At 38.7% G+C, this 72,089-nt stretch overlaps 1 protein-coding gene and 1 long non-coding RNA gene across 5 annotated transcripts; one reads left to right on the top strand and one right to left on the bottom strand.

Moving 5' to 3' along the window:
• The first annotated feature begins 30,912 nt into the window (after positions 1-30,912).
• LOC121431739 (methylcytosine dioxygenase TET3-like) lies at positions 30,913-71,439 on the top strand. Of its 4 annotated transcripts, none has more exons than XM_041629429.1 (9): positions 30,913-32,475; positions 39,699-39,800; positions 56,266-57,676; positions 58,552-58,636; positions 61,048-61,141; positions 62,952-63,160; positions 64,088-64,238; positions 65,163-65,390; positions 66,608-71,439. In XM_041629429.1, the coding sequence occupies exons 1-9, from the start codon at positions 30,928-30,930 to the stop codon at positions 68,627-68,629; spliced, it is 5,850 nt and encodes a 1,949-aa protein (XP_041485363.1). In that variant the 5' UTR covers positions 30,913-30,927; the 3' UTR covers positions 68,630-71,439. The 4 variants fall into 4 exon arrangements, with proteins under 4 accessions (XP_041485363.1, XP_041485365.1, XP_041485364.1 ...); XM_041629431.1 differs by lacking the exon at positions 30,913-32,475 and adding an exon at positions 34,109-34,215; XM_041629430.1 differs by lacking the exon at positions 30,913-32,475 and adding an exon at positions 34,668-34,763.
• LOC121431740 lies at positions 47,359-49,000 on the bottom strand. Its single transcript, XR_005972156.1, has 2 exons — positions 48,819-49,000; positions 47,359-47,876 (listed from the first exon to the last, which is right to left on the bottom strand). It is a non-coding gene; the product is annotated as an uncharacterized LOC121431740 (long non-coding RNA).
• Positions 71,440-72,089: the final 650 nt, after the last annotated feature.

Raw genomic sequence — 72,089 nt, 5'->3', positions numbered from 1 at the left:
ACCCCCCCCCCCTCCACACACAAACATTCCCTTTCTTTTACTCTAACCCTTTCTTGATCTTGAATATAAAATATAGCGCCATTTCTTTCTCTTTCAGTCAACTTTTCTCTCTCTCCCTCTCACTGTTTCCCTCTCTTCTTTTTTCCTATTACTTTTTCACATCCCTCTTTTTGACTAATGAGGCCAACAAGGCTTATATTTCGCCCTGCTTTCCATTTTGTTACCATATTTTGGTAAGCGGTCGAAATTGAAGCGAATCCGTTCCATTAAATTCCTGTCGCCACCGCCGCTACAATCGTGCTCTTCTTTCTCCTAAAACCCCGGACATCAAAGAGATAACGCGAATTGATGATGCTCGTAATCTGCTGTTCTGTATCCATGGTAACGCATCTTGCTGGATTTTGCATCGGAGACCTCCTTTCTATTATCTTTTCGCTGTCTTCCCAGCGGAATTATTCACCCATCATCGCACTATCGTCTTCAAATTTCACCCGTCTCGTGATATTTCCCTCTTTTTATCATCTCCATTTCCTGTAAAATATACTATTTTTTTCTTTCACCCCAACTTCTTCATCTCTCTCTCTCTGTACGTCTTGCTCCTTCCTCTCTTCTTTATTTGTATAATTATATCGTCTGTACATTCCCTCTTCTCTCTCTAATTCTCACTCTCTGACTCTCTTTTTCTTGATAGATGTATGTTTCTGTTCAAAACCATACTATACTATTCACGTCATAATGTATATTCGTTGTGTAGTATGATTCTATTCCAGTAGTATTAAACGATGAATCCATCATGGCACATTTACACCATTTAATGATGAACACAAGTGAATGAACATAATGGTTGAAACGAAATCGTGTTTGCAATACAACCATCAACAAATACAAGTAATTATCAGAGAAATTAATTTCCCCCACTCACTTTGAATGGTACACCGCACTCTGGTTTTGCAAGACCAACATGAAATTTTAAGCATGCATGGCGGGAAAAATTTCAGTAGCATTTCAAAGTAATCGTGGTTTAATACACGTAAGAAATGACGCATTCTCTAAAAAAAAATGCATTCCCTGTCTTCGTCCTACTTATACGGCATGGGTTGATTTGTTTCAGTTTCTGATGATGTATAACGTCAAATCTAACAATCGTACTTAAAAAAGACATCGCGCAAGATTCCCTCTTTTGATATGACGTCACTATTCTAGCAAGACATACTTCGAACTTCGAAGAACTTTATTTCTTGCTAACGTGTCGGTTGAACTTGGTACAGAATAATTTAAGACAGTGAGCTGATATTCAAGCCAATAAGTTGTGAATTGTTTGGTTTTTCAATTGCCTTGTTTGATATTTTCATTTTTCAGCTGTGTAAGATCCACATTTCTTCGCTCAAACTTCAAATGGTTGACACTGGACATAGATCCCCCCCCCCACCGGAAAATCTTGCCTGTTGAAAGTTTGCTATGATTTTCGAAAGTTTAACAGTATATATATTTGAAACATTCAGATGTCTTTTTCAAGTGTTATACACATTTTTTCCGATATATAAGAAAATGGCTTTTCAAATTGTGTTGATTCCAAGTTTGATAATTCAACACTATCTTTGGGAAATTACATCGCGAAGAAGATGGATACATTTCAAGTTTTTGAGGATTAAGAACGAAAAGAAGACATGAAAATGATAATAAGAAGAGAAGGATGACTAGAAACCAGATAGGAATTAGGATGACCTTTCGAGCATCCATGAGGCGTGAAACTTTCCCTTACGGTCGTGTCTGCTCATTTCGGAGGCAGTCAAAACTCTGAGTGACATTTTGGGCGAACGACGGCGTTACTGTTGCGTGCGTTCCTGCCGATCCGTGTCCTTCGGAATATGAAATGCATCCCGTCTCATTAGCATCGCGTCCGGGGAACAAATAAATAAAAGTGGAGGAGGAGGAGGGGATGGGAGATGGGTAGAAACAAGATAAAGAGAGACGGTGAGAAAGGGAGCATGCAAGAGAGAGAGGGAGAGGCGGCTGTGAGAGAGTGCGATCGTGTTTTTACGCTAATGAATATGGATTCGCACTTTCTGTGCTTCTGCTTTAATTACTCCATTAATGCATGAAAAATTGAAAGCATTTACCGTAAAAACTAGAATATGGAAAGAAATTTATAAAGGTTTTTTTTTAAATCATCGACCCTTTATCTCCCGATGCCCTTGGTCTTGTGTGGTGAGTGATGGACCATTAGGCTCTTCCCCTTTCAATTCTTATTGTTCTCTTCTGCCCCACCCACCGTCTCTTTTGAACACATAAACATCAACACACCAATACACGTTATCACGATTATCCTTCCATGTTGGCTCAATATAATTCCCTTAAATACTCATGACGTCACCCTACCCCCTTTTTCTCCATCTATCTCTCAGGATCCCCTTCTTACTCTTCAAGTATCGTTTGTTTCCCTTCTCCCTTCTTTTCATAATCTAATACTGTATACGGGGAAACTAAGATGATATTTTATACATGAACTCAAGCGACGGCTTTTCTATCTTGTCGTTCGCTTGAAACTCTCCCTCTCCTCAATTACTTCCCGTTCGCGACAACCATCGATTATTTAAGCGATTTAGATCAACGTGACTGCCGACCAACCACGAGCACGAAGCCAGGAGCGATGTTCATACTACGCCGGGAAAATTTGATGAAGGGTAGGCAGTATATTGATAGAATTAGGGAAAATGGTGGGTGGGGTATGTTCATAGGACAAGCCTATGTGTTAACTTGCTTGGCTTTAACATATACGAGGGGCCGTGGGGTGATCGAGGTACGTTAACGCGTTCACCTGATTGGTCCATGCGTTCGTATCCGCGGTAGCCAGTCTACTTTTTATTCAGTCTTTTCTGAAGGATTTATGGTCACGCACTTACCTTAAAAATTCCAATAAAATAAACATTTGGAACGTTATAGATAAAACGTACAGTCACAAAATAGTATGGCGAACTGCGTGTGTTATGAAACATTCCAATTTAATTACACACTCTCTAAACATCAAGTGGTCTTTTGGCAAAGACCGCTCAACCAAACTAGCACTTTACGATAAGGGCTCGCGCAAAACGCGGAACATAATTTGCGCACACATTTTAATTTATCACATTTACATTTTGTGCTCTTAACATTATACAAATTACTCTAGGGGCCTGGTACAAGAATGAGCAATGTTTTCAATCCTTTCATAATTTTGCACAAATTTATCTCTGCTATGGGGTTGATTCGTGCCTCCCCATGTGACGATGGGCATATCATAATCTGCGAGTTCCATGAAACCCTACTATTATTAGTTGTCACGAATCCTATTACGATTTGATTATTCGGGGAGACATCAAGACTTATCCAGAGAACGACAAAGATACCGTTTTATATCCCTTGAATTTGAAGAAGATCAGCGGCTGTCGCTCGACATGCGTAGTTTGTTTTCGCCATCGTATTTCTTTTTCCTCCCGCGTATGCCAACACAATTTCTCTTCGCTCTTTGTCGGTTAACCTTCCGCACCGGTAGTCGTGTAACTCGGTCGGCTGACATAGTCAGGTATTGAATCTAGTACTCTTTTCTTCGTTTTGAGAACTCCTTTCTCCATATAATCATACTAATTCAAATGTCCGCCTCTCCCTTATGTTTTCTCTTTTATCATGCATCAATTTTTCTGTTTCCTGGCCATATTTGCTTTTGCGACGTTCCATAAGAATTTTCATTCGTTTTTCACGCCTTAGTCTGACTAAAGAATGATTCATGTGCTTGTGCACACAATTTGGCGCATGAAATCTGGGAAAGTTCGATTGCAAAAGTCAATTAACAATTATGTCGTGTGAAGTGAAAATAACATATCATAGTTACAGCGTCTTTTTAACGGAATCCCAGCGGGCCCTGTTTAACATAATGCGTCCTATTATAATATAATTGTTATATTAGCTTTATAAAAACAGATTCATGCAGTTATCCATGAATCAAGTTTCAGCATTATAAATTGCAATTTGTTCCCTTTAACTTCCTGAATCGGTTTTCTGTTAACCGATTTAGCGGGAATCGGTTTAGTATGATTCCGTTACAGGCGATACCATACATCTTCGTTTTGAGAACTCCTTTCTCCATATAATCATACTAATTCAAATGTCCGCCTCTCCCTTATGTTTTCTCTTTTATCATGCATCAATTTTTCTGTTTCCTGGCCATATTTGCTTTTGCGACGTTCCATAAGAATTTTCATTCGTTTTTCACGCCTTAGTCTGACTAAAGAATGATTCATGTGCTTGTGCACACAATTTGGCGCATGAAATCTGGGGAAGTTCGATTGCAAAAGTCAATTAACAATTATGTCGTGTGAAGTGAAAATAACATATAGTTACAGCGTCTTTTTAACGGAATCCCAGCGGGCCCTGTTTAACATAATGCGTCCTATTATAATATAATTGTTATATTAGCTTTATAAAAACAGATTGCAGTTATCCATGAATCAAGTTTCAGCATTATAAATTGCAATTTGTTCCCTTTAACTTTCCTGAATCGGTTTGCTGTTAACCGATTTAGCGGGAATCGGTTTAGTATGATTCCGTTACAGGCGATACCATACATCTTCGTTTTGAGAACTCCTTTCTCCATATAATCATACTAATTCAAATGTCCGCCTCTCCCTTATGTTTTCTCTTTTATCATGCATCAATTTTTCTGTTTCGTGGCCATATTTGCTTTTGCGACGTTCCATAAGAATTTTCATTCGTTTTTCACGCCTTAGTCTGACTAAAGAATGATTCATGTGCTTGTGCACACAATTTGGCGCATGAAATCTGGGAAAGTTCGATTGCAAAAGTCAATTAACAATTATGTCGTGTGAAGTGAAAATAACATATCATAGTTACAGCGTCTTTTTAACGGAATCCCAGCGGGCCCTGTTTAACATAATGCGTCCTATTATAATATAATTGTTATATTAGCTTTATAAAAACAGATTCATGCAGTTATCCATGAATCAAGTTTCAGCATTATAAATTGCAATTTGTTCCCTTTAACTTCCTGAATCGGTTTGCTGTTAACCGATTTAGCGGGAATCGGTTTAGTATGATTCCGTTACAGGCGATACCATACATTTTTAACGGTCCGTTAGCGATCCACAACCGACTGTGTACGCTACCATTTCACGAACCGGAAGTATTTTTAGTTCTTTGCGAGGGAAATATTGATTAATTCCAAGGAGATACGATTACGAGCGAACCTTTGACTCCCACTGCGAAGCGTTGAGAAAGTCCCTATAGCATCAACGTAGGAACGGTATAGGTTGAGCTCGCTGACGCATGGGCTGTGACCGCGCTAACTTAGGAAATCTTTTGAACTGGTTCGGTAAAAACGGATTCAAAGCGTTTTGCACTACTCGCATCAAATTTTTCGGCCTTCAAGCGTTTTTCGGGCTAAGAATCTCTCTTTCTTCACTTCTGAAATGTCGATCACTTTTTCTTGGTTGCGCTCTTTCCATCTAGATTCCTGACGCATTATGAACGATTGAAGTAAAGAGCAAGGAGTTTTTCTTCATCTATATCCGGCTTGTGGTCCACCTGAGTGAAGTAATGAGGCGACAGAGAGACTATACTGGTTTATCCTTTCATCCTATTTAAATCTTGCCAAGGCATGTAATTTCCTAAAGTCGCTGTACGAAGATGGTTAAACATTATTACAAATGCCTTTAAAAAAAGAAATGCCCTAAGCCCCCGATTTCTGATCCGTGTACGGGTTCATCAGGCTTTAAACGATATTTCAAGGAATAGTGTAAAATTGTTCAATCAAAACGGTAATAAGATATCAAAATCGGATGAAATGATACTCATTTGAGTTTTAGGTTAAAAGTTATTTCGCTGAAACAGTTCTACGCTCCGTTGCCATGGAAACGGCATATGTCAGGAGATCAGGAGGAAAATTTGGAGATCGAACTTCTCCCGCAATTTTCTCACAATGCATAATATTAGAGTCAGGCACACTTATGTCTTTGAGTAAATTCGCGAAGGCGCATCTTGGAAGGTATCGGGTTCTGCGTCGCCATCATCACGACATGAAAGACTAACTTACGTTTTCCTGGAGTTAACTACTTCCTCACTATTGCCCAATGCTCATGGCCCTTGATGCATACATTAGTATTGGTGTGAGGAGTATACTGTATAATCATTTGAATACATCAGAGACTTCTTGTTGCCATGGTTAGGAAACATTATTTTGTCGTCATAGATGATCCTCGCGAGCGACCGTCTTGAAATGTTATGTTAGCCGATATTTCTAACTGGAATACCCCTTTAAAGTGAGCTTTGCCATTTAAAAACGTACAAGTAATGATTATAAGCTTTCTCTGTGTTTCTACCCCACCTCTGTTTCTGTCTATCTCACTATCCTATTATACCTTGAAACGAACCCCGCCGAACGAAATACGTCATCAAATATCAGTACAAAGCAATTTCTTTCGAATGAGTGCCGTTGACAAAGCCATACGAAGCCATAATTTTTGAATCGCTTTGCGCATATCCGCTTTGTACGTCTGTATTTGCCGACGGTAAACTGCGTCAAAAGGGTTTCTATAAAGTGGCCCATGCGATAGAGGTCAACGCGAAACCATGAGAGTGGCATACTGGCAGAAGAAGACAAAAATAGAAAATGAAAGAGGAAACAAAATGGGTGAACTAGGAAAAGAGAGGGTTTAGCATTAAAGAAATCTGTGAACCGATAAATGCACTGTCGACATAATTTCGATGGTTAAAAATATTCTCGTATTCACCGTTTGATCATCAGTTTCCCGACGCACCATGGGTTTAATATCTTACCTGTATTTCTTCCTCTCCCTTTTTTCTTTATTCACCCAACCTTTATCGTCGGTCCATGAGTTCGATTTTTTTTTCTGCATGAAGCGGGCGGGATCTTGTAACGTATTTGAAGCTCACTAGCCTGTGTTGACAAACTTCAAGCAATTACAAGCATTCCCCCTATTTGAAAAGGTGTCCGAACTCTTCACAATATTGCTAATTTATTTTGATTTAATACTGATCTTCGTGCCTGTAGTTAGAAGATTCCCCCTTTTTTCGTCACCCGATCCCTGCTATAACCTGATAACGCAAAATGTGCGTGGAACTCTGAAATTTGAAAGTACTAACCACTTCTTTCATCTACCAAAATTCAAATGAATCATTTAATGCTCCTCTCATGTTTACGCAGTTAAATGTTTACATGTTGTTGTTTTTCCTGGGGTGCCATACGCCAGAGGAGGCCTTTTTTGCGTAGTTTTCGGGCGAAATGCCAAATCGACGTACGAAATGCGTCGAGCATTCCATCTTGCAGGGTGCATGGCCTGCGGTGAGGCGAGACGTTCTGCTTACTCTGTACCAATAATAAACCTTTTGAACAATGGCCACCGTGACACAGAAGGAATAAAAACGATAGAAATAGAACGACAATCTTTCAAATGTTTGAATAAAAATGCGTGAAAGAGAAGTGCCCACATGCACGAGTGCGCACAAATCGAATTTGTGACACAATAGGTACTTGTGGTCGGAAAAGAGCCGCTTTTTATGACGGCCGTGAAGGGGGATATAGGTTCGTGTTTAGTTTTTGAGGGGTTCTTTTGTTGTTGAGAAGTCGTCGTCCCCACCCGTTCTTCCGATGACAAACAGTTACGGTGTGGGCTTTTGCCCTCTGTCCAAGGTGCCATGATAAAATGAATGACAGCAGTCGTAAAGAGAAGAAATAGTCGCAGAAACTATAAAGGTTAAATGAGCGAGGGGAAAACGATAGAAATATGAGTTTGAATCTGGAATGATATTGAGTAATACAAACGATCAATAACGATGCGTCTTATCCATATATATTTAGGGTTATTTTGAAATGGATTCAATTAATTTACCAGCTTCAGTTGGATAGCAACCACGATAACAGTTATAGATAATCGATATCTAAGTCAGTTCTTGTAATATTAATAAACGTAAATATTTTAGGAAAATCATTGATTGAAAATCTTCAACAATCCACGAATTGGTGTTTTTGTACCTAATGCCTGTGCATAATTAAGTCGTATGCTGACGTCATTATAAAAGTAATCATGCAGGACTGCATATCAATTGGATAACGGTGGTAAATATTTTGGTTTCAGTCTTGCATTTTCTCCTATTTTACGATTGGAGGGGTAGTGACTGTGTGGGAGCTTATGACGCACTCACATTTCGCCTACGATGTCGAAAACGGTATTTTTTAAATATTTTTTTTTTTTACCAACTTCTTGAATGTGCTGTTCGTATAGAAACGTGTAAAACGGCTGTTTTCAACTCATTGTGGATCCATCGCAGACGAAATGTGACTCCAGCATGAATATATTGAACAGAAAAAGTTTTAAAATATTACTTTGTTGAGAAATTATTATTAGAAAGATTGAAAATGGTTGCCAGCATAATTATTAATCATGCCGTAATGGGTATAAAGTAACTACGATTTCAAAGCCTTCGAAATTGTCGTCCAGTTCTTTTTACTCTAATTTAGCTATAATTACACTGCTGCCCTTTTCTGTGAACATTTCAGTGCCGTATTATACTCCGGTATGTTACTTTATTTACATCACTGTTGTGCCATGTAGCTCAACTTGAAGCTTATCTTGTTTTAAATGATGAGATGATGTCACATACCACAGACATTGGTGGACGCTATAAAGTATTTTTCTCTCTTGTTTCTGCCACGCAATCCAGAACGTGTTACCTAGCTCGATAAGCTTTTCCCTTCACAAACTATGAAAATTAAGCTAGTTCAAATTTTCAATCATTTAAAGGACAAGTCCACCCCAACAAAGTCTTGATTTGAATAAAAAGAGAAAAATTCAACAAGCATAACACTGAAAATTTCATCAAAATCGGATGTAAAATAAGAAAGTTATGACATTTTAAAGTTTCGCTTCATTTCACAAAACAGTTATATGCACATCTCGGTCGGTATGCAAATGAGGGAAGTGATGACATCACTCACTCACTATTTATTTTGTATTTTATTATATGAAATATAAAATATTTTTTTCATTTTCTCGTCATTGTCATGTGAAATGAAGTTTCATTCCTCCCTGAACACGTGGAATTCCATTAGTTTAACATTTTGTGCTTCAGGCAAGGAGGTCCTAATCGTCAAATTCGTAAAAATTGAAATATTGTATAATTCAAACAATAAAAAACAAAAGAAATAGTGAGTGAGTGACATCATCGACTCTCTCCTTTGGATGTAACTGGCTCGTTCATATAACTATTTTGTTAAAAATAAGCGCAACTTTGAAATATAACTTTCTTATTTTACATCCAATTTTGATGGAATTTTCAGCATTGTGCTTGTCTGATTTTTCTCTATTGATTCAAATCCAACAAATTTTGAGGTGGACTTCACCTTTAATTGACGCTATACCTCAAGCTTTTGCCACGAAGATACGAAGCGATGTAATGAATCAAGGCGAACAAGAAGGACGTCTCGCATCTGGGTGAATCAGATATTTCGGCACCGGCTGTTGAGACATTCACGAAGGGATCCATCTTCGCTTTTTAAAGACAAGATGAAGAATATTCTGAGTTTAGTCAAAGACTTAAACTGTTAATTTCCCCCTGTTCTCTTGATATTTGATTTGGAGGGATACCACAATTTGGAAATTCCAACGGACAAAATGGCTCTTCACATTGGGGCCCACATTGTACAAGCATTGCTTGGACCCATTTCCATCTTGATTTAATTTCTATTGAAAAATAGTATACATATTTAAACCTACAATGTGTTGCCCAAATTGTTTAAGTACTTTTTTTCACAACATAATGTATTATTAATTTTTTTGGCAACGGATACAAATATTTATGTTTATATATTGTATACAATTTGTTTTTGTTTGATGGAAGTGAAATAAATAAATAAATTTGATTTTGAATTTGAATTCAGAATGTCATCAGAATTAGAGGAACGAGAGAACCCAAGTTGTGAAAACGTCTTAATTACCGGTCTTGGACATGTTGGAGGTTTGTGTCAATATGTGTGTATATGTGAGTGTGATGGTGTTTATTTGTTTGCTGATATTGGCGCGTGAGCGGATGTGGGTGAGTATACTAGGCAGGGGTGTCAATGAATGTGAGTGGGCGGGTATGTGAGGGTGTGTGTGCGTGAGGTTCTATGTATGAGCCTATGTGCATGTGTGAACTTGTGCGTTTAATCAGTCAGGACCTTCTCTTAGTATACCATTTTGGCTCGATACTATAGTATTCTATTTTCTTTTCACCTACTTTCAGGCATCCACATACATTCATGTGTGAGGCAGCAATTTGTAAAAAAAAAAGTATTTTGCGGCGAAGGTATCGTATGATTCAGATGACAGAACCATTCTAAGATTGTTTCTAAGCGAACTATTTTACTCTGCCAAATTTCCTTTGGAATGATGAATTGATTTTTGAGCTTGTCGATTACGAATATCTCCGATCGATACAACATTATTTTCTTTTGGATCATCTTATGAATCAGATTTCCCTAACAATTTTTTTTTCGTTATTTCAGTCTTTGCACTATCTCCTCACAAAAAAAGATATGGTCATCTTATTTATTTATACCTATGGTCGTTAACATGCATTTACGTCTGGTAACTGTAGACTAGAGCGCCATTTATCGCACCCATGTCTCCGCTATTGCGGTGTAACCATTATTGGGAATAAAATTTTCAGCGAGTTATTCGGCGGCGATGAAATGAAAACGGGTGGTAAAATGAAAGCATGGGCGACGGAGTAAGCAAAGCTCAACGAGGAAGACTGCGGCACGGAATATTTACCTAGAGGTTTAAAGTGAAGGTCGGATGTTCCTGAAAATCAAAAAATGGCGAGAGCCAAGTGCTTGATGTTAAACTGTGTATTAGTTGACTTTGCGTTCGGGTGGCGATCGGAAACTTTCGGTAAGTGTTCGGCCTCATCAGCCGCGTCAAGAATTACCGAAAAGTGCATGGCGCAAATCGCTCTCTCCGGTTTCATGCAGAGAATAATATCTCGGTCACACCACGAAACCAGGGCTCCGTAACACAAAGGTTTGCGATGGATTGCAAATATGAAAGAACCGCACTGATTGGTTCCTGGTCAGTATTTTAAACCAAATGAGCGTGTAACATTGATATTGATTGGCCAGTTCATTTAGCGATTGATCGCTAATCTTCGTGTTACGGAGCCCTGATCGATTAAAGCTACTGCATTAAATATTTCGTATGACATGCCGTCAGGTGATTCAGAGCTTATGTACATGCAAATCTCTAACCGTACTGAAAATAATGGGAATTTCAACCAAGTAAATTTCACTATTGGCGGTTTCCAACAATTTCGTTATACGTTGGGATGCCACTTGTACCTATCACCTTTACATGGAGTAACTGTCTTAAAGCTCTCTCTTTTGTGTATTGATAAAAAGAGGATTTAATCGGCATGGTGACAGTCAACACTATGCAATACAAAACTAGTTTCATAAGGAAGGTATGTTTATGTTAGTGTGACCGTTCACTTCATTCCCTTTACTGCCCCTCCCCCCGCCCCCCCCCAAAAAAAAAAAATGCATTCGTAATTTATACGCCATATCTATCTGACCTCAAATACTGAACAAAATGGTATTGTGTTATACCATGAACATGGTGAACCTACTACCCTGTCAGAGTAGTAGGTCCATGGTTATACGCATTGACGTGATCTTCTATAGATATAAAAGGAAATGTATTTATAATCAGACCATAACCACAACTCCTTTCAGCTACTGGAAATCCTGGTTTGTGGAAAAAATTATATCAAGCAAGAAGGGGGAATTATTATTTTCGGTTATTTGTTTCAAAACGATTACGTCTCTCCACCGTTCTGTTGGAAAGACAGCGAAAGATATCGTGCGCATTGACTTGCTTAATTAGGAATATTTTATAATTATTGTTATTCACGCAAGCACACTCGACAACGTCACAGGGCGCGAATCCCTTCAATAAAAGGGGAATCATTTCTTTTTCTGGAGTGGTGGCAATTTTGCCGCGGTTTGTGGTTTAGTGTATAGTGTTGTTGTTTTTGCGGATGAAAATATGGTTCGAGCCGGTTAACTCCTCCGTTTCGAATAAATCGAAGTGTATTGTAATACGTCATTCTTCGGCATTTACCGACACCCACGAAGGACAAGAAAATCTGTCTTACATATACTAGAGCATATTTATTTAATTGGGATAATGTACCAATTAAAATTAATCGCGAATTTTCAGTAATATATATCTCAGTTTTCTTATCGATGGAAAGCAGTAGGCCTGTAGTTATTTACTATGATTGGGGAATGACTTTCATGGCTTCGTGGTTTATTTTGCGGACCTGAAGGCAATGAGTAAGTGTATCCAATGATCTGCCATATTAACTTATTAGCTCATGTTGATGTAAATGCTGACGCAGGCTGAATTTCGGTTGCGTTGATATTCCACGATGCGTCTCAGTAGGTGGCGCTATCGGTTTAGTAAAATTAATCAATGTTTTGGTACTTCTCAGTGTATAGTGTAAGCTGAAGATTGCCCAAGGCAAGTGACTCGATAGACGGTACTATTAACATTACCTGTTTCTGATTATGCAATCTCAGTTGGTATGGACTGTGGAGTTAGTCACTTCGACGTTGAAATGGAGTATCAATGCTTGTTACGATTGTCTTGCGTCAGGAATCGAAGGCATCGTATGGCCCAATATCAACGCGTGTTAAGACTTGTCTAGCTTGCCGTGCGCCAAGAGACGAAGTCGTTGTGCAACGAATATCAAAGGTTCTTAACACTTGAGTAGCTTGTGCGCCAAGAGACGAAGTCGTTCTGTGACAAATATCAGCGCGTTTTAACGCTTGTGGAGCTTTTCGTGCGCCAAAAATAGGAGCCATGGTTTGACGAATTTCAAGGCGTGTTCACGCTTGTCGTGTGCCAAGAGATGGAGTCATTGTATGACAAACGTCAATGTTTGTCTGCGTCTGTCTTGTACCAAGAGACGAAGCGGTGAATAACGAATGTCAACGCTGTAAACACTTGCCAACGCTTGCTACGCTTGTCGCCATTAGTCGGCGGTTGTCAACACTACCGTTTTCTTAACATCAAGATATGCTCAAATTTAAATTTTAGTGACGAGTATCAACGTTTGTTACGAATTCACCAAGAAACGTACATGACTAGTCACCAACGTCTTAGAACTTTTGTCTTACGGCAAGAAATGTAGGAAATCAATAGCGTATAAACCCCTTTATCCTCACTATTGTTGATACCCTCCCTTCCTTCCCAGTTTGTCATTATATCCCTGCTATCTTCTAGCACGTTGAGGGTATTATTCAAAAGGTCTCGAATGACCAGACTAACCACCGCGGTCATTAACGAGGATATAAATTGGCGCAGGAGGGGGAAATCGAATTATGGCCCTAGCTTCCGTGCAAGTTGAGACGCAGATATATTTTTCTCTCGTTTTCGGTTTCTCCCATTTCCATCCTCTTTCTCCCTCGTCTCTCCCTCCTCTATTTCCCCTATTTTATACAATTACCCCGTTTGGGCGCCTCCCCCTTTTCTGTCTCTCTCTCTCCCCGCACACTCTGTCATTCTCTCAATCATTTTTCTGCGTTGTTTTTCTTCAGCAATCTTTCTTGAAACTGAAAGCGATTGGACGAGACTCGTCAGCGAGCCGCGGCATGCGGGGCGTAGGAGAGAGAGAGCTCGAGACGAGCAGGCAGAGTCGTTAACATACTTTACCGACCCCTTTCTCGCTATATTGCGTCGGGGATGATGCATAGGGCAGACAATATCCCATGCTGAGTCGCTTTGTGGACGGTTGAATGAGAATCATCCTTTTTTGTTTTCGTCCCTATGTTTCGTACACACTGCATGTGGTAATCGCTACCTATCTCTCACATATTTATAAAATACTTAAGCTCTGGTAAAAATACGATATAAATCGAAACATTTTTTAACAAAAGAGAAAATAACATTGTAATAAAAATATCGATACCACTATAATCTTCCTATGTTGAACTGATAGTAATGAAGATGCCGTTAGTTGAAGTCCATCAGGGGTTTTAGTCGTTCTCACATTTTGTGACGTCACATACACGCAGCTCAACCATTCGTGTATGACGACTGTTTGCCTTTATCATCGACGCATAAGATACTATAATTTATGCACATGTAAAATCTTTGAAGGATATTGTAGTTCATATTGTATATGATGATTGACGGTGCTTTTTGCATGTTACGTCACAAATAATGATAATCCGCTTTTAATATATAGCGCTTAATAAATCGGTGCGACGTGTCTCAGCACTTTACAGATGTCATTCCCGCACACAATGTATGCATAGCCTCCACTCCCTGGGGAGTATTCCAGTCGGTCGCCAATGAGGCGCACACAGTAGGGGCCCGTTGCAGAAAGAGTTCCGTTTAAACGCAAGTCAAAAAATCAAGCGCAAGTCCCAAATGCGCGCTGTTGATTGGTTGAAAATCAAGTTGCGCATGATTTTTAGAGTTGCGATTGATTGCAACTCTTTCTGCAACGGGACCCTGTACAAGCTATAATGACTTTCACATCATACCGGGTATCCATTTAGAACCTGGGTCGAGAGTGGCAAAGTGTGCATTACCGCCTTGCCAAAGGACGCCAGACCGCGTTGGGATTCGAACACATGACCTTCTGTTTGCAAGGCGAGAGTAAGAACCACTTCACCACGGCTTCTCCACAAAATGAGACTTTATCCCGATCAGTATCGGGAGGCAGCTTTTACATTAAAAAAAAAACTAACATGTCATCATGACATCAGGGTAGATCTCATTATTAGTATAAATTGCAGATTTAATACACCGATTAATTTATGCCAACCCCCTCCCCCCCCCCCCTTGATTGTAATTAAATAGAATCTATATACGTCAGATTCAAGTAAAGTTTTACCAGAAAGAAAACCATATTGGTATACAGTTATCTTCAAAGTGAAAGGACATTGAAGGGTAGAGGTCATGCGTCAAAATGCACACAATTAACCTTTTTTCATCCTTTCTATCATCTATAAATCAATAGTTTCTAATGTTTAGTGAGTTTCCTAAAACTAAACATTCATGATACTCATGTTTGCCACATTCACTCACGAGACGGTCCTTTTCTGTCTGCGTTGGGTGTGGAAGAGAATGTCTGCCCTATTGAATGTGCCGAGGAAATAAGTGACGGCTGGTGGGTTATCGGCGCAAACGATTTAACACGGCGCATTGCGCGACACGTCCTGCCGAGCGTTTGGCCAGCCGACAACCCGGTTTCACAAATTTCTCACGTCTGAGCCGAATTCGTATCCGATCCATGAGATATGCGTGTCTTCTTTCGTCCTTACCAACTGCTAATCCGCAAGCTTAACAGCTTAGAGCTTCGGAAATCAAGATGTAATCCGTTAATGCATCACGCATAGAAGTAACAGAAGAAAAGCGAGTTTGGAAAGGGAATTACAGACACCCACCCCTTAAAATGATCTTCTAATAAGATTGTCGGAGAACATTTTCATTTTGACCGTAGAAAGAAGTTTAGTCTTTGATTATGAAACTAGATAAAATTATTCTAAGGGGAATAACTAAATAATAAGACTAAAATGCTTTTTTATGGAATGTCAGTATGTAACACGCAATGATGAACTCCAGTGAACGATTGATTATATATTTTGCTGGTACAATTCAGCCTAGTTGCTTGTTTCCAAGTAACTTTCCTCCGTTTTGGCAATGATCTAAATATTTCCCATGCGTGTGTAGGTCTCTCTTTCTGTAAGTACGTGCTTGTAACAAAGAGATGGAACTGCGATGTTTAGAAATGAAACCAAGTTTGCGTGGAAAGTAATTACTGTCTCTATATTTTCTATGGATATCGTCTTAAATAGTTCATTTTGGTAAGCAGTTAAGGTTAGATATCGTGCCGTTATGTACCGCAAGTGTATGCGAAGAGTGAAACCATGATGACTAAAAAAAAATACAATTTGGAATACGATATTTAAGAAAAGGGACCTTTCCGTCAAAACAAAATTAACTTGGGAAAACTGGTCCGCGAATGACTAATGCCTCTATCCTGGTTAAAGGGTGAGATGACACGCACCATTTTTACAATTCGCTTTTATATGTCGCACCTCGTAAAGAACTGTCGGGGCAATGTAATGCGAGAATGTCTGTTTTCTCCTCTCTCTCCCCACCTCCCTCTGTTATTTTTTTTTCTCTCTCTCTCCGTCCCCCCCCCCCCACTCATCTTGCTCTTTATGTGGCCGTTGCTATTGAAGTCTTAAAATTTGGCGTAATAAGTGCTCGAGATTTCGCTAATCTTTGAATAGCCATTTGAGTCTCTGCACACCGACGGCCTGTAAGGACTCGAGGGGAAACTGCAAACGGAGGCATGGGGAGGGAAAGGAGATGGGGGTTTTCAGACAGTAACCGAAATTTCGAATATGTGTTCGTAGGAAAATCTTTCTAAAAGGGAATGGACGGCCAAGTTTTCTCGGAATCAATTGCAGTAAATGAAAACATGATGGAATACATTTTCTTGGATGTCCTGGAAATTGAGAACGATCACCCTTAGCTGCTAAACTAATAACCTTGGTAGTTTAGTAATGTCATAATTTATAATGGATGTATTGCTAGACTATGTTTCCTAACATGAAAGAATAATCATTGCATGTCATTGCTACTTGTGTTTTTGACGGGATACTAGCTGGTTATCTGCGCTTTCTTTTTATTTTTATTGTGTTTTTTGCACCGCCCAGTCGTGATAAATATTTGCCATCAGCCCAATTGATTGTCGATGATTGGTGCTCGTGTAAAATGAATTATTGGCTTAGCTAGCCAGGTAAAAAAAAAACCAGGGCAGTTACGTTCGCATAATTGCGTTCCATATAACTCGGGATATAACTGAAGAATCTTGTGACGGAAAGGAAATAGAACGCTTCGTACAAAGTGCACCTCTCGCTCCTATTTTCCTTCGTGGCTCTCTCTCTCTCTTCCCCCGTCTGGTCTTTAAACTTCCGCCAGGGACTTGAGCGCCGCGATCTATTTTTCCCGCGAAATCAAACACAAACACTCGGAGCCGTGGAATAAGTCAACATGGACGCGATGCTGCTAGATGGAGTGGAGAATTCATGTCGGCACGCATTTTAGCGAGAACTCGAAACAGCGGCTATATCGTTTCACAACCAGGCATAAAAGAGGAGAGCGGAGGAAAGGAAAAGTGGAAAATAAAGATGAGGCCAAGGGAACCGGGAACTAAACGAAGTTCAGAATTGAACTGAACCTCTGGATGCCTCACCACTTGGCAGTTGGCACGACAGGTAAAAAAATGTATAAAGAAAATATCTGGCAGGAGAATCTGTGCTCGTGTGCGTGGGCGCGTTTATGTGTTTTGGAAGTGTATGAGGGTGGGTGTGTGTGTCATTGTGGGATGGAACAACTTTTATATTCACGCACTGATTGGTGTTTTAGGTTTGCATCTTTCTCTGTATTTCCAACATGGAACAGAGTACTGTTTGGTACAAAATGAGTCTTAAGTACTCCTTGTCCTGGGAGACTGATTCGGCCCTTTATTGTTTTATCATTCGAAGACGATTTCAAGAAAGCAAAGTAACTACATCCACTTCCTCAGAGAAACACGCGTTATTCTTTTCTCATCAAAGTCACGATTATCGCCACCCAAAAAAAGTATGCGACGCACGATTTGGACCGGTCAAATGCGTTTCAGTGACGTTGCATGAAATATACATGGCGCGACCGCGTAAGCATGAATGCGGGTGATATCTCGGAGATCAGAATTCGCCATCAAAGTTGAATGGCCCTGGTCGGACTTGAAATAAACGGTTTAAATTTGTGACCTGTCAAACAATTCCACTTAAAATTTGACCAGTCAAAAGTATCTCGATGGGAAATGGATTCAAATTGGTGTTGTCCCAATTACACGCATCAATAAAACTGACTTCAAACCGACCGACCAATGATCGTCATGATGTTAATCATGTCACGATTTTTTAACGCCATCTTTTGCAATGTGTGACGATGTTTAAGTAGTTCAATGGATGTCACTATGAATAGTTCACAGCTTACTAAAAGAAAAGTGATGAGAAAAATAGGGGGAAATTTGAAATATTATGGACCGTCGTACCTTGATGCGGCAAGTATAGCGCGTCGTTGATCGTAAGTTCCTATTTCAGCGGAGCGCACGGGTTATTTGATATTATGCCGCTGTGTGTATACCAACCGTTCGATAATCACTCGTAATTTGATTGATTGCAGCTATAGCCGGAGACAGAAAAGGGGCAAAAAGTCTTCCATTCTTTTTTAGCGATAAAACATCTGCGGGTAAAACAAACGGTCATGAAGTATGGAACCGATGCTCTTTTTGTGGACTGAGCTTGTTCTCATTTCTCTCCGTCTTGTTCTCCTTCATGTCTGTGTCAATCTGTCTATCCATGTCGTATATTCTTTTGAACCTTTCTTCATATTCTCTCTTTGGTTCTTTCGTGCTGTTTCCATCGCAGTTGGTCTTTGGAGGCTGCAGTCGAAATCCCCCAGAAAATTTATCTTACGAATATTGCATTAGCAATTCAAGTCTCCCTGCCCAACGCACGTTTATCTAGTCTTATTGTCGCAGACGTCACAGAAGAATCAAACTTTATTATGTGCAAAATGATGGCGGATTCTTTCCTATTTAGAAGAAGAAACTTTATCAGATCAAAGTCCCTTGTATATCCATCAACACACTGACTGAACGATAACCCTTAGTTCGTGGGAGATGAGGCGGTTGTTGTTTTCTCAAATTTATTAGATTATTCTGTTTTTCCATTCTGCGGTCTTCATGGCAGACTAATTGCGCGTGCTTTTGCGACGAGACTGTCGGCCAATCAACGCGGAGCGAGAGGCTGCAATAAATTTATGCGATTATAAATGCAGAGGTTTGTGGCGCCATGGAGAGCGAGAATCGTGAAAATAATTTCATCCCACAACAATTCACTCACGAAACCGATAATTGGCGAGCTGCTTGCGAATGCATTGGTCGGACGAACACGAAGCGTACCCCCCCCCCCCCCCGATTGTATATCCCCCAGTCATTTTTCAAGGGGTGGGGGTCAAACAAAATTTGTGCGTGCCTTTACTATTCTCTCCACCACTGTAATAGTGACTGAAGCGAGGTAAGTGATAGAGTAGGAAGAAGGCAAGAAGAAAAGCCACTCGGCAGGCGATTAAATTCTTGTATTCACATCTAAATTAAAAAAAAAAAGAACACAATCAAATTGAGCGCCAGACTCGTCTTGTATGATCATCGAATGGAGACCGACTATTTTCTCTTTTGATAATTATCAATTTATGAGGGTTTTTTTTAACTTAACAGACAAAAAGTATCTTCGCTGAAGAGGTTTGAGTAATTTCAATTGGCACTTATTATTATTCTAAGAAAACCTCTTTCATATTCAAAGCAATGCGTGCGAAAATCTATGTTTCGGTGAATGATAGCATTGGTAACGGCTCAAACAATAGTTTGGGAGGCTCATACTAATTGTACATCTACATCTAAGGTAGATCGTGCAGGGGTTTAATCTTGCACGTCTATTTATTTCATAATCAGTGGTGCCGTTTGTAATTTTCGAGGCTTTCATTTGAAGAGTCCCTTTAAGTTCACGAACTGAGAGCGCTGGGAAGGTGTCACGATTCGACGCAGACCCAGCAGAGCTTATCTAATGAATAATTGGATAACGGCGCTATGAAGGTGGGGAGAGGAAGGAAGGGAGAAGTAGCGAGAAAATTATAAAAGGAAGAGAATATGAAAGAAAGTGCATGACTGAGTGTAAGGGGGTGTGTGTGTATGTGTGTGTCAAATATGCGTGAGGGTGTGTGTGCCAGTGCGACTGTGCGTATGTTGGGGGTGTGTATGGATGAATTGTGTATTTCATTGTGTGGATGCGTGCATGTGCGCGAGCGTGTGTGAGCTCGTCTGTGTTTGTGTTTGTCACGGACGTGTTGTGTCCAAGCGGTCTAACAAGTCCAAGGCGCCCGACTACTTACGTGCAGGTTCGGGCTTCGATTAGTGGTACAGCACTTCATGCAGAGAAATGCATTTTATCTACACAGAATTGCACATGAAGTCTCAAATATCTACATTTACAAGAATTAAGAATATTCACATCGAAATTACACAAAAACTCGTTGATAACAATCATAAAAATTAAAAATATCTTTAAAATGCATTGATAAAGTAAACTCTGGCACTAAAGTGTTTGTGTGTGTGTGTGTGTGTGTGCGACCACGCGTGCTAGCGCGCTAGTGATTGAGAATACTGTAACTCTGAAAGAGTGGCATGTTTTTAACCCATAGTTGATTAAGCTGTTCTCAAGCCATGTTAGTCCTTAATTATCATCCCGTCGTATATGAAATGATGAAGTCACTATAGTTACGACACTTCTTTCATCTTTTTTATACCCCCCCCCCCCCCCTTCTCTCTCTCTCTCTCTCCATCTCTCCTATGTGTTCTATTTTCAACGGACAAAAAAATATGGGGGAAAATTGACCTGTCTGATGGTACCATTTTCTCATAAATGAATCGGGTAATTTAGCTCCTCTCTGCACGTTAAAGCATTTTTTTCCTTAGAAGAGTCGGAGAAGTTTTGGTAAACCATGATGTCTTTACCGACCCTGTGACAGTGAGATCCTAGTTTAAAATATTAGTCATTTTTTCCGCACGTTTTAATGGCTTTTCCAGGCTGCCCTCTCTGATATTGCCCATTGATGATACGCTTGAATTCTCAGTGTTGAATTAATCCCAACAGAGGAATAAATTTCTACCCTGGATAATCATGTTAGGGTATTGGTCCCCGACATAGCAACAACAAATGATAGTATTGTTTACTTTTACATTGAGTGAAGAAAAATGTTATTATCTTTAATTCTAAAGAGCAATTCCACTCCATAAAAAGTTGAGTTTTTGTTTAAGCATTGAACAACATGCCAACAGATATTGATTAAAAATTTGAAAGTCATGATTGCGTTCATAATGTGCACATCTCTGGCAGAATAGAATTGAAAACACGATTGTGTTTGAATCAAATTGTACAGTCGCTCGCTCAAACTTTTATTGTTGTAGGAAGACGGATCAGATTGTATACAAAATAATTCCATTCTATTTCAAATGAAGAGTGTTATCTAAGAAAAACAGAGTAGATTTACTGTAATTTTTGTCATTTGGTTGATGGGATCGTGTCAATACGTTGGTATATTCGTCACAGTAATATGCATTCTAAATTTTATCTGGAATATGCAATGAATAAGAATGATCTTTTTTCGCATTCAACGTATTCGATGTTCAGCCATATACCCCCATAGGTTCTCATAGTTATTAATTATTAGTGGGTGCGTCGTGGTCTAGTGGTTCTGACTCTCCCCTTTGAAACAGAGGGTCGTGGGTTCGAATCGTAGCCATGGCGTGTTTTTCCTTCAGCAAGAAATTTATCCACATTAACTCCTTGCATGCACTGAGAGCCGGTGATGGTAGCTCGAGCTATTAAAAGTTGGGGTAATAATAGCAGCGCTTTGTATCCACAGGCATAAAGTGCTTTATAAATCCAGCTATTATAATTATTATTAATAATAATAATTACGATTTACCAGCAGGACAATTAGACTACCCCGTTACATTCAAATCTTCTGCCTTTATATAACATGGGTTGTTCACACATCAAGTACTTGGAATGCTTTACTCAATATTCTTCCCTTTCAGTTCCCTAGCTTCCTAAACACCGATTAAGATACACGAAGGGAGGAGGCGCGATCCAACATTTACTTATTCCGATTTACACTCGCCAGAGTTTACATTTCCCCCATGTATCGTGATTTCAGTAAAGTAAAAACATGCGAATGATAATGAAATCATCCTACGTCTCCCCTGGCTTCGAACTCCGCGATATATTTGCAGATAGACTCGTTCGGCAGCGGCCACTTTGAAGGAGTAAAATCGAATTTGGTCGTGACAGGAATTGAGTTAATGGTACTGCGACTCACAAAATATCCAACAACATGTTTATCGTAGTCCCGTGCTGGTTAAAGGGTTACGTTTATCATCGTTGCACGACACATGACAGGATTTAAAAACACGTCTATATACGCACGATATGTTAGAGGGGGAATGTACGCAAATCTTGGCAATGGAATTACCGACAAACCGAGGTGCTCCCTCTGCATTTTCGATATCGCATTAAACGAGCCCAAAATAGACTGGTTTATCCGGTCATGCACCGCGCGTCCAAGACGTCGCGATGTGTTTCATCAATCTTCGAGGAAAGACGCTTGTCACGTTTGGTTGGAGATGAAATTTACATTGATTTTTGTCTTCTCTCATCTTTTTTCCGTGAATGTTTACATGTAGACGTTCCTTGTCGAGGCCCCTGCGTTACTTGTATTTTTCAAGGATAACTTGGAAATGTAATTTCCTCTGGATTGTATGCCAGTGTGACATTCTGGTGGAAAGACTTGAAACTTAATAGCTTTTGTTTTAATTTGATCAGTGTATATTGCTCAGTTTGAACGTACCCGATGTCACGATGTTAAAGATAAATTCCAGTATTGGTAACGATCTCAAAATGACTTTTTACAGAATCTAATATAATAACCACCCAAGTGTCTGTTTGTATGAATAAAAAATATGTGCCAAAGGATTCTGGAAGAAATTGTGTAATTGCTGAGAAATAAGCAAAATACGCGCGGATTCGGTCACTTCCGTCGGGTCTTTATTCCAGCAATAATAATACACTGTCCCACGTGTGCCTACCTGCGTTGGTGATCTTCAGTGTGAATATTTTCAGCGTAGATTTCAAGATTTCACAAAGTTCAGTTTATGTAACTTTACCAGATCTAGATCCTGGATGATATACTGACAATTAAGCCTGGTCTTACAGACTTTCTCATGAAATCAGTGTTTACTGCAACTACTGGCATTTCTCTTTAAATACGGAAATTTTTCCTGATATTCCCATTAGAATAGCCCCACCCCCGGCTCACCTTCTCTTTCGCCATCTCTTACTCGTACTTGATTACATACTCCTATTTATCTGCTTCTTGTTACTCGCATTGCGTCGTCTCAATCGTTCATCAAATGCTTGCTGGAGACAAGTTTCAAAAGAACATGACACGTCATATTCACTTCTGCGTTTATCACCTACACCCTCGCAATCATATTTCTAAAGTTATCATGGGTGTGGGTTTTTTTTACGTAAATAAAGGCAACAACATCCAAGTGTTTACAAATCAATAAGAACACAAAAAAAATCTTGCTCCAAAGACCCCATCATTAGTGATCGTAGATTGAGTTGTCAGCGTTTAAAACTTTTTACTGCCCCCATTCTTCCACCTCCTTCCCTTGATTCTTGCCTACTCTCCACCACGGAGAGTCTCCACTCATCTTTGTTCGTTGTTGCTCCCCCCCCCCCCCCCCCCCATATTCCACGTCGTTGTCGGGGAAGTTTGATTACGGCCCGAGTCACGCCGCGCGCCATTTAATCACCGAGGATCGTGCCTCTCCATCCTACTTCACGTAATGAAGAACAATTTCACGTCGAGGTAGATGCTGGCATCTCCCGCCTTTATGTAGGATTGTTCCCACTGCCTCATACATTTCACTGTCGAACGACGTACATCAGTGGAAGACCTCCAACTATCACGAAACATCGTGACTGATTACGTGTTTGAAACTTTTAGTTAATCTTAACTTGCTGCGTGACTTTTCTTATTTTGCACACTTTTTGTTTGGCTTCAGGACCTTTATTTCAACGCAGGAAAATTGTTTATGCATGCCAAAGAATTGACATTCGGTTTTTATTGTCCCAAGAACTATACGTTCGACGACCCGTGCATCCGTATTGGGGATCTTACTTTCGTTTCGTTGTAAGTTTGTCTTTCCTTAATTTTTTTCGGAAGATATAATCATCGGAAGGTTATTATTTGGTTTGTGATGAGGTGATTCAAACTAAATCGATTTTTATAGAAAAAAAGGAATGGTGCGGGTGTACGAAGTTAAAGAAATGTTTTCGGTTTCAGACTAGGTTAAGTGTGCAGCTTCCATTGGAGCATCGTCACGAGACCAAACGTCATTGAATCAGTTTAAGGTCAGTTTTTTTTTGTTCGTGACAGCGTTGCGTTTTACGTACAGCATGGAATTGTATATCATGATCTTACATAGATTGAAAAGAACTTCAATAATTCAGAATCAGCTGTACCTGGATGAGTAGTGGCATTTCAGAAATACATGTGAAAGTCTAAATGTTTTGCATGGAAGTTGTTGTTGGATACATAACATACCGGTTCATCCGCAGTTTGGTAAGAATTTGTCACCGAATCAATCACGTCCATCTTCCTTCATATCTTTTAACTCATCGTGATGGCCCAAAGTCACTTCCGAAATGCACGGTTGGCCATCATTTCATTACATCATGGACCCAACAATGCCGTTCGTCACCGCAATGAAAGTTAGAATAAATCTAGGTTAGTTTGGCGACCTGGTTTTAACTATACAGGAAGGTTAGAATTCAAGATGAACTTTCTTATGAGTGGTTGCAGGCAGTGAGGACGATTCTTGTGTCCGCTTTCAGCCGATGCGCCATTTCGGACAAAATGTCGGGTTGTCGACCGCCAACTTGTTTCCGTTATTCCCTTTCCTATATTATTTGATTCTTTGATCTGTTTTGAGTATTGAAGCTAGTCAAATGGGACACCATTACAACGACAGCGGTGGGGATAAAGTTTCTCTCGAAATGTAAGTTTCAACCTCCTTATATGAGGACAGTGAAACGTAGTTCTGAGAGAATTTAAGGGTCAAATCGTTACCTCCTTCATCGTATAAAGGAATAAGCAACTAGTCCTTATCTCTGTTTTATTGTATTATAAGTCAAATTATTTAGATGTCTTTTCTTAGCGCTCGAGATCGTAAAATGTATTGTTGTTCCCATCGTATATTTTACCCTTGAATTGGTTTTGAATGGTGTCATTTTATGTGTATCATCGATATCTTTATTTGCGATATTCATCAATTATTCATCATCTCAAATGCTAACTCACACAGGATAGTTATTCTCATATCGCAGTCCTCACTTTCGTCATTATCCAGTGTATGCGACTAATATCGCAGTCCTCACTTTCGTCACTATCCAGTTTATGCGACTATACGCATATAACTCCAGCTCCCATGGGTCAATCAAGTGAGGAAAGAACTTTCCGATGCGAATCATATGAGCATGTAGTCGCCCCACCCCGCAGCATATACACTCACATCCCGCAACTTATCCCTCACACACTCATCCACACATTCCCATGTACTTGCCATACACACACCACACTCACAAGGACGTCTCCTACCCCTCCCCCTCCCTACATCGATATCCCTCCCATAACGTATGCCAGAAACCCTGTCATCCCCGTAGTGATATTTGTTTCGTGCCCAGGCTATCTCCGACCCGGATCACTTCCAACACGCAAGCATTAATTCAACGGCGCCTCCTTGGACCTGATAGTTTATACCCCCGCCATACCAAACCGATGACAAGGAAACCAACATCGGGCCTCGGCCAGAAGGCAGCTTCGTGTTTAATTTAAAGATCGCCGGATAGTTTTCTGGCCGACTGCTCCATAATTCATCCATCCCAACATCTTGAACGGTATTGCTTTCCCTGCATTCGCGAAACGTCGTTTCGTGATTTAGGGTGATGGTCCTGTGCGCTCGTTTTGTAATTGATTTAAAGTTCGACGTCGAGGCATGCCTCGCTGAATGCGTGATCGGAAAAAAAAACTGATTAAACGTACTAGTATGTAACACTTATTCCTCTTAAGTCAAGCAAATAGAAAGAAATTCCCGATTCCTTTATCTCTTCTTATCCTGTCAGAATGGTTAAAGAACGAGACCTTTTTTTCAAAATGGTAAATTTTTCCCCTACTTTCGGAATTTGTAGTACACGGAGAGTTTACGGATATATCAATTTGCATCTTTCAGTCAAGGTGTTATCCGAACAAACATCCCATTCTATCGACAGAACTATAAATATAATACCGATGAAGAGGTACGACCTCGATTTGGCTTTTCAACCCATGTCCTCGCCGATCTTGCCCCAATATCGCATTGTCAATCTTTAAAACGGTCAAGCAAAAAAATGCTGTTTCATAATTCCCTTCCATTTTACCAATACACTCTCTCTCCTTCTTCCACAAGCCAATCGTGTCTTTTCTCAATGCTTATATCCAAAGTAGGAGTATCTTGGTCGGAAGAAGGTCGGAGTAACTCTGTCCAGACAGGCACTACTCCGACCTTCCCTCTGACCAAACAGCCTTTGTCTTGGTCGTGAAAGGAGAAATATCTGTGAAATTTAAATCAATGCATAGTAGAATTTCACTCCGACCATGATCCCACGTCTAATCGACGCTTGTGTTAAGAAATGTATGCTTGGTTATTTGACCCCCCCCCCTCTCCTTTCCTTCTCCCATCGCCTTCTTAGATTTTATCTTTATACATCCCTTCCTCTTCATCCTAGTTAACGCCGGAAAGTGTACTGCGTCAGTAGCTAGGGCATCACTTTTTGGAGCAATGCGCTGAGTCCGACGCTGAGGTGGCGCTGGAGATTAGACTGCCGATATATCGTCAGATCTTGTTAACCATGTAACTCCCCGCTTGGAGAAAACCCTTGAAGTACATCCTTCCTCTAGCAACAGATACGGCTGATGAAAGGTCTCCAAAAACGGAACAAGGGCCCACAAGACGGAACCTCGACGAGGGTGTCGAAATGCCACGGTTGTCAGGCAGAGAAACAGAGCCAAAGACGACGCCAGTCAGAGAGCAAAGAAAACATAAAACTGGTTATAATCGGCATTTTCATGTTTTGTCTTCTCAAGAAACTTGATATTTTCATTGTCTTTCATTGGTATATAAATCTCTCTGTTAGCTTAAAGATAGTGGTGTACCAAAATGTCTGAAGATGTTTGTGGACTGGCAAGACGAGTTTTTTTTTTAAATAAAAATAAAAATAAATTGTGGGGGTGAAGTTATACTGAAAAGTAGTCGAAGCTTATATCGATTATGAACAGAAAGCGTCCAATCTAATATGATCAGCACGAATTGACCAGGTTCATTAATACAGAGTACTAGTATACGGACACTTATTATGATACCAATTATAATAGTCGTAATCATAATGTGACAAAGGTTCGCATTCAGTTCTGCCGAAAGGTTCCTGGTGTATACTCGTGAGATGAACAACTATAGATGGGTATAATTTAGCAAAACGACAAATTTGGATATCAGGAGTTAGCATACTGTTTGCTTTGCTGGTTGCTATGCTGATGGTAAACTAGCAAACGGCTACATTTCGACATCATATACGTTGGAGGGATGTGAAGTGAGGTGAAGTAAAGTGAAGTAAAGTTTATGTCTATTGTGCTAATTTGTCTAATTTCTCAAATTTCCCAAACATTACTAGTTATTAATATGATTATGATGATGATAAACACACCCAATGCATATCATAGATATGACTTAGGGAACAGGGTTTGATTGTTCAATTTAAGGTGGAGGTTTAACAACCCTTCACCCCTGTCATTAGTAAAAGCACCTCCAATTTATTTCCATTTTAATCGATAAAGGGAATGTTTTACTGAGTGACATGTTGATCCAGTCCTCTCTATCCCGCTAATTTTTGGAACCTTCCACGTCCTTATTTTGTTATCCGCTCTTCCTCCCTCGGTATATCGGTTTGATCATTATCACGATTTATGGAGAGAAGTTCAACGAGAACCCAAGGACGTCGGTGCCACTATCCTGTTTGGAAATACTTCGTGACATGCCTAAAACATGACGAATATCCACAGGGGAATACTGATCACAGCGCGCCCCCTGCGTTCGAGGCGAAAGGGGAGGGCGTACCCCTCATTCGTTCAGGGGGCTCGTCTGTCTACATGTAATTGCTATCTTCTGAGTTCAATATGTTTGTGTTCATGCTCTTTAAACTTGAATCCTCCTCAGAGAAATTATTAGTCTGTTGAGACGTATAATATTTGATTCGTGTAATCATGGTTACCCCATGTTTCTAGGTGGTACGTCCATAGTAAAAATGGAATTCGCTTATTGGTGAGACGTCGGTGGCAATGGTGTTATGAAAATGACCCTCATAGTTACTGCATAATGCAAAACGGATGCATTTTGCATAATCTGAAATTCTGAATCAGTCTGCCCAGTTAGGGTCCTACCTGCATGACCAGAATGAACGAACGATCGCAAAGCTCGGATCGTGAGCTGATTACATCCCTGTTAGTTTCCTCGACTGTTCAACCTCGTTAATCAAGATCCGTTTCTCTTCATTTCATTTCTGAGTTCGATTACTCATTCACTTGCTGCTATTTCCATTTCTTGATCTGCCTTCTTTGATTACGGCCCCGCGAGCATGATTCCGATAAACGGTTCTTATTATGATCTAAACCACAATCTGAACAGGATCTTTGAGCAAATGAAATGTCATGCCGTTGACTCGTCCGCGGACATGTACGTCCATTCCCAAGTGCAACCACGCTTCTCCCTGTAGACATGGGTCGTATTTCCGCATGTGAACGCAATGTGAGTTCTTAAAGGGAAGTCTGCTCTACTTTGTCTCGTCCATCGAAATTTCATTGCAAATATCGGTGCTTTAATGACGTTGGAAGATGAAGTTAAATGATGAAGGGGTATACTAATTGTGTATAGAGTTTTACAGACCTGTATCAATCAGATTAGACTATTAACCTCTGGAACCGACCGTTAACGTTAACATTCAAAGGGCGTGAACAGGGCTCGAACCTCGGACTTCTCCCTCGTGTAGTTTGGACTACAGGTGCTACCTCAACACAGATGCTCTTTCAGTGTTTGATCTGATCGTGGACCTGCTAGTTGGTCCATGATATGATCACGTTAAAAGGGTACTCCAGGCTGAAAACGATGATTTGAACAGATGAAGTCACTAAAAATTTGATCAAAATCGGATAACGAATAACAAACGTATGACATTTTAAAGATTTGCATTATTTCGGTGACACAGTTCTTTGCATGTCTTCATGAATATTCAACGAACAAACATCCCCACATGTTCTTTTGTATTTTATTACATGAAATTATGTGTATTATTTTTTTTCTCCATGAACCAAAGAATTGGAATGACAAATGATTTAATGCATTAGATACTCATTGCTGCTTTATCATAAGAGAGACATATCATTCATACATGCATGAAAAAATGAAATAATTATAATTTCATGTAATAAAAGGGAAAGGGAAAGTGGAGATGTGACATCATGCATCAGCCACCCTCAACAATATTCATGACGACGTTCACGTAACTGTTTTCCAAAAATATTTCTGGACTTAAAAAAAATCAATGCCTTTGTTATTCGTTATCCAATTTTGATGAAATTTCCAGTAATTTGCTCTCTGAATTTTACCCTATTTTTTATATGTACATGTAATTATTTTCATCCTGGATAGGAGTACCCCTGTGATTCCATACATGTATTTCCAAATGCCATGGGGCATTATGGGGGCGCTATTGACCCAGATAACACAGAGAAGGAAAACCGATGGCCAAATCAGAACCCGATGCCGTATTGCATTATTGAGTGGAGCAGGCCCTGTGAAAATATGGGAAGCCCCTCCTCTCTCTCTCCGCTCCCTCTTTCTTTCTCTCTCCATCTGCCAAAAATCTGCCGAAATCTTGATCACACGCTTCGCTACAAAATTCAAACAGATTCTTGGAGTTTTGGTGGGCATAGAGTGACGTGTAGTTCGGTAAATTCTGCACCGACTCACCAGCGGTCTTCACCGTAATCCAGTTTAAATTGATTTGTCGACGCGTCGTTTTTTTCATTACTAACCGGATACAGGTTTCCATTTATAATTATATGATATTTCAGTAGGTCTTATGTCTTTTGGGCGTTACGTCATCACAGGCTCAACGTGTTTAAAGCTGTCTTATATTGCACAAGTGGTCATGGGTTGGTCATATTTCCTCTTTAATAGTGGCAATAACGTCTAGAATATTATATAAAACAGGGCATCATTATTGTGGACAAAGTAAAAGTATGATCATTTAAGAATAAAGAGGAAGGAGGGTGAAATCGTAAAGAATTATTGCGTCGTCTGTGCTTTTCTGTCGCCTAATATACTTTTATTGAGTAGCATGCATTCGATATCGTCGAAGTCTCATAAATGGACCGTATCAGTTCTCAGAACTTTCCCATCAATACGAGTTGATGTAATGCTCTGCGCGTGCAGCCCGTTTAGTAATTTATCTTTGGTTGTGTCACTTCCCTCTCCCCCCTCCCCTTCCACCCCCCCCACCCCTCCCCCTCCCTCTCTCACTCTCTCCCTCTCGTATTTCCCTTCTCATACCCCGCCGTGATATATTACGTACTTTATTCTTAATAACGCCTAACCATAATCAGAAATATGAGGTGCAGCGAAATGTGATCACATATGTCCTCCGAGAGCGAGCTAGGGAATCGGCGGGATTTTCCTTTTTTGATTGCCGCATGCGAGCGAGTATAGAGATAAATTGATGCCGACCGTCGGAGCTTTGACGGGGAAAAAATATCTGAGATGAGCGAGTTGGTGAAAGCGCTGAAAATGGGTGATGTAGGGCAGGAGGAAACGAGCAAGGTTGAGGGAAAGAGTTAAAAGGATAAACTATTGGGAGAGATTGAGTTGTAAGCCAGATAGAAGGGAACGAAGAATATGGGGTGGAGAATCAAATCGGTGACTACATGTATATCGGATCTTGGTAGTGTAATGAAGGTATTATCTTGCATCTTCTAGGCTAATCGTGTCGACTGTACTAAATTGGTGTCCGTATTATGTTTTCCTTTGTTCTACAGAATGTTGAAAGCTGGTGACTCCTTCCTACAAATGGCGTCTGGGAACCTTGTGGAAGCCCTCATCAGACGTACACTCCTGGAAGACAGCATACCAGGAAGTCACGACCCTTCACCCCGGGTCGATGAGGGGTCAAAGGTCAAAAGCAAGAAGCGACCTCGAGAAGGTAACGGTGATGGCAATGGGGGTCAGAAGGGAGCTAAGGTAGGAAAGACACGAGGCGATGGAGGAAAGACGAGCGGTAAGAAGAACTCGGATCCACACAGTTCGAAAAAAGACAAAGGACCAGACAGTAAAAAAACTAAACAAAGTGAGAGGACTGAAATCGTGGGCGAGAAAAAAGATGGAATAGGTTCTGACTGTAACCTCGGTCAAGCGAAAGAATCAGCCGAAGGTTCAGATAAAGAAGATGCTCGACCGACTGAAGGAGGAACGAAATCGGAATGCTTGCAGAATGGAGACAAGGCACTTCTTAGTGCCAAGAAAGTGATTATGGAAAATAATAATGAGGACATGCTTTCAAAGAAACCTGATAGTCAAACAAAAGAAGATAGCGATCTTGTAGGAAAGGGCAGCAATGTTGCAGATGTTTCTGTTTCGGATGACACTTATAAAGCAGCTGATAAAGATATTAATGTACCATTGAAGGACCATCTTTTACAAGACACTCAGAATGAACGTACTAGCAAAGTGACAGATACTATTCCTGGTGCGCCAAAAGAACTACAAAGACCATTGGATCAGGTGAAATCAATTAGATCACATACAATAGGTGGGTTGACAATTGCGAGTATGATAGAAAAGACATTAGATGCAGGAATAATATCTTCTCTCCGCGGCGAAAAGTTCAAGGACATTGCACTGCCAAAGTCCAAGGGGAAGGACAAAGTTAGTCGGGATAAGGACGATGGGTGTGCCATGAAAATTGTTAACCAGAAAAAGGATGGCAAGTCTGAACCGTCTTTGGTATCATCATCAGTCCTGTCATCGAGTCCTTTGAGCGCCACTCCAGCTGTTGGAAATAAGTACAGCGTGGAGCGTATCCTAGCCGCACCAACACGATCAGACAACCCTAAGAAAGACCTTCTCCTTAAAGGTATTATTCCTGCCACAAGAAATATTGAAGGTCAACGTACTTTTGATCCTAAGATGATGACGTCCTCCTCTCGTAAGCTAATGGCACCTTTCTCAATTGACATACCGAATGTTTCAAATGAGGCGCTCCCAAGTTCGTCAGTGACGTCATCGGGCAACTCCACAGGGAATACCCCTTCCGGGTCAGACAACTGTATGGTTTCCCCTGATGGTAGCGAAGGATCTATGTCGGGCAACCATAGCGGAGCGAGCGACAACGGGGCTACTAGCCCGTCCTTGGGAGATGGTAGCTCGTCCAATCAGCAGAATAAGAAGAAGAAGAGGAAGCGATGTGGTGTTTGTAAGCCTTGTCTAACCAAACAGAACTGTGGCGAGTGTTCAAGCTGTAAGAACAGAAGAACAGGACATCAGATCTGTAAACAGCGGAAATGCGTGGAGTTGAGAAAGAAAGCCCTGGTAGGTCATGCTCTATATCATACGTATTTTAAATCAATTGCTATGCATGTTTCCAAATCACTGTCGTAAGCTGTTATGATTAGAATGAAACGCCAAAAGGATGTGCAGATGAATCATACCAGAATGAGAAAACATATATATATATTATATTTTTTATATATATATGTAGCATTAATTAAGTTCTATTATAGAGCGAGACTATAGGCGCCGCTTTTCCGACGGCGGCGGCGTCAACATCAAATCTTAACCAAAGTTTTTTTTAAATTACTTTTTTTAAATTACATAACTTAAAAAGTATATGGACCTAGTTCATGAAACTTGGACATTAGTTTAATCAAGTATTATTACTAAACATTCGGCCTGAATTTCAGGTCACATGACCAAGGTGAAACGTCATTTAGGGTCAATGAACTTAGACCATGTTGGGGGAATCAACATCAAAATCTTAACCTAAGTTTTTAAACATCATAACTTAGAATGTTTATGAATCTAAGAAAATTGGACATAAGATTTAATCAAGTATCACTGAATATCCCGTGTGAGTTTCAGGTCACATGACCAAGGTCAAAGTCCATTTAAGGTCAATGAACTTTTGCCATGTTGGGGGTAATTGTTAAATTGCCATCAAAGTGTATGAATGTAGTTTATGAAATGTGGACTAAAGGGTAGTCACATATCACTGACAAGTCTAAGGTCACATGATCAAGGTCAAATGTAATTTAGGGTCAATGAGCATAGTATTATGTCATTATATAAATGATGTGTTTTGTGAATAATTATTATCTCATAGTAGTTTTCAAAGTTTTTAGTTTAGTTCTTTTTTATTAGCGATCGTATACATGGTTTTTCGAAGTATATACTAACATTTTTATTTGTTGTACAGATTTCCATTTCCATCATAATTTTCATGCGATTATTCTATTTGGGGTCATTTCTTTTTTATATTGACATTTGATTGGCTGAGAAAATGTCGTTTGTCAGCAGTTTTCAGGAAAATTACCATTGATTGATTGATTGATTGATTGATTGATTCTTGATTGATAGATAGATTGATTGATTGATTGATTGATTGATTGATTGATTGATTGATTGATTGATTTGATTGATTGATTGATTGCGGGTTGATTGATTGATTGCGGGTTGATTGATTGATAATTGATCGAACGGTCGGTTGGTTGGTTGGTTGATTGATTGTTTGCGGACTGATTGATTTTTCTTTCTTGTTTTTGTTTCTTTGTTTTTCTTTATCTCTCTGATTGTGTTGAATCTTAACAAAACTCTAGAAATTTTGTATCTCTGTTTTAGTGGCAGATCATGATTGAGTGGCTTTTTGACATTCTTTTGCAATCATTTTCTTCTTATTCCTCTTCTTCTCCTTCTTCGTTCTTCGTTTGAAATTGAAGACCTATGTTTCCAAAAATATGACAGCAATTATTCTTTTAATATCTGGCCAATTGGACTTTCATTATAACAGATTACCATTGGTCGAGAGGGGCGATTCCCCCCCCCCCCCCCCTTTCCTATCTAGGTTAGTGCGCCGTATCCATAAGTCAGTCCTTCAAATTTTGCCTCGTTCACCACGTTGCTCAGCTCACTGATCAAAGTCAATTTTGTCGTCAAAGAATTTTTGCTATATCGCCCTCTAGTGGCAGCAGGGGGAAAGAATATGTCCGCGTGCATGGGAAGCAGACAACAAAGCCGGAAAGTGAAGACCAAATTTCGTTAATGTTTCCCATTTTCGTGAGTATTCATGTGTTTGTCGATCGGAGAAATTAATGTTTTTATTGATGTCGATGCCTTTATATTTGAATTAGAACTGTTTGTTTAAGGAGTAAAGTAAACATGAATCAAGATCCGTGACTTTTTTGTCTGTCTTGACTTGATCTGTGACTGTGACTGTGCAGTGTGACTCCACCACTGAGACCGAGTCTCGATGTCTCGGCCTTGCTTGGCTTGAGTACGGGCTAGCTTCGCCTCGGCCATAGGCAGGGCACGCGCACGCAGCCATCGATGCATGGACATTGAAGAACTTCTGTTAAATAGTAGTGGAAACAGTGTATGTAATTGGTAACTATTGAACACTTGAAGCAGTCTTGATCTTGTTTGGTTTAAATCTACTTTGAACCTAGTAGGCCCTAGTGGGCCTACCGGTACTTTGGATCAGCAAAACACTTCCTGATCTTGTTCAGGGATCGCAATTTTGCTGGATGATCTGCAACAAAATTGAGGCAGTCGTTGGAAAGGGTGTCAAAAAGATTCCAACTCCAAAGACACAAGAAGAAAGAAAGGTGACATATTTGTGCAACACACTCACAAAACCTTTATTCGTAGGCCCTTCACATTCAATTTTAGCACCGATTAGTGATCATTTTAGATCTAGAGTTGACAAATCACAATTGCATTGGCTAAAAGTAAAAGACAGCTCAATCATGCCATGGTTCCCAGCCCGTCAGAGAAATATTTTACTTTTTCCAGTCAGGGGAAAATTTAGGGAATTTGATAAGAAATCGCTCATATCAGGAAAAATTCTCAAATCAAATAAAAATCACCTGGGGAATTTTGATCGGCCAAAAAGTCTAAAGCACGGAAGTAACTAAGTCAGACTCTGTTACATTTGCTGCATATGAGTGGCGTCTTAAACATTGTGTGTTGTTATTTAAATTTTAATGATATCTACTAGGATTGCCTTGAATCTCTGTAAATAAGCTGAGGAAAGGATGGTTGTATGGGGAGAAGGAAGGCCATTACATGCCTGTGTAGTGTGTAATAGTACTTAGTACATGTAGTTTTACATTCTTGTTTTTATACTGAAGATACATGTAATTCACTGCAACAACTTTAGAAAACAAGCGAAACTGGGAATGGGTTTAAATAGTTATCAGGGAACTTTTAAACTTCATCAGGGAAAAATCAGGGAATTTAATTTTCTTGAAAAGCTGAGAACCCTGTCAATAAACAGTATGGATGAAATGGGGCCTAATGAAATTCAGGAGGGGGGGGGCTTTGGAATTGAAATTCATTTGTATGATGGGGAGACCCAAAGCTACATGTACACATCTTGTTTTCAAAGGATAATTTGTCGTTGTTGTTGTGGGTCGTTTTCACACCCAAATTATCTCAGTGTGTTGTCACAAGGTTGATGAGCTGCTTGGTAAAACCTAGGATAAAAACTATGGCAACTTTAATGTTTGAGCATTGACTTTAATATGTGGGAAATATTTTGAAGATAATTACCAAAGTATATATAAAACTCACTGAAACAAATTGAACTCAAATTCTGAACACTGCTTGATTTTGCCAGTGGATCTGAAAGAGGTCCTATAAATGTACACACTCAATTTCTCATGCAAAGAAATTGTAATTTCTGTGCCTCAATTTCCAAAATATGTTCATGTTAAGGTAGGAAAATGCAAAATTTACGTGCATGTAACTCCATACATGTACCTGCAAACCGTTCCAGGTTTTCTAAGCACTTTGTGATTTAACAGCCTCTGTAGAAAATATAATAGGAATCGTTGGTCACATTTCCTTTACTGGATTGCACACATTTTGCCATTGAAATTACATGTTACAGAGTGGTGCTTCCCAGTGAATAGTGTGATTGGTGTCAGATGTGTATGAAATTAACCTCACCAAGAACCTGATCAACATCTACATAGGGAATATGAAATATTAAAGAAACTTAAAGAACAAATCCACCCCAACAAAAACTTGATTTGAATAAAAAGAGAAAAATTCACCAAGCACAACACTGAAAATTTCATCAAAATCGGATGTAAAATAAGAAAGTTATGGCATTTTAAAGTTTCGCTTATTTTCAACAAAATAGTTATATGAACGAGCCAGTTACATCCAAATGAGAGAGTTGATGACATCACTCACTCACTATTTCTTTTGTATTTTATTATATGAAATATGAAATATTTTGATTTTCTCGTCATTGTCATGTGAAATGAAGTTTTATTCCTCCCTAAACACGTGGAATTCCATTATTTTAACATTTTGTGCTTCAGGCAAGGAGGTCCTAATTGTCAAATTCTTAAAAATTGAAATATTGTATAATTCAAACAATAAAAAACAAAAGAAATAGTGAGTGAGTGACATCATCGACTCTCTCATTTGGATGTAACTGGCTCGTTCATTTAACTATTTTGTTGAAAATAAGCGAAACTTTGAAATGTCATAACTTTCTTATTTTACATCCGATTTTGATGAAATTTTCAGCATTGTGCTTGTCTGATTTTTCTCTATTGATTCAAAGCAACATTTTTCTGAGGTGGACTTGACCTTTAAGATAAAAATCAATGATGTAACAAAATTTTAGATAAATCTTCCCATTGTCTTAAATTGTTTGCTCTAATATCATAAGAGATGGTTGATATTATTGAAAGATGTAGATCTAAAATCCTTCATTTCTAGAGCTACGTGTACACAGGCCTGCGCTTGCATACATTTTATTACATCTAAATGAAAAATAAAATGGATGCTCTGAATTGTCACATATGGGTTCAAACAAAATGGGATCTTTCTATATACTGGTACAGTGAAACCTATATGTTTAGGAAGACAAGAAAGATTGTCCATATGAGAAGGTGGTCTTAAAAGACCCAGACAGGTCTAAAAGGTGAAATTGACAAATAATCCTTAAAAACAAACAATTTAAAGTTCTAGGCCTATGCATTTTCAGCGCTTATCATCTTAATTTTCTTAAGAATAGTTTCAATTATCGGGCTTTCTGTTTTTCACCAGTGTCAAGACTGACATCATTTTGTGTTAGAAGAGTTGTAATTCCATAGGAATGTACACAAAATAATGGGTGATATTTCTGCCTTTCAGATTACGCATTTCATTTTCTTCACCCCTATCACATTTATGCATATCAAATTCATAATCCAAATAGCAAAAGAATCACTGTTTTTTTTTCAGTGTACAAACCGATGGGATCACAATGATTCTTAACTTTAACGTCACTGTCTTGAGAACTGGTGAAAGGCCCAAATAATAATGGTTGTTTTTACTTGTACGCTGTAAGCAATCTTTTATCGGATGATGTACATAATACATTTGCACACTGAACTTCACCAGTATGACGATACATCCATTCGGTGGCCTGTACTGTTTCCAGAAGAAAAAGAAGAATCCACAAAAAAGCATACTGTCGAAACCTGTTGATTTGAGTTGATTATCAAGCAGTAAATCTGCATAAAACTTGTAGGATGAAACTTATTGTATTTCCCATTTGTCAATTTCACGTTCTGCTACGGTCTGGGTCTTTAGGGGCTAGTCCCTATAATATGATGGCGGGGGGGAGGTGACTTGTGGAGAGAAATCAAATTATTTTGTGGTCCGCAATAGACAAGTGTCGCTAAAGAAGGTTTGACTGTCAACGTCTTTCACATTATGGCTCAGTATTATCAATGTTTTTTCACTTAAATCAGGTTATTTAAATAATTCTATTCGTACTTCTACAGACTCCTGGCGTTAGTTTCACCAGACGTTCAAGAGTTTTCAATTCATCGACAAGAATTAGAAAGAATCCATGTTTACTGGCAGTGTTTAAGTTTAGCAAGTAGGCCTAATGAACTGTTATCGCTATGTGAAGTAGCGCCTGCATCTCGGCTGAATCGAATGATCAACCGGTGGCTGGTCGAACCACTTCTCAAGCAAAATGTTTGGACTCACGTGGACGTGTTTATAGGGGAAGCCCCAGCTTTAAAGCCTGTAACACCAGCTGGTGTAGAGAAACAAACAACTAATCCATCCAGTCACAACAAGGAGTTATGGTTTCTTTACGTGTGAGTTGGCACTGGTTCCATTTCCCTTTGAAACCATGGAATAGCCCAAAATATTCACCAGCCAGTGAATGATAAAGCTATCCACCAACATACTATGCGGCAGCTTATAACCAAAACCCCCCTATTTTGAGAAAATGGAACTGTCTGTCTGGCCTGGTGCTGGGAATGTGTGTGTGGTGTGTGTGAAGCTGATATTTTTAGGAGGGAGAAGAGAACAAAGAACGTCCAATCAGAGAGTAGGATTTCCTTGCATGCAGCTGCTTCTACTGGATAGCTAATGAGCTGTGTACCTCTGACATAAAGTCAATGGGTGTGTGGTAAAGGCTATGAGAGTATTTGTGTGTCGTTTGTGTGTACGTAATCCACACACTCTATTGTATTGAATAGGCCTTTGTATATTCCCCTCTGTGTGTAGTCACTGGCAGATGTTTGTAATGTAAGGCAGTCTATACACAGTGACCAGGGTTATCTTGCCCTTTAAAAACAAGGTGTGGGTTTTGTGCTAAAATTGGACAACAAAATGGTTTCTTTCAAGGCCTGGGAATTATATTCCAGCGGACAATTGCTCCAAATTTTGCTTATTCATCCCAGTGAATCGTAAAGTTGTTTCCACTGTGCACGGCTAGTGCGAGGAGTAAACCGGAGATTTGATATTTCTTGAACAAGCTGTGTAAAATGACATCAAGATCTGTCGGTTCATGCAGTTGACATTGTATGCATGCCACAAATTCCATTCATAGATAGCGTGTTTTGTATACAATCCCGTCTTCGCAGGCAGCAGTTCATACGGGCATCGCTTGCGTAACACAACCCCGTATGTGTTGTTGATCAACGAAGATCAGTAAGCAGCTCACGTGGAATTTCATATTTACCGCGGGATGTGTAATGTGATTTCCTTGTTTTGTAAGGGACGGTCGATCTTATTACCGTGTGATGGACCAATCTAGGATTAGATGTACCGTTAATATCTCTAAACGTCGTATCATGGGGACTTTCCTGTTAAATAATCGATTGTGCCTTGACCTGAGCCATCATGAAAAATAAAGACGGATTTTCTTTGCCATTTCCGATTCAGTAGAACCAGGAAATAAAGAAGTTTGACGTGTAGTCGTGTTGACATCACGTGATCATAATGACGGTTGGGATAATGAGCATGACTTAACATGAACTGCTTGTAACAGCTGAAAGTTTTTCACCTATTCGCAGCAATTAACTTTCATTACGATTGGTGCTCCGTGTACAAGTGGCTAAGTCAATTACGGCCTTTACTCACAGGAAATGCCTTGCTGGCTGCAAATTTCCGCAAGGGAATGATCACTGGGGCCTTCCCCGAGTGATTTTAAGGCTTGTTTTCATAGAAGCAAAGCTGGGACATTTGATCAGTGTTTTGTCAAGGAATTTCTTTGATCTTTTATTAACATTATGCAGGCGGGCACTGGAGCTGGCCAGCAGCCTACTGGTCTGGTAGATGTAGGGGCAGCTGTAGGGTCACCCAGAATGAAGGGCGTACGGCCCCCATCGTTAGCAACGGTAAGTTACTTTGCTTCCTTCAGTACGCAAACTTCAACCATCCGAAGATGTAAATTAGAGTGCTTGTCTATAAATAAAGGAACTTTACTTTGGCCTACTTGAGCCTTGTTGTGACTACATGTACTACCCGTTGTTTTTTTGGGGGGGAGTTGTCTGTTTTCTTTTGTGTGTGTCTTTGTTTGTTTAGTTGTTTTTTTTGTCTTGTTTTTAGGCAGATAACATTCATGTTCATGTAAGTACATGTAGGTTCTTCTTCTGGAAACAGTACAGGCCACCGTCTGGTGCATTGTCGTTCTGTACGGTTAAAGGGGAAGTTCACCCTGAAGAAAACTTTGTTGCAAAAATAGCAGAAAAAATGGTAAAAAATATTGGTGAAGGTTTGAGGAAAATCCGTTAAATAGTAAGAAAGTTATTAGAGTTCAAAAATTTGGATTTGTGACGTCATACAGTACAGTAAACGAGCTTCTGCCCCATGTGTTATGTAATATAAAATGTATGAATTTCAAATTTTGTATGGTTCCCGATGCCTTAATTTTCTTTTCTTTTCGTGATCGGGTATGAAATGATTTGTCTATTGATATACAAAAGGTACAGTTAAAAACATTTTCAATTTTCTGTGAAAATGACATTTCGTTGATTTTTTACCATTCGCTATGTAGGAATGCTGCTCGCATATGACGTCACAAATCAAATAATTGAAATTCTAATAACTTTTTAATTATTTGATGAATTTTTTTCAAACCTTTGGCAATTATTTTTTCTGCTATTTTTACAATAAAGTTTTTGTCAGGGTGAACTTCCCCTTTAACCAGACTACCTGAATATTACAATTTTCCCTGTAACTACTTTGCAAAAGATGCATGCATCAATAGGCCCTACATGCTTTTACCCTCTTGATTTGACCATTTTACATTGGGAGTCATTGTTTAAGATTATATAGAAGGTTGTCTATTTTTATGTATTTGTTACAGATTTGCAGTTGATTTTCCCTTAAGCCTTTTGATTAGGAAAGATTCAAAGGGTTTAATTTTTTTGTATTTATCCAGTTCTGTGATTTTTCAGTTTCACTATTTCTCAAGTCAACAGTAATAACTTAAGACTAAATCTAAATGGTTAATCGGAAGTTGTTTTTGCCAAGTTTGATTTCGTTGTTAGGCGGTGCTGCACCAACCCAAGTTTGCTCAATCTCGAGATTTCAGCCCGATCGGCCCTCTTCGCGATTTATCTCGAGATTCAAGAAACTCCGTCTCCACCATCGCAAGAAGAGCATTTTCTGCTCAAGCGAGGCATCGATGCATTATGGTCTGACGCAGTGAATGAATAATCCTGATTGCGTCTGCACCTACGAATTAGCGTGATAATTCGTTATATAGCGCGTTATTTTGCAAATAATCCCAAGTTGACTTGGGATTGCAATCTCGAGATTAATCCTACGAACTAGCACGATAATTGCGTCTCCATTGCAAATAATCTTGAGATTGTTCATATCAGGATAATTTGCCGGATAAGAAATAGCGCGCTAATTTGAAAACTCGGGATGGTGCAGACTGCTCTAGGGTCAGCTATTACTTTTATAAACTATGTGTATATTATGTTCAAAGGCAAAAGCCAAGAACTTCAAGTAAAACTAATATTTGTTTTAAAGATCTATCAATCATCAACTCTGCTAACACTGCAAATATGAAGTGTGTATATAGTAAAAGCAATGATTAATAGTGTACAAGACTGTCAAACATCTTACATTAATAGCAAATTATCAACTGTACCACTATCAAATCACTGCGTACAATGTATGTTTTGTGCTTGCAGGCAATGAAAATATTGACTTCACTGAGCGGTCAATCGCATGTTGATTTCTGTAGAGACTGTATTTTTCACAGTAGGTGCAGAATGCCAATAGTGTCAAAAGCGCCCAAGAGTCATTAAATGAAATCCCTAAAATGTGCGAATCTGGGACATACACGTGCAAATTAGAGAGTCGATGTCCCTCATTCACTATTTCTTTTATTTTTTGTTGATTTGAATCAATGGAGAAAAATCAGACGAGCATAATGCTAAAAATTTCATCAAAATCGTATGTAGAACAAGAGGCCATTCTCATTACGCTTTCTAAAACTAGTTTACTGGAAACCGATTCAAGAAACCAGTTTGGAAGATTGCTTTGCCAGCATTTCCACGTGATCACACGAAAGTGGTTTTCAAAATCGCTCCACGTAAAGCGATCTTGTTGCTATGGAAACGCTCTCAGTTGGGTGACACGTTTTGCACGAAATTCTTAACTGCAGCGTACATGTAGGCATTCTACACCTGTTGTGTGGAGTAGCGCGCTCAAAATGTGCTACAATGTAAGATATTTCCCGAAGAACAGTTGTGTCCTCACGCAAAAACCAGTTAAACGAGGCAAAGCGATTTTGAAAACTATATCGCGAGGTGGTTTTCCTAACTGGTTTGGAAGATCGCTTCCAAGACCACTTTGACTGTTCACAAAATAGAGAAAAATCTGACAAGCATACATGTAATGCACAATTTAGTCACATGTAAATGACAGAATCAATGATGTCCCTCATTCTTTTATTTTTATTGTTTGAATTATACAATATTAAAATTTTTACATATTATACAATGACCAACTTGACTGAACCATAAAATGTTAAACAATGGTAATTCAACATGTTCAGGGAAAATTAAACTTTGTTTCACAGGACAATGAGGAGAAAATTAGAATATTTCATATTTAATTTAATGAAATACAAAAGATATAGCAAGTGCATGATATCATCAGATCCCTCATTTGCATACCGACCAGGATGTGCATATTACTGTTTTGTGATATTAGGCGATGCTTAAAAATGTCATTACTTTCCTATTTTACATCCAATTTCGATGAAAGTTTCAGTGTTATGCCTGTATGGATTTTTATCTTTTTATTCAAATCATCTTTATGTTGGGGCGGACTTGTCCTTTAATTGTTGAAAAGGTTTTGCGATGCGTTCTACTGCAACACATTTTAGACTTACATGTATAAGGTCATTGACACCTACGTGTATAGTACATGTAGATTCATCTATTCCTGTCATGCCTTAATTTGTTGTAAATCAATATTCATTTATCACAGCAAAGAATACCCACTCATTGTCCAAGCGTAAACTACGTTTAGAATACTAGTATCAAATGATTAGGGAGAAAATGCACTTTCACACATTATACAATAATTACATGTAGGTCCTTGTGTTCATTACATATTTTTTGCTTAAATTGGTGATTTGTGAGATGGTACATTTACATTTTGTTTTTTTCTGACTTGCGTGTATGCTGTACAGGTATACTAGGCCTACTACTTGAAAATTATTACATCATTCAATCTACATTGCTTACATATAATTTTGGGATTTTTCCATTAAAAGAAATGCGATACATGTGCATTGGTTCAGTGGTTTAGTGGTTTATTGAAAAGGGGGTCTGATTTTAACATAAAATCATTAGTATAACTATAAACATCAATTGTATCCCAATTAGAAGGTTCCTATATTTGATAGTACAAACCTCATCTACATGTAAGTTAGAATCACCCCAACATTATTTTATTTTATTTTTTATTAAATGCTGTAATACATTTTATGCTGCGCAGCGTTTTTCCAGGAATTTTTATTACAGCATAATCCCCAAACAATTATGAGCTACATGTACTACAAATGTACAGTAGTTTTAAACTTTTTGCAGCTTGATTACATATACGTCTAGATCTACATCATTTGTATGGCATATCATCATAAATCGGAGTGACTGTTTCAGCGAGAGTGATAATTGCTGGTATCATCATTGAACAGTTGTCAATCATGTTAATTATGACATCACACTTTCTATGACAGGTTTTCAACACCTGCATCAAAATTGACCATTACTTGACCTGTGTGTGTGTGTGTCCGATATGTGTAGGCCTACACTTTATATTCACACAAGTTCCAACGCCAATGGCCAAAGGAAAGTTCCATTAACATCTGAATTATTAGCTGAGAAACATACATTGACAAAGAAATTATATGAGCAGTCTTTTTTTTTCAGAATAAACTTTGCAGAACACAAACTTTAATCATGATTCTTCTAATAATGCATATGTTTCTGAGAGTTTATGCTACAATTAAAATATTGTAAAACATGCAGCGAACAACTATTTCATGAGAAAGTCTTCAAAAGTCAAAAGTAATTATTTCCATATCATAGTAAATCTAGATCTGGTACTTATGATATGATCCTACATGTAGATTTGTGAAATCTTCATCCTTATCTGACTGAAAAAAGTGATCACACTGAAGACTGGCAACACAGATATGCACCTGTGGGCCAGTGTATTTTTATTGCTTTAAAAAATGAGACATTTGAATTAAATGCCCTGCTTATTTTGTTCATTTCTCAGCAATTTTCCTGAACGTTCCTTCAGAATCATGTGGGGCCTGTGTCTTGTAGGCCTATATTAACACATTAGGGTCATTTTATTGGACTGTGTTCTCACTCATTTTAGGATCGTTACCCAAGACTGGCATTTGTCGTTGTGATTTGCATGAAAACGGCTCTTACCTTTGTGTGAAATATGAATTCTCTTTCTATTTTCAATTCACCGAATCTGAAGTTTTCATTTTTTTTCCCTCTATATAATATCAACACTGTACCGTACCAGGGTCCTCTAACACAAAGGTTAGCGATTGATTGTAAGCTTGATTTTCATGATCGATTGTACATTGTAGTCAGTGGAAACCATCATAGGAAAAAGGTCTACGAGCATTGCTAAGTTTTGTGTTACGGGGTCCCTGGTCACCTAACTCACCCTCATGCTAATCAATGAGGTAGATGATACTGATCATGTCCCTCAATCAAAAAAAGGTTTCACAATACATCATTTTATATGCAAATGAGCCTCACTGTGACAGTATCCTATCCCATTGATGGATATTCTAGCAAGTTAAGCCTATTATAGGGCAGGTTATTCAATAAGAATGAAAAGAACTATTGATTGGGGGGTTCTCTATCACTGGAGCATGCCAAACGAGGTTTAAAGCTTATTTTTCAATCCCCTTTGAATGGAAGACAACATGTGGTTGGAGCTCATGGGAGGATTAGGTTGATGAGTGTTCAAATGTACACAAAAATTACAATTTACTCCAGAGGTTGGGGGGGGGGGGTGATAGGCATGGTGTATTCATGCTACATTACCCACTACCCCATCCCCATTTACCCATAGTAAATTAACATTGGACCAAAATTAAGTTGGCTTTAACATTATCATCATATTTGAAAATATGTACACCTATACAATGTACCAATGACTGTGAATATTCTCTCACTGAAAGTTATAAATATAATGGAGGAAATTCCATTAACCCAAGCAGGTGATGTGTAAATTAAAAATGGGCCTACATGTATATGCTTGCATATGCCATCACATGACTTTGTTTAAAATTCTCAATTAACTTATAGTTATATTGTCATTTATAGAATAATAATCTGCTGTACTTATTTACATGTAGCACATAATCAATTAAAACTGCTCTATGTACTTTACATATACAAAGTACTCTCCAATATTACAATTACACTACAACAAAAATGTTTTCAGATGTCTTTTAAATTAGGTATTCCATCTACATTTGTACATGTAGATTTAAACCTGAAATGTTCATACGAATCGTATAGGCCTGCATGTTCAGAATGGGGAAAGGTAATGGCAACATTTTGAAACAAAGCCTCTGAAAAAGAAGAGAGAGGAAATAGAAGTTATCTAATCAGGAAGGGAACTTGGTGTGGATAAAGATAATGACTGTACCTAGGCTGGCTTGGCGGTGAGGAAAAGCTAATTTCCATGTATTCACCTGTGAAGAAAGGAAACAGTCAGTCCGCAGCCCGTCCGAAAGTGCTCTATTTTATTCAGCGGTATGCATAGCCGTCCGTGGTTATGCATACGTAATGAGCTGTGAAGACGAACTTTCCGATCGGTGTTTTTTGCTCTTAGAATCGTTTATTCCTCACAAAATTGGTCTTATTTTATAGATAAGGCTTTGAAATTTCTGATCAATTGAATAAAATGCACATTTGACGTATTTTGAAGACCGATATTTAGCTTAGAAAAAAGGATTTTTTTCAAGAAATATGTGTGAATAAACGGAGCATATTTTTGCATAGAAATCACACTTGCGTCAAATTGATATTATAATCAATGTAAAGCGTAGACATTCTTCTTTACGACTAAAAAAAAATTATGAAATTTCATGATGTAGCAAAGTCAGGAACCACAAAAAACCACGGCAATGTCCATCGCAAAATGATTGGAATTGCAGTACAATTGCCGACGCGTTCTGATTGGTCAACAGCGGCGCACAGACTTACAACATTTTATATAGTATTAAAAACCCGGAAGTGATATGAAAGCGATCTGTGGCGACTTGCGTAGGCACTATGTTTGACATGTGCAGGGACCCTGGTTCGAACCCGACGGAGTGTTTTTTTTTTTTTCGCGGGGGGAAATATATTTTGGCTTTTTCTTTAAATCATATTCCTCCCCCGTTCCTACCCAACTTTATTCTCTTTTTTTTTTACTTTCATGTGAATTTCTATTTAGGGCTGTATTATTAAATCATGGAGCTATGAATAAATCTTACTTCTTCTTAATCACTTTTGATTTTCAGGTTCTTGATTACACTTATTTGGGCAGAGGTGGGAAGGGAAGTGAGTTAAAGGTCAAGTGCACATCAACAAAAAATTCTTTGAATAGAGAAATTTCCCTTTTTTAACACAAAACAGTTATATACACAAAACAATGGTATGCAAATAGAGTTGATTATGTCATTCACATCACATTACTTTCTAAATTTTGGTTGCATTTTATTATATCAAATTTAGCAAATTTGTAATAAAAACTCTTCATCGAGTCACAATAGGTTACATTCATGGAAACTACAAATGTTAATGGAGGATTTAAAATCTCTCAAAATTTGTCAAAGAAAATGAGAAAATCAAAATGAAACATACATGTCATGAACAGGTATCAAACAAAAAAATACACAAGAAATTAGAGTGTGTGTGACATAATCAGTTCTGTAATTTGCACCTTGACCAAGATGAGCATATAATTGTTTAATGAAATTAGGCAAATTTCTAAATGTCAAAATTATAATTTTTTAAATTTTGAATCATAATGTTTATTAAATTTTCTGCAATACTTTATTTTTCTCTTCATTCAAATTACTTTTTTGTTGGGGTGGACCTCTCCTTTACTCTTTGCATGGAATGTAGGGAATGCACATTAATATTTATCCACGAACAAAATTGTCTTAAAGTGTGCAAATCAGTAATTGGACACATGTTCACTTTCCTTTCATCCAGGCCACTCTCTCACATCCACCAGGTTTACAGTCTTACAACAAAAATGATGAATTAATCATAATACCATCACACCATAGCTCCATGATCACACATTCACACAGTGCTTTGCAACAAATATTTCACTTCTGTTCACACATGCAATAATTACTGTGGAAAACAAAAACAAAGCGTAACCACAATCGAATACCGTTTAAAAGGACAAATATATTATAACTTTTGAGAAAAAATTGTGAACATACATAAACACTTAACCTTCAGCACATTGGATAACATTAACAGAGTTTCTTGAGAACAAAATACAATTATGGGGCATTGCAAGAAACTTATGTTCAATTGCAAATCAACTACATGTTTGTGTTTAAGCAAAGGACTTACCCTTGATTTTGGAATGTGTGAATGAGTAGAAAGTTTCTTGCAATGCACCATTAGTAACATTAAAACTGTTCTTTGGTTTTAAATTGTGTATTCTTATTTTTGTCAAGCTGTATTCCTGTCAAAGTCAGTATTCTTAGTCCTCTCCAAAACTGTGCTCGAATTTTCTTGTTTCCAATATCGATAAAGATCAATTTTCTGTTGTATCATTATCACTTCAAAATTTGCAAACGAAAAATGGCTTTGTCCAAATCAGTCCGACCAGTACATGATGGATCATCTCCCAGAATGAAGTAGTGAGCAGGGACCAGAGTCAGCAAGTGTGCAGATCTGTGTGTAGAAGAGACAAAAAAAAAGAAATAGTCTAAATTACTAAATAATTATTCAAAGTACATGTATGAATTATTTTACATGTAAGAGACTAATACACGTAGTACTGTACTGTCTGCGACAGCCACATTTTTTTATTTGAACAAAATGGTTTATAAATACTACCAAGTACGGTAGTACCAAACTTTTTAGTTGACTTTAAATTGTTTATTTTCTATAGAGTAGACTGTCTAAAATAATCATCATTTCATTCTTAACCGCAGCCTGTGGCAAAAATCATCATGGGACTCAACTTCGACTAGGCCTAATTATTAGGAAAAAGGTTAACTTTTTTTAAACATAAATCAAGAAATATCTCAATCTATAAAAACTTGATGGAATTCGGAAACCTGATAATCATTAAATGAATTTTAGAAGACTTCTACTTATTGAGCTTCGTTTATATTAAGTCTTAATTACAAATAAAAACAGGTCCACCGTCCACAGTCACATAAATAATGGCATGCGAGCCATCTGTCATCATTACAGAAGTTTCAACGTATGGGACCAAAGACGAAATCCTACCAACCCGCGACGAACGCAATTTTAGCATTATTTCGCGCCATCGTAGAGTGAACGCGAAGGTTACTTCCGGGTAAAACGTAAATTTCTTGATTTTTAGGGTATCATTTTCTCTAAAATAAAAATATAAGGTGAGTTTGCGTCAAATTGGTTCTGATATATTTTGCACAGTGGCTTTTCTTCTTTATAAAAAACCCCGATCGAAACAATTTGGTTATGTAGCAAAGTCAGGAACCAAAAGTGAAATTCCGACTACAAAATCGTAGTTAAAATATTACTAAAATAAGCATCAATTAAACAGGTAAAAATGGTAGGTTGAAAATGTCGAAATATGAAAAATTATATATCAAAATGTAGATGAAGGCCTTGAGAATAACTTACCACAATTCGTTTCGACGTAAACTGAAGTTAGCGACCAGTACAGAGCTAAAACTTCAGCCCCTCCAAATCACTGGGAAAATCAAGCAAAATTGATCGCACGTTTTCCTTCGGAGACCGCTAGAGGGCCGCTGAATAAATCTTCGTGAATATGCTCATTATCGCGCGAGCTGCGGTCTGACTGGAAAGAGGAACAGGATTTGAAAATAGACACCCCTCTAAACTTAGCTCCATGATATGTTTCACAGGTTCAGGCATTATACTGCATTGTTATAGTACAGTACAGTAGGCCTATAATATATGATTTGTTATGAATATTAAAGTGATTGGTTAACATTGGTTTGACTTTTAAAAAATCTGAGCTAGAAGGTAAAACTTGTCACCTGTGGCTGTGATATGTTACAAAAATGAAGCCCAGAAAAAATTGCGCTCGAAAATGATTATTTAGTGCTTCAAAAATTGAAATATAAAGTGACTGGAAACATTCCGAAACACCATCTTAATTTCATCCCATACACTTATGTGTACTATTTAGGCGTCTATATACATGTACCTATTTACAAAATCGGGGTTTAGCTTTTCATTCTCAATAATGGTTATTTTCAGGGTTTATTAGTTCTGATACATGCACTTGTACATGTACATATGTTTCATCTTGGTTTGAGAATTTTTTAAATCGGCTGCTCACAAAGTTGAACAATACCTTTAACAAAAATATATCATTATTAATATTTTAAATTATTCAGTGCTTTGGCCCATATTCTGAACACTACTTCCAGAGTAAAGCACATGTATCCACATCATATATGTATCAGTAGTCCAATACAAAGACCAAAAACGATGTGATGTAATGAGCTCTTTATTGTTTGATGCCAGGGACATGATCAAATTGAAGTTGATTTGCCCCTACGCGAAGGCCAAGAGTTGTGTTGTCAGTATGTTTCATTTCCGTTTCATATTGGCCTGTATTTAGAAAAGGAGTGAAAATTTCCTTGATAATAAACTGGTAGGATTGTAGAAGCACTAAATATTTGCAAGTGTTGGATTTCTACAACCTGCAAAACAACAGTGGAACAATAACCACACTCCGAGGCCACTGTGAAATAAATACAGTTGAGAAATACATGGTTTGTTAATCAACCGTTAAGAAATCTAATAACAGTCTCCGTCATAGATGATTTAACCTGTATTGTACAGTGTAGTAGTTTCTTTTTTATTTCTAGTATTGCGCAAGTACACCATGCTCATGGTCCAGTAATTAGCTAGGATGGCCTACATGTTGTTCATTAATGGTATGAGGTCATATTTCCTCTGCCTTTTTTAGTGTACACTAGGTGGCTTCAATGGGTTGAAGCTTCTTGGTACTGCCCTATCAAGTTTAGAGCCATAGTGATGTGTATAGGGGCCAATTACGAGTTTATTGTGCTCGCATCCTGCTTGGTGTGTGCACGGCCAGCTACCGGGTCAATTATTGAAACAGAAAGGAGGCCTGCAAAGACAAATTGATCGAGTTGGAGAGAGAGGGGGTGGGACAGAGATAGCAAGAGATTGACAGAAGAAGAGAATATGGAAGGGGGAAGATTCGGGAAAGGAAAGAAGAGGGCAGGTAGGGGGCTTGTCCTACTACATGTATATGGAGAGACAATTGAGAGGGAGAAAAGATAACAGTGGATCTTAATTTACTAGGCATTGTTTTAATCAAACAGAAAAGAAGAAAGAATTTGAGAAAAACATTGTGGAGCAACTCAAGAATGAGGAAAGATGATAGAGAAAAGGGCAAGACTGTAGGAGAGACAGAAAGAGGAAGAGAAGGGAAAGGAAAATGGAGGAGCTTGCCCATGGAACAAAAAAAGAACAATGGAGCATTGGTAGTTATTAATCAAATAGGGGAGAGAGTCGGAATTGGGGAAAAATATGGGGTGACCAAAAATAAGGAAGGAAGAGAGAGAGAGAGAGGAGGCAGAGTATAAACCGGCCATTAGATATGCCAGTCACGGCACGCACGCACGCTTCTAGAGCTGGGAGATATTGATTTGTGTGTCATGGAAAGAGCAGGGTTTATTACCACTCAATAGCAAGCATTTGGAGGATTAAGTGCATATTCCCCTTTATGTGTGTGTATTGGGTGTGTGTGTGTCATTTTGTTCATAATGAGAACACTTATATTGCATCAAATAGGTTGAGTAGGCCTATGTGTTAATGAAATCCTGAAATGCATTGTTTGAAACTTGGAAGGTATTAAAATTGAAAGATCAAAATTAGTTTGGGTTTTTTTTTTCTTTTAGTTTTTTTCAATCAGCTGCAAAGCCTGCAAGTACTTCTGTACTACTACTAATTCTACTGTTGTTGAATATTCATTTCTTCTTTCATTTCAAACACCCTCTAGACAATGTGCAATTACAGAATAATAAAATATGTCCATTTATATAGCACAGATACTATGTTCATATACTCAACTGCGCTTGTGATACTTTGTATCATATTATTACCCCGGCTGTAGCTGAGCCACCATATCAATAGGCGCTAAAGCATTCAAGAAATAAATCCTAGCGGGTACCCTTTCACCTCACCTGGGTCAAGTGCAGCACAATGTGGATAAATTTCTTGCCAAAGGAAATGACGCCATGGCTGGGATTCGAACCCATGAGACCTACTAACCTACATGTATGTTTCAGGTCTATCCGTCCATCCATCCTATTTTCATATAACTAAAGAACCATTGGATAAATCAATTTCTCTTCAAGGGTGCACATACATGTAGTAGTGACATGATTTGGTCTTCAAGGTCAAAGGTCACTGAGGTCATTCTCAAAATAACGTATTCTTTCTGATAACTGAATAACCATTTGATGTATCAACTCCAAACATACATTTAGGTCATGTTTGTAACTTTGTATGATCCATGGTCTAGAGCTACATGTACATGTATGATACCAGATAGTGGTCATGAGGTCAAAGGTCATCAGTCAATGACATTACCGGTATTCAGGTGTAGACCCTACATAAAGTAGCTGCATGTGGTTCTTGCGACATTAAGATAAGCCATTTGATGGACTTGGTGATTTAGTTGGATTCCGTTCAAGAAAAAAAATGCATGTATGACTTTATCTTTGAGAGTTTGAAGTGTTTATAATGGCCCATTCACAATTTTAGAGTTAAAATAGGAAACCATTTTTTTGTAAAATACTGATTTTCCTACAGAGAGAGATATAGTGAAATAAAACCTGGAACTTGTCATAGGTTGACAGAACTGGGCGAGTTTTGAGTGTAAAACCTATAACCCTTGACCTCTCCATTTCATCCTCAGGATGATGTATCTCAAGTGGATGTTCAGTGTCTATCTTGTCAAGAGGTCTTGTTTACGGGTGACCCCAAGAATATTCTGAATAGACACTGCCAAGAAACAACTCCTATGCCATTCATCAGGATGCGTTGTACTGTCCTTGCAAATTGCTTGTTGACTGCTGTGGTCTTGACAGGGTTTATTGTGCTTTGGTTATTTCACTGCAAAATTTAACCAATGTTGGACCTACATGTACATGGAGGCTGGAGCCTAAATATAATAGCTTGTGGGCCTACATGTATATGTAGGCCTATCCAGTAAACCACTTTATACTCGATCTTCTAGCCAAATGTAAGGACCAAACACTCTTGAGGGAGGGTACACTTTGCTTTATAAATGAGCTTTTGGATGTCCAACTTTCTGACGTGTAGGATACATTTATTATTTGTATTCCTTGTGAAATCGACCAATTGGCCTATCCATCCAAGGATGTGTTCAATGTCGGATTTTCAAATTTAAATAGCAACATGAATTATGATTGAAAACTCAATTGGAAAACACCGAACACAATCAGCGGTGCGCTGTTCAGTGTCGAAAAAATAAAGCCATTCATATGTTGATCATTTTTAAATTTCCTGCTTTCGTTAGCGCAGCTTCAGTGCGCAGTTTGACCCATCACAAGAAAGGTCAGTTCAAGCACCTATTTGTGTAGGCTTCCACTGCAAGAACAAATTTAAAGACGTTTCAATACTCAATCGTGTTCAATAAGAACTGACCACGTTTACCAACGCATCTTTTTTTATGTTTAGATTTTCCTCCAAATCATGATTTACTTTTTACGACCGGGAATAGAGGATATGTTTTATAATCATGTTTTCAATCCTGATCCAAGTTGCCGTTTAAATTTGGAAATCAGCATTGAATACACCCCAAGTCAAGATGTCTCTCCTGATCAGTTTGTATCCAAGTTTGTCCCTGTGTTTTTGGCAATGGCCTATGTGTACTAGTGTACACTGTATTTCAGTTTGGGATAGGTGCTGGTTGTACCCCCCCCCCCCCCCCACCTTGCCTCTTTGTTTTGCTCTTTGGCATTGTTCCTGATGATTTTCCTTCCCCTATGAAATAGATTCAATGTCTTCTGAAGTTTAGAATTGAAAACTTGTAACGCTATGCATTAATGATTGGGAAGACACTCTTGTTTTGATAATGGATAGCAGTCTTGAAGCAAACTAGCACACAAGCTGCATTCCACATTTCTATTGTTTATCCTCAGTAGGAGGGAAATTGGCAGGCCCTGACCTGATCTAGTCTCATCATTTCAGACCACTTTCAGTAAAACAAATAACAAACAACACTCCAGCTATCACTGAAATCACATTGTGAATCCTCTGAAGAACAGACATTTACGAGGATGGTGTATGTTGACTATGAAATAATTCATTCCGTGTGCTTGTTTCCATGGTTATTCCGTTTGTTCCATGAATGCGCATCGAAAGTACGTCATGCTTATGAGAATGGAGACTATGAGTCAGATGAGAGGAGAGAACCCTTTACAGGGGGTTGCCCTCAAGTTGACCTCAGATGAGGACAAATGACTACAACCAGGACCCCATAAACACAAAGCTGAGTGGCTGATCGTGTTGCTGATATCTACGACTGATTGCATTGATCATTGTGTATAATCAATTGTGGAAATCAACCCTACAATCAATTACTAAGTCTTGTGTTCCAGGGCCCAAGGTTTGCATTGTTTAATGAAGAAGTTGGTAAACTTGTTTGTGAATCAATCATGGTATAGACAGGTCTGAGTGCTGGAAAACAAGGAGTCCTGGAGTCTAGTTGTGTGTGAGCACTACAAACCTGCATTGCTCTTCTTCTTGGACTTTATATCATATTAAAGCATGTCTCCTGAGTTTTAACTGAATAGCAGTAAATGAAATGAACAATCCTATCATCATTGAAGACTTATTGATTTCAAAAAAGCATATCTTCTTAAATCAATATGTCACTTAATTTTAGTGTTTTTTTAATTAACGTAGTTTTTGTTCGAATTTATCAAAAAAGTTATTTGCCCCTTTAGAATTTTAACGTAATAACAATTTCGGAGGGGGGTAGGACAAGTAACATGGCTGCATGTACATGGATACCTCTATACCTAGGCATACATTTTTTTTATTTATGTTTTAAAATAGAGCATTCATAAGAGTTCTTGAATGCTATAAACAGGACCTGTATGTACAGGACTTTCAAACTCGCCCTCTCTTTCTTCCAATCTCGAAGTCAGCTTTACGTGCCTATGTAATATTTTAAGAATCTCTTCTCATTTTTGTGCTGTATGTAACTGAGAGTTCATTGGACCCCACTAACCAACAGTTCATACATGTAGATGTGCCTGAAGCCTGTCTGGTAAAGAAAAAAGAAAATGAAACATTAACAACATGTGTGTGAGAGAGGGAGAGAGAGAGAGGGGGTAAACAGTGCTGTCTATTTATAGAAAGTAGGCTATGCATAAATGATCTTTTTGTCAGAGATATTTATTGCTCTGGGATTTCTATAGGAGCACAAGGAGAGGTATTGATGTCTGGTTTAGCAATGAATTACTGCACATTTCTAAGGTTATAAGCGTGATCTGATTCCAATGAGAGGAACATCTGTAAGAAGCCATGTACGTGTAAATGTACATGTAGGGATTGGAAATAGTTGTGTTTTGGTCGGACCTCAATGATTACATTTAGACCTATCTGCTTCAGATTGATAACAAAACTAATAGGAAGTTAGTAACCAAGGTCATGTGATTTTTTTTCTTTGTCCAAACAGATTTGCCTGTTATTTTTCTGCCATTTGCATATTTCATTCATCTCCATTAAAAATATTCTATCCTGGCCAAAAAAAATTAAAAAATATTTCCAGGGACACTTTTAAGCTCAACCAAACTTTGTTGCATGTACATTGCAATTCATTTATTATTATGAATACAAGGATCATCTTTAATAGGTTTCCAGAGCTTAAGGGGGCATTTTAGGGGCAATTTATTGCTGAGCCCCTGTGCAATTTTCTTTGATTCTATCCAACAATGGATGTTGAGTCCATGGTTTACCTATGAAGAGTAAAGTGAAGTTAAAACTTCCATCGTGTTGCAAGTCACCTCCTGAAATCAGTTTTTTTTTCATAGGCAAGCTAATTTTCTGAAAAAACAGTTTCTGTATAAACGACCTGTTGGGAAGTAGCATCTGGAAAGGCAGACTGTAAAGTTCATACCAGGGTTTGATGTAGTTTCTTGGTAAGACTGAGCCGTCAATGAGATGTGTGTTGATCCAACCTTTGTACGGGATGATCCATCATGATCTTGTGCCATCTGTATGCTACTCTGTCTCCTACTCCTAGGGTTCAATCTCTCACACAAGGGCTAAACATTGTCCCAGTCAGTCATTGGGCTACAGTGTGTGCCCGTGGAGTGAAAGATTTACCATTCAAGTCTAATACTGCAGTCGCACCATTGGTGGGTTTTGACCAATGTTTAGTGTTAGTCAGTCTGGAGTCAGTTTGACCGATGTGACTGACATCACCCACTTTGATATAGGTCAAATGATTACATGTACATGTAAGTTGCATATTTGTACTTATATGATATAAAAGTGAAAGCACTCACTTTTTTCATGATGAAGTAGAGTTTGTTCTTTTTTTTCTGTAGATGTGTTGCGTTGATCCTTTTTGTGTTTCTCTAAATCTTTTAGTACAAGTCAGAAGTTCTATAAATTTGTGCCTTGCGAGTAAAAAGTCACTTTGAGTTTTGGATGGATAAAGTCAATTTCTTGTGCATGTAAAGAAACGTGAAAAGTGAAAAAAAATATCAAATGATTGTTTTAGGTTAAAGAAGATAGCATTAGTCATGCTTGTTATAAAGGATCACCCTTTTCTTCTGTAATGACTTCATTTGTGAAGATTAAAATTTTGCAGTGATTCAATGAATATACATTCAAACCTATTGTGAAGACCATAAAAGGAATTGGTCTTTGTGGCCTTTATCCAGTGGTCTCACTTTACAAGTTATATTACTACTTGCTTTGATGAGAAATATTGCTAAATGACAAATAATTTATTGTCATCTTCAAAATGTTTATAAATGTCATTTTTGTTTTCTCTCTTTCTATCACTTTGTCACTTCAGGGAGGCACTGATGGACAGGACATGTCAAAGGCACAATACCTACCCAATGTACCAGTCTCTGATGGAGGAGCACCACCAAACCAGGTGGTGGGTAAGAATGGTCAGGTCATGCAGTGGAATCCCGCAGCACCCAACCCACCATCTCAACAGCAGATGATGAATGGCTACTCTGAACAGTATCCCCACCACCTACCAAACCACCACCTTCCTCAGCATCCGCCACAACCACAGCAGCAACCACCACCGCCACAGCAACCACAGGCACAGCCACAACTCAAGGGAGAAGACACACCAAAGATCGGCCAAGAGCTGTCAAGGAAGGAAGCACTACCCAAGATGCCTCCAGGAGAGCCAATGCCAAAGACTGCCAAGGGAATGGAGGGCAAACCAAGCAAGGAACATGGTCTCTCTGCATTCTCGCCAACTCCCGATTCAGTTAGTAAGCCTCGAGCACCAGCTCATACACCGCCCGGAATGGCTAGAGATTTGGCTGAAAGACATTACTATGAAAAGATGGTGCAACAGCAGCAACAACAACAGCAACAAAAACTTGCTGACCCCCATGAAATTGCTGCGGCTGCTGCTGCAGCTGCTGCAGCAGCACACAGAAGCATTCCACCCAAGAACTACCCACATCATCCTCATCACCTGTCAATGTCCCATAAACCTGAAATGAACAATCATGCCCCATCAAAGAAAGAAGCCGTTCCTCCAGGAGGCAGTGTGGCTGGAACTCCTGTACCACCTCCCGATAAGAAATCCCTCTCCCCTGTCGATGCTGCAGAGTCTTTGCTTTCATTAAGTACTACACTACCTGATAAATCAATACCATTCACAGCCGGTAATTCTTTCAGTCATGCCAAGCCTTCTGTGAGCACCATGATGCTTGCACCTCTACCCCAACCAGTTAAGAAAGAGAGCACTGGATCAAAAAGTACTCCTATCCCCCGCCCATCTGAAATCTCGTCCTCAGCTGCCCCAACAAAGATTCCCTTGAATCCGCTTGAACCTGCCCATCCGGATGGAGTCGCTGCCCGAGCAGAAGTCCAGAAGCTCGCCCGACAGGTCCCAAGCCCCTACAGCAATATCATGCTACCGACCATCGTGCAAAAGACGGACGGTAGGTCGGGACTGGCCAAGACCGCACTCTCCATGAGCTCCCATGGAACCAGCTCCATCCATGCCATCCAAGGTAGCAAAGGGGATAAAGGTGAAGGGATTGGTAAAGGCACCACCTTGCATCCGACCCCACCCACTGTCGACTCCCTGATGGAGAGACAGAAGTTGGAGAAAGGTCTCCAAACGCCACCCAGATCAACAGAAAAACCAGCCGTGGAAACGCCAGAGATGAAGCACATGCAGCTACTCTCAGAAGATGCTCGCATCGAGGCACCAAATTGTGGTTGCTTAGGTAATTATAAATCAGAAAAAAAGACCTTCATTAATCCATAAAAATCTTCTTGGTTTAAGTATGAGGGCTCGCATGCCTCTGGGCAATAGTACTGAATTTTACTTTTGCGAGCCCTGGCCCACAGAAAAACCGTTTTCTTACTCTTTTCTTTTTCATTTCTACTTTATCTATATTAATTATTCAATTTCAAATTGTATTTATGTAATTACATTGTACAATTTTTGTATGTTTTTATGGCCAAATGAATAATAATAATAAATAATAATAGTGTTGGATGAGCCAATATCCCTGAAAAGAAGCATGTTCTTGATTTTAGAGCTTTCCATCCACATTTTTTATGCTTTAACCCCAACCCTAAAATAAACAATCATGCAAACAGCCAGTGTATTGACAGTGTAAAATTGAATCAAGAAATACTGTATATAAATTTGTTCAAAGTATTCACTTGAGAGTGGGTGAGAGTTGCACATACTTGATATATTTTCAATATTGTGATTTTCAATATTGTGATTTTCAATTCCTCAAAATGAAGAGGGAATGATTGTCTTCCCATAATTAATAAGTTGTGTAGTCGGTCGTTCTATTTAGTGTAGATTCAGATACTGCTTGTCATTGCTTTCTTTTACATGTAAGTCTAACTCAGTCAAATCCCTTGGGACCTTTTAAATCGTTTAAACTGGGGTGAAATTTGAGTTTAATATTTATGATGTGAAGATATAAAGAAGAAATGTACTGCATATATTGGTATGAAATAATGCTTTGAGTTTAGCGATTATTCCACTTATTTGATGAATGCAGAGTCTACCGTACATGGATGCAAACTTCTTAGAAGTTAATGTTAATTTCATGGAACTTTTTTTATGTTTTCATTGCAGAGAATGATATGGACGAGGCACCATACTACACCCATCTAGGAACCGGTCCTAACCTACCCGCCATCAGGGAGCTTGTTGAGAAAAGGTATGCGAGAGTCATAATTACCGTTAGTTTAGTTTGGGAGATATAGTATCCTTTTGAGGGATTTGGATGCTCCATAGATTACATAAAGCTTGGTCAATACTTATTAGACCATATTGTATTGGAGCCAAGTCTGGAAAGTGGTCTAATAATTATTTCCCAGCCTGTATTCATACCTCATTTTAGTATAGACAGACACAATTTTAAATCAAAGCCGGTTCTCTTTCCCATCTCTCTCTCTCTCTCTTTGTTAATCAACCATGTCTGGTTGTTGCTCAAAAATAACCCATGGAAGGCAAGTTCGTAGACATTGATTAATGATCAGTCAATTGGAATGATAATTGAAATGTAATATCATGCATTAAGAGTGTATTGACTCTTGATAGTGTAAATACATAGCATTGAAACAGATTCCCTTATCCTAAAGTACACACCATAACATAGCACGAACCATGAAATCTGACGTACTCCAATAACATCATATCAAACTAGGGGTAATATAACCTCCCGTCAAGAGTATCCCTCGCTGGGGGTATCAACCGCAGAATTACGCTTCCTCCTTGCTAGCGAGCCTGCGTCATTCATAAAAAAAACTCACCCAATTCTCTCAACGGCGGCCCCTCGTTGCACTACTCTCGATTGGCATGTAACCAAGCTACTGCCTTGTACATCAAGTTCTATTTTTTCTCACTCATGGTTAGTTTTGAACCCTTATCTCTTTGCTTGTCCCATATTCTTTCCTAGTTCCATTGCATTAAAGCCTTCTAAAATAAGTTGCTTTATTTCTTTTTCATTTTCCTTTTTCTATTTTGTTGTTGTTGTTGTCTTGATTTCTCTCTTCAGAACTTGCTCTTGCATTGTCTTTGTCATCTATTCTCATCCCCCCCCCCCCCCCCCGCTCTCTTTCTCATTTGCTCGCTCCCTCTATGTTTTATAATCTCTAATCAATTTGTTCTGGACAAACCAAGACCCTATTTTTTTCAGTGTCCTTCATCTGCTTTTAAATATGCAACCTTTGAAAAGTCATAACTCTTGACTAATATTTTTTCCCTGATATCAGGTCAGTTTTCAATTCTATTTTCTTTTACCTTTGCAAAAATTTTCTTTTCTTATTTGTACATGTGTTTTCATCACTTATTTATTAAACATTTCTCCCCCTGTCTTCCTTGTTCCCTCTCTCTTCTTGTCTCTCTCTCCCTCTTTTTTTACCCTTATTTCCTCAGTAGCAAAGATCCTATTTTAGAATACCCTTGCTTGTAGATCACTCATATTTCTTCCTTTCCTGTGCGGGGATATTTTTGGCTATCTTCTGTGGTCGGAGGATATATGACTGCTGTCATTCCCCCCAATAGAGAATGAGGTTTTACACATGACATGATATAACATGCAATATGCCTGAAGGATCTCGAAATATCTCACTTAGCATATACATCCGACATTTAGTATCAGTTTCGGTCCTTTACACTGAATCTATATAAAATCAAAATTTGATATAGAATGTAGACAAATTTTATATTACGTCCAGCAAATAAATTTACATTTCAAGTTGTCTAGGAAACATGATTCATACTAGCCTCCCTCCTTAAAAATGAATGAATTAATTAATAAATTAATAAAACTAGAATTTGAATAATTGAATAATAATAGGAAATATGAGTACAACATAAAAGTTATATAATTGGAAAACTTGATGAATTAATGAATGGATTCAATGAACAAGTACCTGGTACAATCATTATGTTTGTATGAGAATTAATCAAGAAATACTTGTGCATCATCTTTGAATGCAGTCAAACTTGTTATTTCCCATGATTGAGACAAAGCCTGTTTGATTTATCGTAGCAGTTTTTTTTTCCTGCAGGAAATGTTTGTTATAATTCTAGCTTCCTGTCAAGGTCACTATATTGCAATGAGCCCTGTTCAAATAAGGCACAACAAAGTTCAGGCCTGTTCAGATATGGCATAACAAACTCAGTGACATATTATGTACAAAGTCAACGAAATATGGGCCCGACCAAAAAAAATTTTGTTGGCTAACTTGTAAAAGATATTGACTAATCACATTTTAATAATAGGGATTGCAGGTATATGTAACTTAGGGACAAAAAAAATCTTCCTTTATTCTACAATCAATGTGAAATATTTATCAACTGTGATTTAGTGGTTTGGAAAAGCTTCACTCTGTCAGGCAGTGTACTTCCTTTAAAAAGTAATTTAGTGATGTAAAATATCTGATATTTTTACAAGGCGCAATGTTGGAAAGGCGATATACAGGCTATGTGTGAACAGATCCACAGTACGCCTAGGTAACATAAAGCCTTGGAATCAATCGTAAATAGAAGACAATTGTTTTGATTGGATATTGCCTAGTAGCAATTGATTGCAAACCTTTCTTTTTTATTTCACTCTTCCAGGAGTGGTTTCCAGGGTGGTCAGGTGAGGATAGAGAAGGTGGTCTACTCCGGCAAGGAAGGAAAGAGTTCAACAGGATGCCCCATCGCAAAATGGGTAAGTCAAAGTCTGTCAAAGCTTACCATAATAACCGTGCTTCTCAGTCAAGTAAAGTTGCCAGGGGGCCGTTTCATAAAGCTGTTCTTAAGTTAAGAGCGACTTTAAGAACAATTGGGGGTCCTTACGCGCTAAACCATCGCCTATGAATGTACCATTTACCACAAGAAAGGATCACCAGATATTCTTAAAGTCGCTCTTAACTTACGAACGGCTTTATGAAACACCCACTGGGTCCTACAACTTTTCAGACTACGATTGCTGATGAAACATAGTCTGCAGGTACAGACCCTGATTGTGGCTGTGGTCAACAAGTAGGTCTTCACAAAGGCTAGCACCTATAAAATTATCAGGGCTTCAATACATATGTCATTGTAGGCTTCGCATTCAGACCCCTAAATTCAATTGAAGGGTTTGCGCAGCAGACTAGATGAATCCCCCCCCCCCCCCCCCCTCATGGAAAAATTTTCTTTTCACAATCATTAGCTAATATGAGGCTTGCAGACCCACGATTGAAAACCAGTTTAAATTCCTTATTTAGTTAAGAATCATAGACCAGTGCTTCCCGGTCAATTAAACCAAGGATTTCACTGATATTGTCAAGATCTGACAACTGTTATGGAATACCATTCTTGAAACACTAGGGCTGTGTTATGTACTCTTGAATATCGGCTCATTTAAAAACTCAGGCTTTGATTGAAAGAACTCGTTCCCTTTCATGTTCAGAAGGACTGCAGTTAGGGGCAGCGTTTCATGAAACCTCTTCTCTCTGATTCTGACAAATCAACTGTCTTAACCAATCGAATGCAAGGATTTTAGTAGCTTATCACAGTCGCAAGTTAGAATCATGGCACACTTTCCATTTGTCTCTGGAGACTAGATCCTACTAACCCCACTATGATCACCTAGTGAGCCAGGGATATGATAACCAGACAGGATTTATGAAATGACAAATGATTAGTTACATCCTTGTGTCACGATTGTCCTCTTTCGATCTGAGCTAGGTACCCGTTTTACTTCCCATCTTGGGGTCTCTGTCATGAAGGTCAGTGATTGATCATAGTGCTGATTTATGAAATTGATTGCACGTAGTTATCAATGTAATCAGTTTTAGAAATCATCCTTATGTTCAATCGTAATGCTTTGTGTAACAGGACCCAGATGTGATCTGTACCTGAAGCAGATGAAATGTCTGATAGATAAGTAAGATATGCTGAGAATATGAACATAGTGAAAGTGAAAGTGAACAGTCAGCAATTATAATAATTCAATGTTTTCTTTTTATTAAAGAGACTTTAATGAAAGAGGCTAACTTATTCATCATCCTCATCCCCATTTATCTTTTTGCTTCATCATCCAAGGCATATCACATTGTAAATTGCCAACTCGTCTATTGCAAACTTATCCACTCATCACATAGTCTACCTTCATGTGTCTAATGCCATTCCGTCCATCAACATTTCGTCTAACAACCATTTGGTCCAATGACCATTTAGTACAATCATCACTTTGTATAATCACCAGTTCATCAATGACCATTTGCCTCATAACCATTTGGTCTAATATGCACTTTCATTCGCCCAATTAACACAGTCCAATTCTACCAAATGGTATATGGACTAAATGGCTGTTGGACCAACTGGTTATTAGATGGAATGGTGAGTGGACAAAATGGCATTTAGAACAAGTGAATAGGGAACAAACTGATGGTAGACCAAATGATAGTAGACGAGTTGGTAATTGGACGAATTGGCATTAGATCTATTGGAAATAACCTATCACACCACCTTTATGTTACCATTTCTTCCAGATCATCCGAAGATCATCGTTGGATGAAAAGATCCTAGTCCTGGTTCGACATCGACCTGGTCATCGTTGTGACACGTCATACATCATCATTGCCATCGTCGCTTGGGAAGGGGTTGACGGCTACGTAGCAGACGACACGTATGAGATGCTACGAACGACGCTGCCCAACGGAGCTATCCCGACTGTAAGGAGATGTGGGACTAATGAAGAGTGAGTATCAAAGGGAAAATTCAGTCACAGCAAGACACCGTTCTCACTACCATCCTAAAACTAGTTTACTGGAAACTTGTTTAGTGGAAACTAGTTTCACGTGTAGTGAGTAGCAGTCTTGGAAGCGATCTTCCAAACCGGTTCATGAAACCACCCAGCGATGTAGTTTTCAAGATCGCTTTGCCTTGTTAAACTGATTTTAGCGTGAGGACATAACCGTTCTCCGGAAGCGATCTTCGCACATTTTTAGCACGCTACTCCTCACACTGTAGAATTTCTACGCTGCGGTTTCAAATTTCGCACTAAAAGTGTCGCCCTAACAAGATTTTTTCCCATAGCAACAAAATGGCTTTACTTGAAGTGATTTTGAAAAACACTTTCGGGTGATCAAATGGGAATGCTACCAAAGCGATCTACCTAACTTGTTTCCAGTAAACTAGTTTAGAAAGCGTAATGAGAACTGTGTCATTTTTTGTTTTAGTAAAAGCAGAAATATACATCTATTATTAATCAGGGTTTGACAAGAGTCCACCAAAGAAGCATAAAGGTGTTAATTAGTAGAGATTTGAATTTGTAATGGCACAGATATAATGTGTTTGAAATTAACATCAATTTTCTTAGAAAGTTGAGGTTATGTAGTTTGATTACTATGAAGACTCCACAAGTGAAGACCGTTTAAAAATCCCAGTTCTTTACTTCAACAAAATCGGCCAGTGAGGCCACAATGTATTTTTCAAAGGGAATGCAATCTTATCGCATACATCACTATGGCAGCCAATTCCTTCTCAATGTGTAATCGAGTTACAAATTTGATTGCTTTTGCAACAAAATCAGAATCTTAGTGATTCTTGTAAGAGTAATGCATTTAAATTTGAAATAAATAAATGTGAATAACTTTTTGTCATATTTTGATTTTGCTCTGTTCAGTAAAACCTGTGCTTGTCAAGGGTTTAGTCCAGATTCCTGCGGTGCATCCTTCACCTTTGGCTGTTCCTGGTCCATGTACTACAACACCTGTAAGTTTGCTCGAAGCAGGACACCGAGGAAATTCAAGCTCCTAGAATCCAATCCAGAAGTGGTAAGTGTGGTCGTAGCTACTGAACAGAGTCTGAAAACTCTCCTATCATGCATGTCCAAATGTGGATTGACGCATAACCCTACTGTTTGTCAAGTTACGCTTGACTCTACACACAACGCGTATATGTTCTTAGGTGTTAAGTCAGTGACAGTGGGATTACCATGTGGCACAAGAAAGGGTTACCAGTTGTGCATAGTCATTCATAATGTTTTATGAAACACCCACCAGGGTCCTGTAATACAAAGGTTAGCGATTGATCGTACACTTGATTTTCACGATTGATTGTACATTGTAGTCAATGGAATCAATCGTAGAAAACGTCCTAAGATCATTGCTAAGTTTTGTGTTACGGGCCCCTGGTCAGTCTTGAGAAAGAAAATCTTCAAGAGTGATGCCATACTTTGATACATTACTGCAAAGATAACGGATTGGGCATATTAATACCTAAATAAAACTTCAATATATTGTACTAAAGTTTACTTCACTCTCTTGAACTGGCATTGTTTTAGAAAAGAAAAGATAAATTTGAAAAATGCATTATAAATTTCATAAGTGATATTGAAACAAAGGGTAATATGGATACTTTTCCAGTGATGGCAACATTTTTTGAAGCTGTCTGAGTTTGGCAAGGTAAAACATATCCATTTATTGTAGCTAAGGTTTCTGAAAGTTCAGATCTTCTAAGTTGTCAACACTCCTACAAGTAACTGTTTGCAGTACATTGTATTTGATTTGTGAAAACTGCTACGTATCCTTGGAAATTACTGTTTTCCACAAATTGTGTCTGTTACACAGGTCTGTTGTATCAAGGGGAAAAATACACAAAAAATAATCTTTCATCCCTCAAAATATAATGCTATTGATGAGATCGGCGTCTTTGCAAGATTCATCCAAAAATTCTATATTTTTCACTAACCCCTTCAGGAGGACGTACTGTCAGATCGCTTCCAGAACCTGGCCACGGACCTTGGTCCTCTCTACAAGCGCCTTGCTCCTGAATCATTCAACAATCAGATTGCTTTTGAGGAAGAGGCCGGTGAGTGTAGGTTAGGCAAGGAAGCTGGGAGACCGTTCGCTGGAGTGACTGCCTGTATGGACTTCTGTGCCCATGCCCATAAAGACCAACATAACATGAACAATGGCTGTACTGTGGTAAGTTCTCAATAATCATTATCAAGTTGCAAATATATCTGACGGAAGTAAAGTGTTTTCTTTCTGAATCCTTTCAGATTTAAAGGACAAGTCCACCCCAACAAAAACTTGATTTGAATAAAACAAGAAAAATTCAACAAGCATAGCACTAAAAATTTCATCAAAATCGGATGTAAAATCAGAAAGTTATGACATTTCAAAGTTTCGCTTCATTCCACTAAAACAGTTATATGAACGAGCCAGCTACATTCAAATGAGAGAGTCGATGATGTCATTCACTCACTATTTCTTTTGTTTTTTATTGTTTGAAATATGAAATATTTTGATTTTCTCGTCATTGTCATGTGAAATGAAGTTTCATTCCTCCCTGAACATGTGGAATTCCATTATTTTAACGTTTTGTGCTTCAGGCAAGGAGGTTCTAATCATCAAATTCGTAAAAATTTAAATATTGTATAATTCAAACAATACAAAACAAAAGAAATAGTGAGTGACATCATCAACTCTCTCATTTGGATGTAACTGGCTCGTTCATATAACTATTTTTGTTAAAAATAAGCGAAACTTTGAAATGTCATAACTTAATTTACATCCGATTTTGATGAAATCTTCAGCATTGTGCTTGTCTGATTTTTCTCTATTGATTCAAATCAACATTTTTCTGAGATGGACTTGACCTTTAACTTAGATGAAGGTGGGATCGGTTTAGTTATCAAAAAAACAGAAAAAAAATTAGCAATAAGAAAAAAATATGAAACATGAGACCTCTTGGCAATGAGTGGAGTGCTGTGGCCCAGTGGATTAGTCTCTGGACTTTGAAACAGAGGGTCGTGGATTTGAATCCCAGCCATGGCGTAATTTCCTTCGGCAAGAAATTTATCCACATTTTGCTGCACTCAACCCAGATTAGGTGAATGGTTACCCGGTAGGATTTATTCCTTGAACGTTTTAGCGCCTATTAATATGGCAACTCAGGGTAATAATAGGATACATAGTATCAAGGCACAGTTGAGTATATATGGACATATTATTATTTTATTATCTTTGAGGTTTTAATAGTTTTAAATATCAGATCTCACAAATGAATGCCAGTTGTTTTAGTAAGTAATGACTACCAAAGTGTGTATATGTATGAATAAAATGTGCCAAATGATTCTTGTAGAAAATGTGTTAATTGCTGAGATGTTAAACAACTCTTCCTTTTTTTATCATTGCAGGTGGTGACGTTAACGAAAGAAGACATACGGAATAAACGTCCTGCTCCTGGAGACGAACAACTCCATGTCTTACCTCTCTACTACCTTGACAGCACTGATGAGTTTGGCACAGCCGAAGGTCAGCAGAACAAGGTCCGCAACGGATCTATAGAGGTACTCACCCACTATCGCCACAAGATCAGAGTGCATGGTGGAGACCCTGTGGTGCCAAAGGGCGCCATGAAATCTAGGAACTCCTCAAGCAGTAACTCCAGTCCAGGAAGAGCCAAAGCTGCTTCTGCTGCAGCAGCTCAGGCTCAGAGAGAACTGGAGAGGGAACGAGAACGGGAGAAGGAGAAGGAAAGGGAAAAGGAACGTGAACGGGAGAGGGAGAGGGAACACGAGAAGAGGGCGGCTGCAGCAGCAGCATCATCGTCATCGTCTCAGAAGGATGTCGGTGGTGGTCATGGCATACCTAAGGTTGAGCAGCCTGTGCCCCCGCATATGAATCCCCAGACAATGCAGATGTGGCCTCACTATCAGCAAAGCTTGGAGGCATTAAGAGCTCAATGGCCAGGGATGGAGATTCCTCCAGGATTGGTTGGGGGATTGCGACCTGAATCTCATCATGCTCTTATGATGATGAATGGACTGCATCGTGACATGCTTACCCCAGGTGGTTCAATACCTCCTGAACTGGCCCACATGTATGCTCATTATGCTCGCTTCCTATCTCCTGGGTACGTCCACCCTGCAATGGCAGACATCATGCTTCGAGAGCAGCTTCAGAATAACCCTGCAGCCCTTGCAAGATTCATGGCTCCATTTGGCCAGGATCCCTATGGAGGATCATCATCAAACCCATACATGCATCTTGCTGCGCAGTATGGAGCTGACATCAAGCCAGATCCAGCTATGCTGAACAATCCTCGACTAGAAGGCTTCTACAGTCCATACCTGAGTCCTCACTTGACGTCACCTCAAGGAAGGGAAGCAGGCCGTGAAGGGTCTCACCATCCAAGTGATGCCTCAAAGTTTCCTTCTCCTACCTTGAATGGTGTCCGTCCGGATCCTCATCACCCTCACACTAGTCAATCCCACCATCCAACCTCATCATCCTCAGCAACACCATCTTCAACATCATCCGCTCAGCCACACCTTCCCTCCTCCCACTCACACAAAGATGGTATCTGGAGGCCTCCAATATTCCAAGACAGTCCCAAGAAAGAGTCCACCTCTGGAGGTCATCACCACGGCACCAACAGTAGTTCCCGCCCTCCAGAATCACGCACCCCTCAGAAGTCACCTGCCTACTCTCCATCCGTAGACAAATCCATCAGACCTGGTGACCCGAGAGACCCTTACATCTTCAGGGATGACACTCCTAGTTCCAAGCCAGTCCATCACCATAAATCTGAGGGAAAGTCGTCCAAAGTCAAATCAGAACCCCATCATTTCCACCAGGCATCGCACCCTGAGAGACTGACACCTCATGAAGGCAAAGACATCAAACCAACCTTGCCAATACCAAGTCTTCAGGATCCAGCCAACACGCCACCACCAGCACGGACTGAGGAGGAATATTTCTCTGACAGCGATAAGTGCTTCGAGGACCCAACCATTGGTGGGGTTGCCATCGCACTAACCCACGGCTCTGTTCTCTTTGAGTGTGCCAAGCGAGAACTGCATGCTACCACATCAATCCTCAACCCCTGCAGGCAGCGGCCAACCCGCATCAGTCTCGTCTTCTATCAGCACAAGAGGATGACGTATAAGAACCATGGTTTGGAACTCTACGAGAAGAAGATGGCTGCTCGGTCTCTAGAACAAGAGAACAGTGACTCACCCAGCGGGAAGGGTAAGAAGAAACGACCAGCTTCAACAGACGATGCTAATAAGGAATCAGCCAAGAAGAAGAAGTCAGAGGCTGACAAGTCCCAGATCCCTACAAAATGTGCAGTTACTCCTTCCACCAATACGACAATTACTTTGGCCTCGTATGCTTTCCCTACTGTCACCGGGCCCTATCAAAAATGGGTTTGATAAAAGAATTTAAGCTCAGGTTGTATCTTAAGGCTTTCAACTGAAATCAAGACCAGAGCCCTGTAACACAAAACTTAGGAATTGATTTGTACATCTGATTACATATAATGATCAATACAATCAGTCATGTGATCAATTATCAACTCTTGTGTTAACAGGGTTCTGGCATTTTTTTAACTATTTGATTCAGTAATCCCCGTCATTCAAATTGGAATATGATGTTCCATGGATCTTACCTTGTGAGTGACATGTCTATGCAGAAAATTTATGCATAAGTCCTCCATATGCAATTGTATAAGAAATAAATATTATTTGTCCCTGACAATATGATAAATGAACAATCGTATGTATTTGTCCTTGGGTGCAATATTCTAAAGAGTACATGCACTCTCTATTGAGACCATGATCATGATTTAATGACATGCTTTCTAGCATCAACTAGAACTGGACCAAAAAATAAATTGTATAAAAGATTACAAAATATAGAATCAATATATATTTCTGAGAAAAATCGCAGATAAGTAATTGATATCATGAAATCTGAAATTCCTAATGATTTGTGAATTAAGATTTTTTTTATATGCATAGGAATTTTTAATTGTACAATAAAGCTGTATTGTATGAATATGTTTATGTGTTGGATTAGTGCTGGCAATGCAAGTTTATTTTCCAAAGTATTTCAATACACGCTCAAGTGTATCATTTGAGTGTTTTTAAATGATATAAGGAAGCTGAAATGTGTGCGCATGTATTGTGATTTCCCCATATATAAATTATGATAAGAGAACATATACCTCGATCATGCCATAATGCTTTTGGTAAAAATACATTGCGTCCCAGGAAAAAAAGGGAAACCGGGAATCCCATGTCTTTTTTTCTTCAAAGGAAAATGAATTATGATATTTCATTTACATTGTTACTAATATGAGATAAACACTTCACAGAAAATATTTGCTATTAAGCCTTTGATCTCAAATTAAAGAGGAAATTCCACTCTTACCATAAGTATCAAATTTGTAGTAAAAATACATTTTACAATTGTGAAATTCGTCTCAGAAACAGGTTTCCTTTTTTGTGGGACGCACATTACATCTCATGAGAGAGATTGTCATAATTTCTAGAGACTCAAGTTATTTGCAGGTACATCGTTGTCCCAATCGGTCAGCGTTTCATAATGTTTGTTCAAACCTACCTCTCAACTTCAATTCCTTCTTTTCTTTTCTCACCTTTTTTAAAGAAAACATTTAGTTCCAAGTTTGTTTTTGTTTTTTATCTTCGTTTTCAGTTTTGTGTCTACATTTTTAAATAGAATTGAAATGCTGCTGCCCTGTATTTTATAGAATTGTATTGATTCATGTCCTTATGAATAATTTATGAATTATGAATAATGGTCAGTAATATCAAAAAGGAGACATGCCAAGAAAGTCTGACCAAAAATGAAAATGTTAATAAGATAAAGAGAGAATGAATATTGGTCAGTTTATCAGATAGCATGGGGGCATTGCGGCTCTGCAGTTAATTCCTGGAAATGTCCCATTTTTTTGGAATGATGTTTTAAGCAAGTTTTAGCCTCACCAGCTGAAACTTTATGTTGATGATTGCCTGTCATAGCTACAAGTAGAATTATGACCATTTCTTTTTTAATATTGATAAATGGCAAACCCTATTGATTCGGTCACTCACAAATCTGAATATGTTTGTGAAATTTAGATTATTCAATAAAACCTCTCTTAAATTTGCAATTATACATTTTTAAACGGTGCAAATTTACAATGTTTATTATGTTTGATATTTGCAACTAAAGACAATTTTTGAAACCCTTGGTCTATTGGAAAATGATACATTTCAGCAAACATTGTGGTGCTTTCAGTTATTTTCTTGAATATTTTCTGAGTATTTATTATTATTCAGCCATCTTATTTATATTATTGTGCAGGGATCTGTTATTTCTGTGAGTTATATAAGGCCCACTCTCGATAATCAGTTCTACACCCAACTTTCTGGAGCCCCCATAGAAATGTTATGACTTCTGATGAAATGCTGAATAAGAGTTACCAAGGATGAATTAAAATCATGAAACAGCGAGACTGGACTTGATTATCTACCCAGAATAAAGATGATAAGAATTTTACCCCAGGAAAGGGGATAATCTGATTAGTTTAGCAATGCGTGTGTTCAACTTATTATCAATGTGCAAAATTCGCTTGTAAAGTGTTTCTTAAAATTGTATATATCTGTAAAGTTTTGATTAGTTCAATATTGTGATATCACTGAGATTCTTTCAGTAAACTATTTGAAATTTTTCAACTGGAATTTTACAATCAACTGCTGGGCTTTTGAAAAGCCAGTGGATTTTAGAGAAATTTTTGTCAATTTTTAATGAAATGATGATTGGAAAATGCTGTATATATGTATTATGAACAGGTTGGGAGCTGGTTTTATGTGTGTACATTTTATGGATAGAATATTGTGTAGATATAGACATAAGACTCGCAAGGGATATGGGGATCTAAAAATTTGAAAAATTCTTCAATTTTGATTAATGAAAATCTAATTGAATAATTGACTCAATTGATTTCATTCTAAAATGTGATTTCCCTTCTCTACAAGTGAGTTTTGTTTTGTTGTGTGTGTATTATGTATTTGTGTGTGTAAAATGTTTAAATATTGCATCAATTATGATGAATGGATTTCAATTTCTTGTAGTTAAGTGAAGAGAAATTATGTGATTCTTTTGTTAGGTGAGCTCGGCTAATTTGTCTACCAAAATTAAATTTGAATGTCTGATTTAGACATCTCTTCTCAAGATACCATAGTGTCTCCTTTTCTCTTTTTAGTGTTAGTAAGATAAGATCCTTGGGTTTTAATTCATTCACAATTGCATTGAATGATATGTGGTTATATGGAGGTGGTGGTGATGACGATGATGATGGTTATGATGGTGATGGTGATGATGATGACGATTATTATGGTGGTAATGATAATGAATTTGGTGATGGTGATGATCATTATGGTTATGATGATGCTGATGGTGATGATGATAGTGATGATGACGATTATTATGGTGGTAATGATAATGAATTTGGTGGTGATGGTGGTGGTGATGGTAGCAGGGATGATGAAGAGGTTGGTGACGATGTTAGTCATGGTAGTGGTAGCGGTGTTGATACGTGGTGGTGATGATGATGATGATGGTGGTGGTGGTGGTGGGGCCTATCTCGGTGATGCTGATGGAGGGTGCTCTTACAGACGGGAGTTTGAGAACTAAAGCTATATTTTCACAAACATATATTACCGCGAGCTTATAAAATGAAATTATTTCGAGCGCGAAGACATTTCATAAATTGGCAAGATGACGGAACAGGGTGCAAAGCGGGAGCTGAAATGTTTGAATTACTGACCCGAGAAAGGAACATTAAGAATCGTCTGTAGGAATGATGATGATGATGATGATGATGAC

Source organism: Lytechinus variegatus, chromosome 18 (genome assembly GCF_018143015.1).
Source record: "Lytechinus variegatus isolate NC3 chromosome 18, Lvar_3.0, whole genome shotgun sequence".
NCBI lineage: Eukaryota > Metazoa > Echinodermata > Echinoidea > Temnopleuroida > Toxopneustidae > Lytechinus > Lytechinus variegatus.
Note: the sequence above shows the minus strand (reverse complement) of the source record. Positions and strands in the feature narration are given on the sequence as shown.

Coding starts and splice junctions, on each gene's coding strand:
- LOC121431739 (XM_041629429.1), top strand. CDS start 30,928: ATGTTGAAAGCTGGTGACTCCTTCCTACAAATGGCGTCTGGGAACCTT. Junction 39,801..56,265: donor GGCCCCCATCGTTAGCAACG/GTAAGTTACTTT, acceptor TTGTCACTTCAG/GGAGGCACTGATGGACAGGA. Junction 63,161..64,087: donor AGATGTGGGACTAATGAAGA/GTGAGTATCAAA, acceptor TGCTCTGTTCAG/TAAAACCTGTGCTTGTCAAG.